General features: G+C 36.4%; 1 protein-coding gene across 4 annotated transcripts; it reads left to right on the top strand.

Moving 5' to 3' along the window:
- Positions 1–20,740: 20,740 nt before the first annotated feature.
- On the top strand, positions 20,741–68,164 carry LOC106622802 (m-AAA protease-interacting protein 1, mitochondrial). 4 transcript variants are annotated; one of them, XM_014242107.3, is made up of 5 exons: positions 20,741–20,889; positions 20,949–21,200; positions 39,918–40,213; positions 44,169–44,227; positions 67,855–68,164. In XM_014242107.3, exons 1-4 carry the CDS (start codon positions 20,836–20,838, stop codon positions 44,185–44,187), a joined length of 621 nt encoding a protein of 206 aa, XP_014097582.1. In that variant the 5' UTR covers positions 20,741–20,835; the 3' UTR covers positions 44,188–44,227; positions 67,855–68,164. The 4 variants fall into 4 exon arrangements, with proteins under 4 accessions (XP_014097582.1, XP_069965011.1, XP_014097581.1 ...); XM_070108910.1 differs by lacking the exon at positions 67,855–68,164 and adding an exon at positions 44,330–44,440; XM_014242106.3 differs by lacking the exon at positions 44,169–44,227.
- Positions 68,165–72,089: the final 3,925 nt, after the last annotated feature.

The raw sequence follows: 72,089 nt of genomic DNA, 5'->3' as shown, positions 1-72,089 counted from the left end.
GGAAATAGGAAATATAAACAAAAATAATTAATGTTAAAGAGGGTATATAATTCTCTTTAAACTTCAATTTCTATAACGGAATTTTCTACAACCGAAGGCAGCCAGTGCGGAAGAAGGTTCGACGCGATTGAATTGTGAACACACCGGTGTTGGACCGACCAGGGTTATTTTTTTGAAGCGCGGCCAAAGGCCGCCAGTGGAAACAGGAAATCTAAACAAAAATAATTAATGTTAAAGAGGGTATATAATTCTCTTTAAACTTCAATTTCTATAACGGAATTTTCTACAACCGAAGGCAGCCAGTGCGGAAGAAGGTTCGACGCGATTGAATTGTGAACACACCGGTGTTGGACCGATCAGGGTTATTTTTTTGAAGCGCTGCCGAAGGCTGCCAGTGGAAACAGCAAGTCTAAACAAAAAAAATTAATGTTAAGGAGGGTATATAACTCTCTTTAAACTTCAATTTCTATAACGGAATTTTCTACAACTAAACAAGGTACCGGTTCCTTTTTTTGTCCGTTTTGTCATTATTTTCATATTCAAATTGAATTGGTGAATATTGTGCATACAAGTCATTCCGCAAGTTTTTATGTTTTTTACACATTTATCTAAATTGTGATAACTTTTGAAAAAATGAGTGGAAATACATCAGGTATGTTATTAGAAATTTAAAATTATAACAAATATTACTTAAGACTTTTAAATAGATTGTAACGAACCGTCAACCGTGGTGTGGTAAAAAAAACCAATGTTCTCACAGTGTCCGAAATCAAGGAAATGTGGAATTTCCCTAAAATAATCCAAAATTTCTACACTAGTGAGAAATGTATATCGTTTGCAGAGGAGGAGGGTTTAATTTTAAAAAGCAAATTATGCCGTATGCATAGGATACCCATGTTGGAATGTTGAAATCAAGGAAATGTGGAATTTCCCTAAAATAATCCAAAATTTCTACACTAGTGAGAAATGTATATCGTTTGCATAGGAGGAGGGCTTAATTTTAAAAAGCAAATTATGCCGTATGCATAGGATACCCATGTTGGTATCCTTATCTGATAGGAGCACGGTTGGCATATTCCGATGCCGGAAAGGTGCCTGCCGTAAACGGACTGCGGTGTCGAGGTCGAGTGGGACATGGTTTGAAAACGCAAAAATACCACTGCCTCAAATTTTTTATATAATGTATGTATTTGCATCGCACTGGGCACATTCGCCGGTTCGAAAGAACAGTTTCATTAAGGAGCCAATTTTATCCAGCGCTACCATATGTGACTGGTACAATTACTTCCGCGAAGCGTTAGTTTTATACCAGGTTGATCACCAGGTAGCGGTAGGTAAAATTGGCGGCCCTGGTAAAATTGTTCAAATAGACGAGAGCAAATTCGGGAAACGAAAATATAACAAAGGTAATAATAAATACATTATTATTTATTTTTCATACTTAATTATTTCATTTTTTCTTTTTTAGAACGGAGAGTGGAAGACCACTGGGTTCTGGGGATGGTAGAGGATGGGAGTGACGACCTTCGGCTGGAAGTGTGTCCCGAAAATTTGAGGTCTGCTGATGTGCTCATACCCTTAATTCAGAGACACGTTGCACAAGGTAGCATCATATGTACTGATTGTTGGAAGGCGTACGACTGCCTGTCCAGTCACGGGTATGAGCACGCGTTAATCATAGCGATCCAGACAATCCGTTTGTTGCCGAACGCACACGCAGAGAATAGAGTAGACTACTAGATGCAATAAAACATACGTTTAAGCCATAAAACCTTTTTCTTTTATTAAAATGGAAAATTTAGTTCATAATATTTTGTGGAGGGTAATTGGGTTTTTTATTTATTTTCAAAAAGGGAAAACTTTAGTTTAGCATCCCACGATTTCAGGGTTAAGAGGGGTATGGTTGGATAGAGGAGATCCTCCAGATCAAGAATATATATAGATATAGCCGCGGGAAACTTATAGTTTTCGAGATATTTGGGTTTAAAGTTCAAAATTTTTCCCATTTCGAATGAGTTATACACTTATATTTTCCACTTTTATATCCACTAACACTTCACTAATTCGTTTGTACACATTTATTTTACATTATATAGTTCAAAAATAGTTTAATTCAATAATTAAAATATTGTTAAATTCTATTAATTCTGACAATAACAAAAGGGTTGCAAAATTTCAAATAACCAGTGTTACCTTATCGACATCTTTTGTAATTGAACTGAAAGAAATTAAAACAGATAATACCCCAAATACAGGTATCCAAAACCTAGAGAAATAAACTATTACAAAGCATTGATGTTAAGTATTATGTTATACCCTCTATGACAATATTACTTTTTTCTTGTAGAACTTCTTTTTGCGTTGGCGGCTTTCGGCCGCGCTTCAAAAAAATAACCCTGGCCAATCCAACACCGGGGTGTATCAAGGTTTTTTTACGCAGAAATTCTTTTTGCGTTGTTTCCTGTATCTAGGATACAATCTCTCTGTTAATTTTATTTTTCTTCGTTTGCAAAATATATTAGTATGGCAACACTGATGTTTTGACATTTACAACCATTTTGTTATTGTCAAAATTAATAAAATTAAAGAATGATTTAAATATTGAAATAAAGCTATTTTTGCAGCATCTAATATAAAAAAAAATTTCTAAAAACGAATTAGTCAAGTGTTAGTGGATATTAAAGTGAAAAATATAAGTGTATAATTCATTTTAACTCGCAAAAATACGTACTTTAAATAGTTGAAATTTTCAACTTTAAACGTAAATATCTCGAAAACTATAAGTTTCCCGCGGCTATATCTATATATATTCTTGATCTGGAGGATCTCCTCTATCCGCCCATACCCGTTTTATCCCCGAAAGCGTGGGACGTTATTCTAAAGCCGACCCGAAAAGTTAATCATAAATCAAGAAATTGTAAAATAAAATTTGTGATATTTTCAACTTATTATTATTATTATGCAAATATCTCGAAAACTATAAGTTTCCGGCGGCAATAATTACATATATTCGTGATCTGGAGAATCTCCGCTATCCAACCATACCCCTCTTAACCCTGAAATCGTGGGATGCTAAACTAAAGTTTTCCCTTTTTGAAATTTAGGGTCGGCTTTAGTATACCGTCCCAGAATTTCGGGGATAAAATGGGTATGGGCGGATAGAGGAGATTCTCCAGATCAAGAATATATATAGATATTGCCCTGGAAACTTATAGTTACCCCTTTGTTATTGTCAAAATTAATAGAATTTAACAATAATTTAAATATTGAATTAAACTATTCTTGCACTATATAATGTAAAATAAATGTGTACAAACGAATTAGTGAAGTGTGAGTGGATATAAAAGTGAAAAATATAAGTGTATAATTCATTTAAAATCGAAAAAATGTGTACTTTAAATAGTTGAAATTTTCAACATTAAACGTAAATATCTTGAAAACTATAAGTTTCCCGCGGCTGAAGGATCTCCTCTATCCGCTCATACCCTTGACAGCTGTGTTGGAAGTCGAGGCTACCGAAACTCTAATATATTGAATGAATTAGCGCGGAAACTAACAAATACACAGGGCAACTTAGAAAGCCGTTGTGTAAGAAAGCGATGATCGATTACTCTTACAGAAGAATTTCGTTTAGAATTGTCAATTGGCCCTTAGGAAACTTTAACAGAAGTCTTTGATAGTGCTGTTGGGTAATTAACCGATTTCGGTTTTTTCAACTTAACTTTTGTTTGCACTGTACGCAGTCCGAAGAGATACGCATTTACATTTCTGCAGAAATTGATGGTCATACTTTATACATCTTATAGTACTTACAAAAAATATGTTATTTGTATTGGGTATCTAATTCTTTCTTTTCTTGCGTTTCTCTTTCAAATTATAAGAAAAACATGTAAAATAGTATTACCCAAAGTATTGTCCATCTGAAGCTATACAATTTTCTTATCTTTCTGGCAACTGGTGGATACCATCCCAAAAGAACTGTGTCGGCTTTTGATACCCTGTTCTGATCTAAACCGTATTCTAATGAAGGCTGTCTATATCGATCGGAACAAATTATAGTAAAAGGGGGTCTGGGCTATAAGGTGAGTGAGTCAAAACTTCCCATTCGCTGTCTTCCAAATAGTGTAAAACGTTCGTTGCCATGGCGAAAAATTATTATTTTCTCTTGCCTAGTCTCAAATTATGGGCGTTTTTCGCCAATCGCTCATTATAATTTGATAAGTTGTTGTTAAAAGCGTTCCTCTTTTATGGTTTCACCCGGCTCATTATACAGGCCGCCCTTCTGATCCCACCAAATACATAGCATTACCTTGGCGTTATAAATATTCGGAATCGAATGGTTGATCAGATTTCACATATAATTTTTTGCGCTTAGGATTGTCGCAATGGATTCATTTTTTATCACCAGTCACAATTTCATTCAAAAATGCTTTCCAACAAAGCTGCGTTCAAGCAGTATTTCTGACATGCAAAAATGTCTTTCAACGTTTCTTGGCTTCAATTCATATGCGCCCAATCATTTTTCTAGTCAGCATCGATAGTTAAAATTGATGAATATACATATGTACATACATACATTTGAAACTATCTACATAGGCTTTAAGCTGCGTAGTAACAATTCAGGAAGCCTTACCGTCATTGAGAGAATAAAGACAGCCAATATGTCATACGCTTCACTAAACACACTTTTCAAATCAAAACTGCTCAAAAGATAATGTAAACTGGCTGTGTACCAAACCGCCATTCGACCAGTTTTATGCTTTGGCAAAACTTCGAAATAAAAGGTTAAAGAAAAATCTTTGGAGTAGTCAAAGACAATGACTAGTGAAACAATGAGCTAGACCAATTTATGCAAGGATTAAGATGGCTATGATATGCAACAAGAATGGGCACTAAGGGGGCGCAGAAGAAAATTGTTGAAGCCAAAACTTTCAACACTAAGGCAAGGGGAAGTCTAAGTTCTACATGAAGGTTACATATCCAGCAGACCAAAGTACACAATGAGCTGTAGCGCCAATAAATGATGGTATACACACACACGTATGTATATGTATATATATTGTGACGAACACGGATGATACAACAAAATCGAATAAACGATAAACTGCCAGAAGCAACTAGTTAGTGAATTCGTAGTTGCCAGAATGTTCTAGAAGCAATGTTTTGTTACAGATAAGGGCTGCCGGACTGTGCAGCAAATACAGTTCTAGTCCTTTGTCATGATAGGAACAATTGAGACATAAGCAAGAAGTTGTCGGCTCGAATAACGAGCAATAAGTGTTAAGTTGTTGGAATTAGAAATAAAGATAAGTGTGTAGCCGTTATATTAGGACTTTTATTTAACAATCCAGAGATCGAACTCAAGAGTGAGTTACAGGTAGACGATTTATCGAGAAATCCGTTACAATTGGTGTCAGAAGTGGGATTGTCAAATAAATTCCCAAGGAGATAATTATTTGAAAATGGCCAAGTTTAACGATCTGAAGATTCCACAACTGAAAAAGGAGCTGGAGCAACGTGGTTTGGCAACTAATGGATTAAAAACTGAATTACAATTACGGTTGAGAGAGGCCATGGAGGCCGGAAAACATTAATGATGAGGAATATGTCTTTCACATGGAATTAGAGGAAGAGACAACAATAATAAAAGAAAAGGAAGAGGCTCAATGCTCGTCAAAGATTGTGGACATAAACATTATTTTTGCTGCAATATCGCAGATGGGGAGAGAGATGTCAACACAAATGTCAACGCAAATGTCGACACAATTTAAAGAGCAGGGTACACGTATGTCTCAAATGGAAACGCGATTGTCAGCACCGAAAGAGCTCGACGTGCATATGTCGGCGCAGGTATCCTCACAGTTGGAAGAGGAGGAAGCATGTGAACCAGGATATTCACAGTATGAAGAGCAAGAAGCTTGTATACCAGCAGAAGTGTCTTCGCAGTCGGAAGAACAGAACGGGCGCATGCCAGCGCAGGTGTCCTCATAGTCGGAAGAGGAGGAAGCGTGTGTACCAGTACAAGGGTCCTCACAGTCGAAAGAGCTGGAACTGCGTATGTCAGGGCAGGTGTTCTCACAGTTGGAAGAGAGGAAGCGTGTGAACCAGTAAAAGGTTCCTCATAGTTAGAAGAGCAAGAAGCTTGGATACCAGCACAATCGTCTTTACAGTTGGAAGAGCAGGAAGCGTGTATACCATCACAGGTGGAAGATCAGCATAAAATTGAACCTGAAACGAATGACTCTGTGCAAGAAGATCCAGTATTGGAAGGTACATTACATAAGGTGGAGTTGAACCAATGTACAACGATTGGAGAAATAACTACAGGAAGGCCAGTCACAAAATCATATTGGGCAGAACGGAGCAGTTTAAAGTTAGTGTATGGCTGCTTGCATCGAGTATGGAAAAGCGAAAATGGGCAAACCTTCCGAGTACTTATGGTTGTTCCAAGGGTTGGAATTCCGGATGTTTTTAACGTGCAGTACAAATGTCCAAGAGGAGGGCACTTGAGAGACATGAAATCCTTGGAGCATTTAAAGCAAAGGTTTTATTGGACTGGTTGTCAATCAGCTATAGAAAGGATTGCGAAATATGCTGAGAACATTGTAGCTAAAGGATCAAGGTCCAGGAGTCATGGGCAGATGAAACAGCACAATTCGCGTGCGCCAGTTGAGAAAATAGGCGTGTATGAAAATGGTCCATTCCCCACCAATAAATTAGGAAATAGTCATGTTTTGGTAGTCAAGGACCATTTCAATGAATGGTCACAAGTATACACAATTCCTAACCAAGAGACTGAACCAGTGGCGGAGGCATTCATCAACAAGTGGGTAACGAGATTCGGTGTTCCAATGGAGTTACGTTCTGATCAAGAATGGAATCTTGAGAGAGATCTCAAAAGAGGTTTTCACGCAAAAACTTGTGTTTTCATCCATACAAAATCTGTCAAACGAAAACACAGTGTTCGCTGAAAACCCCTTGAAAACTTACATTTCACTCATTATAATCCGTACCTGCTCTAGTTTAATCGATATTATTAGAAGACATATTTTGCCAGCCTTAAATGTCAGTTGACAATTTGTTTACATTCGATAATTGGCCACCAGGTTCACCAATACACTCACATTTGATATGTCAGTACTGTTAATTTACATCTGCATTTTTAAATTCAGAACTATCCACTGATTGGAGAAAGACGTACGCAGAGCTATTGAGAGGAGGAGATGGCATCAAGTGAAAATTTATTTTTATATTTTCATATTTTATTATATTTTTTGTTGCATTCCTTTTTATATTTAAGTATATCATTATAACTAATTTTGATTAAAAGTTTGAAATTTATTAAAGAAATAAAAATTATATTATCTACTGCGCAAACGAATTTTTCACTTCAGATATGACGGATTTATGGTCAGCAATGACTCAGAAAAAACAAAACAAACAAACAAAAAGAAAACAAGGATCTTAAGAAAATGATAGAAACTTTGTTCTGCGCGCTGACAAAATTTCTTCAGCTATGACTGTCATATTACCCATCAGATGACCGTCACTGTTCTTGTAGGGTACATAACAAATGTAAACAAATAAATGTGTGAACTGTCAATGAAAACTCATCGAAAACACACAATGTCGGTCAGAACGACTTTGGTTCCACAATCCACAAATTGTGTTTTCAAGAGGATTTCAATTCGGTGCAAACATAGCATTAGTCGTCTTCGATTCGCCAAGCCATAAACCTGTGCTTGCATGTCATCTGACGCATGCGCTATTTTGTTGCGCTTCTTTTTGATGGAGAAATTTTTCTTTCTTTCACAAAAAAGGAAATAAAATCTGTTTGCATTTTTATTTCTGAGAATTATTTGCCATATAAGCTATTCAAAGAGGCAAAACTAGTGTAAAGTGTGTAAAACAAAATTTGGTAATATTGAAGATAGCGGTTATACTACTTTAATAACGTATTCGTATACTTTGTTTCAACAACTCAACTTGATAACTTTGTTGTTGCTTTTACATGTAAATTTTTTGACAAGAGAATAGCATGCAAACATGGCGAGATCAGAGGAGTGGTCAATCGAAGACAGCTGTTATGAAATCCCCGCAAGTCAGCTTTCGGTTAAATCATAAGTTACTTACCAGACAACGCTAGTAGAGATGTTTGTTATACTTTTTATTTGTCTCTTACGGTTTTATAGACAAAACTACTCTCAACTCTCGTGAACATGTAACCGCTCTCTTTGTTTCGGTTCAGTTCGTTCAGACAAGATCTAAATTGTGCTAATGAATTATCACAAGGATTTTTCAGGAAGATTTTTTAGTATAGTCTTTTCATATATTTGCTCTTAATTTCACGCTTGTTTTGTCTATGTCTTGTGGTTATTAAATGAGAATTGGTTGATTGAGTTTGGACAAGTGATTACATTCCTGCTAAAATCTTGACCATAATCCACGCCAAATTTGATGCTGCAGGAGTCTCTAACGACTTTTTACTTTTGGTTAAAGATTAATTATGACGAAATAACGCAATAAATACTCCTTTGGTATTAATGCGCTATATTTCAAAATCTCTGTATTTCCGTAAATGCTGCCTCAACATTTGGGCGTTGTAGATTGTGATGTTGAAATATATACACATACATGCAGTTAATACTCGTAGATAGTATCGACGAGGCTTTAATATTGTGACGAACACGGATGATAGAACAAAATCGAATCGACGATAAATTGCCAGAAGCAACTAGACAGCGAATTCGTAGTTGCCAGAATGTTCTAGAAGTAAAGTAGTTAGCGAATTCGTAGTTGCCAGAATGTTCTAGAAGCAATGTTTTGTTACAGATTTACTATATAAGGGCTGCCGGATTGTGCAGCAAACACAGTTCTAGTTAGAGTGTTGTCGTGATAAGAGCAATCAAGCTATAAGCAAGAAGTTGTAAGCTCGAATAACGAGCAATAAGTGTTAAAGTGTTTTAATTAGAAATAAAGATAAGTGTGTAGCCATTAAATTGGGACTTTTATTTAACAATCCAGTGATCGAACTCAAGAGTGAGTTACAGGTAGACGATTTATCGAGAAATCCGTTACAATTGGTGTCAGAAGTGGGATTGTCAAATAAATTCCCAAGAAGATAATTATTTAAAAATTGCTAAGTTTAACGATCTGAAGATTCCACAACTGAAAAAGGAGCTGGAATAACGTGGTTTGGCGACAAATGGATTAAAAACTGAATTACAATCACGGTTGAGAGAGGCTATGGAGGCGGAAAACATTAATGTTGAGGAATATGTCTTTCACATGGAATTAGAAGAAGAGACAACAAAGATAGAAGAAAAGGAAGAGGCTCAATGCTCGTCAAAGATGGTGGACATGAACATGCTTTTTTCTGCAATATCGCAGATGGGTACGCAAATGTCGACACAATTTAAAGAGCAGGATACACGTATGTCTCAGATGTCAACGCAGTTAGAAACGCGATTGTCAACGCATTTGGAAGAGCAGTTCATAGCGCAAGATGCACGTATATCAGCGCAGGTGTCCTCACAGTTGAAAGAGCAGGATGCGCGGATATCGCAGGTGACCTCACAAATAGCAGAAGTGTCCTCACAGATTTCGGAAGAACGGAATAAAATTAAAACTGAAATGGATGAATTGAGAGATCGTCTCCGTGAGCTACAATTAAATCGGCCAATTATGTCGTCAGCTTCTGCCAAGGTAAAACCTCCATCCTTTGATGGCACTGTTCCGTTCCACGTTTTTAAGCTTCAATTCGAAAAGACGGCATCTTAAAATAATTGGTTTGAGTGAAGACAAAGTAGCTGCATTGTTCGTTGCATTAAAAGGATCTGCAGCGGAGATATTACAGACCATTCCAAACTGCGAGGCGAGTAGTTATGAAACGTTGATGGGTGCATTAGAAAGGCGGTATGGTAATGAGCACAGGAAGCAGATCTTTCAAATCGAGTTGCGAAATCGCCGCCAGAAAGCCAATGAGTCTCTGCAGGAGTTTTCTACAGAGATTGAGAGGTTAGCTCACTTAGCTTATGCACATAAATCCGTGGAATACATCGACAATATGAAAATTCAGACTTTCGTCAATGGAATACGAGACAACACTACACGCTTCGCTGCATTAGCATGTCCAATATTGACGTTTGCAGAAACCGTTTCGTATGCTCTGACACAGGAAACTGCATCTCTGCTTTGCAATCAATCATTTAAAGCTCACAAAGTAGAAATAGAGGAACAATTACTTGAAAAAATGGACAACATGCAGAAAGCACTGGAAAAATCTACGGAAGCGCATAGGAAAAATTATGGTGTGTTTAAATGCTTCAACTGCGGGAAAAGTGGCCATATTGCACGCAACTGTAATCAGTCCAATAATCCAGTTGGACGTAAACGCAAAGTTGAGGAAGATCAAGGAAATATCAAATCAAACCAATCGTTAAACTAAAGCGAGCCAGCCAAAAAGGGCACGGGCTGGCTCCCACAAGCAAATGCCCTGTAATCTCCATTTCACAAATAAGCAGGAATACGAGTAACGTTACCGTTAGTGGATGTGTAGACGGTAAAAAGCGCATACTGACTGTGGATACGGGCGCATCACATTCCATAATTCGATCTGATCTGGTTGAGAAGGAAGTGAGACCATTAGCTGGGGCAAAGTTGCGTACTGCAACTGGAGAAGATACCCTAGTTCTCGGAAAGGTAACGTGCGAGATCGTAATTGGAAAGGCAGCCGTGTTACAAAATTTTATAGTGGCAGAATTCGTTGACGAAGTCATAATTGGAGTAGACTTTCTAGCGAATCAAGGAATCAAAATTGACATGGAAAACAGGATTATGTCCTATAGAAATATGGAAGTGCCACTTATGTTCGGTTACGATAATAAGTACAACGTCAGACGAGTGATAACAACAGAGAGCCAACAGATTCCACCAACATCAGAAGCAGTTATTTGGGCAGAAATAGATGGAGACTATGGGCCAAACAAGTGGTGGATTGTTGAGGCCACAAAAGAATCTACACCTAACTTACTTATAGGCAAAACCCTGGCTATGACAAGACAAGATAAACGTGTTCCAGTAAGAGTACTTAATGAGTGCAAGTTACCAATCAAACTCTCCAAAGGAGCTATATTAAGGCAGTGTCAAGAGATTGAGGCCGTGATAAATTGCGAAATACGTCTTGAGGAAGATTCCATGGACGAAAACGACATATCGAGCGAAATAAACGAATGGACCAAGGAACTAGAGGCAAACCATCAAATTATGGCTAAACAACTTCTTCTCAGATATTCATCCATATTTGATAAAGACGATGCCAAACCAGGAAGAACCAAAGTTGTGAAACATTTCATTAACACAGGTGATGCAAGACCAATCCGACAGGCTCCTCGAAGCGTTCCTTTAGCAAAACGTGAAGTTGTAAGCCAGACCATACGTGAAATGATTGAAAGCGGCGTAATCGAAACATCAGAGAGTCCGTGGAGCTCACCTGTAGTACTTGTAAAGAAGAAAGATGGCAACATGAGATTTTGTGTGAACTATAGAAGGTTGAATGATGTAACAAAGAAAGACAGTTATCCACTACCTAGAATCGATGACACACTGGACTCGTTATCAGGCACAAAATGGTTCTCAACACTTGATTTGAAAAGTGGTTATTGGCAAGTAGAGGTAAACGAGGAAGACAAAGAAAAGACGGCTTTCCGCGTTGGAGATGGTCTATGGCAATTTACCGTAATGCCCTTTGGATTATGTAACGCTCCTGCTACTTTTGAGAGACTTATGGACCAGGTATTAAAAGGATTACACTGGAAGACCTGTTTAGTATACCTCGACGATATCATCGTGTTGGGTAAAAGCTTCGATGAACACCTTAAGAACTTGGAAGAGGTTTTCCAACGGATAGCTAGCGCTGGTCTAAAGCTGAGTCCAAAGAAGTGTTCCCTTTTCAAAAAGGAAGTAAGCTACTTAGGACATAAAGTGACAACGAAGGGCATTTGCACAGCTAATGAAAAGATCGAGGCATTCAGAGATTGGCCCAATCCTAAAAATTTACATGAATTGCGGAGTTTCTTTGGACTGTGTACTTATTATCGACGATTCGTTCCAAATTTTGCCAGCGTAGCTAGTAGCCTCCATGAACTCACGAAAAAGAACAGAGTTTTTGAATGGAATCAAGAACAGGAAGTGGCTTTCCAAACTCTGAAGAAGCGATTAAGTACTGCGCCAATGTTAGCATACCCGGTCCCAGGATCAACGTTTATTTTAGATACGGATGCTAGTGGATTTGCAGTAGGAGGCGTTCTATCACAAGTCATTGATGAACATGAGAAAGTGGTTGCATATTACAGCCAGACAATAAGTAAGCCAGAGAGAAATTATTGTGTTACTCGGAGGGAATTACTGGCGTTGGTGAAGTGCATCAAACATTTTTATAAGTACCTTTATGGCCAGCGATTTCGGGTGAGAACAGATCATGCAGCATTAAAATGGCTTCTGCAATTCAGGAACCCAGAAGGACAGTTGGCACGTTGGATTGAAAGACTTCAAAGTTACGACTTCTCTATAGAACATCGCAAAGGTAGTAATCATGGAAATGCTGATGCCATGTCCCGCCGTCCCTGTAATCTGGAATGCAGGCATTGCTCAAAAGCTTAGGCCAAAGAAGACATTATAGATGTCCGATTAATGACTATAACATCAGACTCGAATCCGGAGGAGCTACGGAAATGTCAGCAAGAGGATCCAGATTTGAAAAGTGTAATACATGGATTGGAGATGAATAAACGTCCAACGAGAGAAGAAATAGCTGCAGAAAGCCCAGTCGCTAAGGCTTATTGGGCACAATGGAATAGTTTAAAATTAGTGTCTGGCTGCTTGCATCGCGTATGGGAAAGCGAAGATGGGCAAAGTTCACGAGCTCAGATGATTATTCCAAAAGTACAAATTCCTGAAGTTCTCAACAAGCTGCACAACGGTCCAAGTGGAGGACACATGGGTATCACTAAAACCTTGGAGAAATTAAAACAAAGATTTTATTGGGTTGGTTGTCGTCAATCAGTTACGGAATGGATCGCCAATTGTGTCGAGTGCATTGCTGCTAAAGGGCCGAGGTCCAGGAGTCATGGTCAGATGAAGCTGTACAATTCCGGTGCGCCGTTTGAGCGAATTGCCATGGATGTAGCTGGTCCATTTCCTATCAGTAAGTTAGGAAACAAATATGTTTTGGTAGTCATGGACTATTTCAGCAAATGGCCAGAGGTATACGCAATTCCTAACCAAGAGGCAGGAACAGTGGCGGACGTATTCATCAAGAATTGGGTATCGAGATATGGTGTTCCAATTGAATTACATTCTGATCAAGGGAGAAATTTTGAATCAGCTCTAATTCAGGAGATATGCCAGAAACTGGGAATCCGGAAAACGCGTACAACTGCACTACATCCGCAGTCCGATGGCATGGTAGAACGATTCAATCGAACTTTGGAAGAACATTTGAGGAAAGTTGTGGACAAGTATCAAAAAGATTGGGATACTCATATATCCTTGTTCCTGATGGCTTATCGGTCTGCTGTACATGAAACAACGGGGCAGACTCCAGCAAGGGTAATTTTTGGTAATGATCTTCGACTACCGATTGATTTAAAATTTGCAATTAACGCCAACGGAGGAAGGAATACTAAGGAATTCAATAGCATCCTAGAAGACGAGATGAGGGATATACATGCTATGGTAAGACAGCGCACCAAAATTATGAGCGATAAGATGAAAGCAAAATACGACAAGGCAATAAACTCTGAAGGTTTTATTGAAGGCGATTGGGTATTGTTATATAACCCACAACGAAAGAAAGGGTTATCTCCCAAATTACAGTGTAATTGGGAAGGACCATACCAGGTTATTAAACGACTCAATGATGTAGTGTATCGCATACAGTCCATTGGAAGACCAAGGAATAAAATGAAGGTGGTTCATCTGGAACGGCTTGCAGCGTTTGGTACCACAAATATGTCTAATCGGGACGATCAGACTTAGGTGGAGGGCAGTGTGACGAACACGGATGATAGAACAAAATCGAATCGACGATAAATTGCCAGAAGCAACTAGACAGCGAATTCGTAGTTGCCAGAATGTTTTAGTAGTAAAGTAGTTAGCGAATTCGTAGTTGCCAGAATGTTCTAGAAGCAATGTTTTGTTACAGATTTACTATATAAGGGCTGCCGGATTGTGCAGCAAACACAGTTCTAGTAAGAGTGTTGTCGTGATAAGAGCAATCAAGCTATAAGCAAGAAGTTGTAAGCTCGAATAACGAGCAATAAGTGTTAAGTTGTTTTAATTAGAAATAAAGATAAGTGTGTAGTCATTAAATAGGGACTTTTATTTAACAATCCAGTGATCGAACTCAAGAGTGAGTTACAGATAGACGATTTATCGAGAAATCCGTTACAATATAGATAATAATCTTAGACCACTTTTAACACATTTGAATTTGCACAATGGCTATGGCTAGAATATTTTTTAAAGTCACAAAGATTGAGATAGCTAACGTAATTTTATTCTTCATACCGATATTTTGTTGATTAAAATTAAATTCAATTTTGCTCTTTGTGATGCAATATATACTAAATACAGTTCGGAAAGTTAAATACTGTAACGAATTTCTCGATTTAATCGTCTACCTTGTGACTCCTGAGTTCGGTCACTGGGTTGTTAAATAAAAGTCCCAATTTAATGTCAATACACTTATATTTATTTCTAATTCTAACAACTTTGCCCTTTATTTCTCATCTCATTTACTATTTACACGGTAGCCCTCTGACTAGAACTGGTTCAGCTGAACAATCCGGCAGCCCTTATATAGTAGATCGTTAACAACACTTCGCTAGTCGAAAATTCTGGCATCTACGGATTTCGCTGCCTGGTTAATTCTGGCAATGTATCGTCGATTCGATTTTGTTCTTGTATCCGTGTTCGTCACAAAGCATTCATTTTTTGACTAACCCGGACGTTATATACGTTCGTTATATTCATGGACTAATATCAATATATAAGTATATCAATCCATTTTATTATAAATTCCGTTTAATATTTTCAAGAATTTTAAGTGGTTCTCTTGAAACTATTATTAATTATCAAGTTGCTTGCAGCAAAAGCACACGGCTGTCAATTTAAATCAATTTGGACAAGTAGCAGAGATAAAAAGAAGCCCAACTCATCTCTCACTGGAAATCAGAGCGCAATGGCTAAACGTCAAAACCTCCTCAACTCAGGCAACTGTCAAAGGTCAAGAGGTCTGACGTTTAGCAATTGGAAAAAGAGGGACAGCCAGATTGAAATCCTACAGAAAAATATGTGAACAGAGAGATTTGTTGCTGCTGAAATATGAATATGAAAGAAAACGCGAAATTGAAATGTTTTGTGATGCCATGCTTAGTAGTATTAATTTTCAATTGAAAGTATCGGTTAAGCGAGCGGTTAATAATTCTTTTTTGAAAAGGTCTATGTGAATTCATATTAATTAAAAAAGAGTTATTTAAATTAAGTTTCGAAACTTTTGTATTTTATGCATATTAATATTTCGTCATCCGAATAATTTCCATGGCTTCCTCAATACATTCAAAAATATCTCTTATTAGTTCAATTTTACCCTCATACTCTATTTTTTCTAAAATATTTAAAAATCTGCATATTTTAATTAAAAAAATCACAAAAAAACTTTAGTTCCTACATACCGTCTGTTCAACTGCACAACTTCCAAACAACTGCAACTATGTACCCAGTTCAAAACAGAGACCCAGTTCTTTTTGAGTATCTTATTTTTTATCCTTATTCACCATTTTTCAAAATATTTCTATTATTCTTTCATGCAAACTTGCATATTACACAAATAAAATAGATAACAGAATTCAAATTTCTGAACAAATGGTATATATTCAATTGAAACCTCCCTTCGTCTTTCCTCGTCGTCCCCTCGCCCACAAAAACCGGCTTAGGTTGCAAAAGAGTCTCCATGTAAACACACACATACTCTTTTTATCAAACTGGCAAAACCCTGTCTACAGTAAATTTTTGTCATGTGGCAGTCAAAATGGTCACATACACACCAAGCACTCACACAAACAAAAACACAACATAAATATGTATGAAAACAATGTTATACAAAATCATCAAATTAAGAAATTTCTGTAGGATTATCATTAATCAATTCCGATTTTTTAATCTAGACTGTCCATAATTTTTTTTTACATGATTCCGTTTGAACTGTCAAAGCTGTGCACATAAGGCTTTCGCAGTTTTTTACATGACGGGTCTTGAATATGAGTACAAAAATAAAATCTTACATTTTAAAGGCTCAGTTATGTATACATAGCACAGCTCTGCATGGACAAGCATTGTATGTGAAATATAACCGCGGTTATGTTGTACTTCACACAGCGCATAGAAATTTAGCTGTATTTTAATATGTGTGAGAGCACACAAATGTGAAATATCATAAATGAAAATGCCAAAGCGAAGTGCAGTGTTACCAACCTGGAGGTCCCCACTAAATTTAGAAGTTAAAAAAATGGACTGGGTTTTTTATTGGTATTTTCAGGATTTTTCTTTTACTTTAAATATTATTTACAATTGCTGAAGCCCAAATTTATAGTAAATCACACAACAACAACATTTTCATTCATGAACGCAGGCGTACTCTTAACAAGCGAGATTGACTAATTCATAAAAGTAAACCCCATACACATCTCCCCGTGTATGCGTTTGCCAACAAGCGTCTTTTCGGGATGATGGCAAACGCTAAAAATTATAAATTGAACAACTTTCTTATGTTCCTCTTGGAAGGAAAAAGTGTTAACCCCGCAAACACAGAAAAAAGTGACAAAATGGCAACAAAGCTTTTGTATATTTAAAATATTTTACAATTATATATAAACATACATATTTACGACGATTTGTTGGCAAAGCTGTTAGAGCCGCAAGGGAAGCGGAAACAATCGGCGGCCGTTATTTTTTTTCGGCACAGCTCGGATTTTCTACCAACAACACAATGTTGTGACGCTTTGTCGTTGCGAAAACAGTAGTAAATTTTTCGACACATTGACTCTTTGACATACAAACATAAACAAACTTACACACATTTACATATATATATAAGAATAATTGCGACCAGTTGGTTTTTTCTTATAGGGTTATGGCAAGCAAGGGGTGTACAAAATCAAACTGACAAAAAGACAAAAGAAATCTGACTGAACTGAAGCAGTCCATTAAATAGATAATTGAAGCAATCCCGACTTCAACCCTTCAGCCCGCAATTAAGAATTTTCTAATTAGGTGTCGCATATGCGTGGCTGAGCATTGAAGAATAATTCATTTTATGAAATAAAATTTTCTATACAACCAAAAAAAAAAATGTAAGGCATTGATTAAAAAAAATTTGGGAAAACTTTAGTTTAGCATCCCACGATTTCAGGGTTAAGAGGGGTATGGTTGAATAGAGGAGATGCTCCAGATCTCGAATATATATAATTATTGCCGCCGGAAACTTATAGTTTTCGAGATATTTGCATTTTAAGTTGAAAATTTCACACTTTTCATTTTACAATTTCTCGATTTATGGTTATCTTTTCTTTTATATTATGCACTTATTACACACTAACACTTCACTACAATGTTTCTACAAAATATTATGAACTTAATTTTCTATTTTAATAAAAGAAAAAGGTTTTATGGCTTAAACGTATGTTTTATTGCAACTGATAATTTCACAAATGGATCATGATGCTGATTTACTATATTTTTACGCCATATGTATTCATATATCAAAATTTCAAAATATTCACTGTTATTATAATTATCCTTAATAAAAATTGAAGTTTATAGAGAGTGATATATTCTCTTTAACATTACTTTTTTTTGGTTAAGATTTTTTATTTGCACTGGCGGCCTTCGACCGCGCTTCAAAAAAATAACCCTAGTCGGTCCAACAGCGGGGTGTTCATAATTCAATCGCGTCAAACTTCTTTCTGCACTGGCGGCCTTTGGCCGCGCTTCAAAAAAATAACCCTGGTCGGTCCAACACCGGGGTGTTCATAATTCAATCGCGTCAAACTTCTTTCTGCACTGGCGGCCTTTGGCCGCGCTTCAAAAAAATAACCCTGGTCGGTCCAACACCGGGGTGTTCATAATTCAATCGCGTCAAACCTCTTTCTGCACTGGCGGCCTTTGGCCGCGCTCCAAAAAAATAACCCTAGTCGGTCCAACAGCGGGGTGTTCATAATTCAATCGCGTCAAACTTCTTTCTGCACTGGCGGCCTTTGGCCGCGCTTCAAAAAAATAACCCTGGGCGGTCCAACATCGGGGTGTTTATAATTTAATCGCGTCAAATTTCTTTCCGCACTGGCGGCCTTCGGCCGCTCTTCCAAAAAATAACCCTAGTCGGCCCAACAGCGGGGTGTTCATAATTCAATCGCGTCAAACTTCTTTCTGCACTGGCGGCTTCGGCCGCGCTTCAAAAAAATAACCCTGGTCGGTCCAGCACCGGGGTGTTCATAATTTAATCGCGTCAAACTTTGAATGTATATATATATATATATATATAATAGATATGGCACTTATTATTTGACAACATGGAACCCATTTGTTATTGTTCATATTACGAAAATTGTGTAAAAATTACTTAAATATTTAATATAAAATAAATATGTAGAAACATTGAAGTGAAAAGTCAGTGTATAATAAGTGTATGATATAAAAGAAAAGATAACCATAAATCGAGAAATTGTAAAATGAAGTCTGTGAAATTTTCAACTTAAAATGCAAATATCTCGAAAACTGTAAGTTTCCGGCGGCAATAATTATATATATTCGTGGAGAATCTCCTCTATCCAACCATACCCCTCTTAACCCTGAAATCGTGGGATGCTAAACTAAAGCTCACCCAAAAATTTTTACGGTTTATTTTTTATAACACGATTCGTGAGCCACCCTATATTTGCAGAATATCCTTAAATTATTTACAAAGTCGTTTGCGCATTGTAAATAAACGAATCCGTAAGCGAACATATCTTAACATTGAAATTAGCATCATTTCTCTCATTTAATACTCAAAACGCTCAATTCTGCTGTTTTCGAGTTCGCAGGGCTAAAACTCTGGTGAAATAAATAATAACTTGTTTGTGATGAAATCCTCTACTGTTGGCGAGTAACCTTCCGTCAAGCGGAACATTTTGACAATCGGCACACCATGAACCTTCTCTATAATATATGTTCTCTGATTAACATGGGTTATCTATATTAACCTAACAAAATATAATATATTAGTTTTAGTTATCATTAAACATTAGTTACATTTATAAACTGTGAAACTCATGATGAAGATGGAATTGATAGAAGAATGATTGAAAATAATTGAAAAACGGATCAAAATGACAACGATTATAAAATATTGTTTTTAGTTTTTAAAGTTAAACTTTTTAATATGTGTATATCATCTAAATAATTGTTAAGTATTATGTATGTCGTACTCTAAGACACAGGAAATGAAAATATTAGCTGGAGACCTAGTCTACTTTTATAATAACAAGTATAATATTAAGACTGATGTAGCGATTTTTAGTTTAATGTCTATAATATGAAAAAAAGTTTCACTCTTACCGTGGATTCATAAAACCACACAATCTTTTTTTATTTATTTTAATAATTATTATATTTTAGGGGAATTTAGGGTGTCTTTGTTGAGAGAAGAGAGAAAAGTGAGCAGCGAAGAAATGTCACAGCACAGAAATCCAAATTCAACAGATTTCTATGTCGTGCCCTGCGTTTGGTAATCAAAATAATGCAAAACGAATTTAACAGATTCTTTATGTGACAATTCTCATGCATAGCAGTGCTATGCTTTGTATGCATAACCGAGCCTTTAGACGCATTTTGTGTACCATTAGTTGAACCAATTCTATTTTTATATGAAATATAAACATATTTTGACGAACACAGATGATAAATAAAATCGAATCGACGATAAATTGCCAGAATCAACTAGACAGCGAATTCGAAGTTGCCAGAGTGTTCTAATGTGGAAGTTTTGTTAAAGATATACTATATAAGGGCTGCCGGATTGTGCAGCAAACACTGTTCTAGTTAGGGTGTTGCCGTGTAAAGAACAATTAAGATATCAGTGAGAAGTTGTAAATTTGTAAAAATAAAGATAATTGTATAACCATTAAGTTGAAACTTTTATTTAACAATCCAGGAATCGAACTCAATAGTGAGTTATAGGTAGACGATTTATCGAAAAATCCGTTACAATATGAATAAGAACAAGAAGAAACAATTTTTAATAAAAATTCCAATTCATAAAGTATATATTGATCAGTAATGATTAAATTATATATACAGTGCAGAAAGTAAGTAAATAGCTCGATTAAATTGTTTATATTATCAATTGTTATATCAGTGCTATTTAATGCTTCTGATGGTATAATGACATTAGAGTTGCTAGAGCTTTAAATAGTTAACATTTCACATATCAGTGTCAATACTACAGCTGCCCATTGTCGTGGGAAAAATTTAAAATGGTTTTAATTTAGCGAAAGCGACAACTAAAAGTCGGCTGTCGTAAAGCGTGTTGCTGTCTAAATAGCAGTGCTCTTAAGAACGTCTGAATTTTAATATTTGACAGATGCTGCCTGTCGCTTATCGTCGTGTATGTGTTTAGTGTTTTAAAGTGAAACTCGTAACGATAAATCTATTCGCAAAAAAATCGATATCATTTAGTTCGATGAAGATATCCCCGAGTTTGGTATATAAAATAAAAGTGCCAGGAGGATTGTGAATATTATGTTACGCATGATAAATTTTCGTCGAGGGTTAGTGACCTCACTTAAAACAAAGGTATTTATTATTAATAAATATATCCATTTGCACTAAAATTTTATAGTTTTTATTTTTAGGAATTATGCAATTACAATTTGTTATTGCCTATTCATCGTAGCTCCTCCAATATACCCAACCCTGACCACAGTAATTTTCATTTGGATGGATCCCGAAGTTTGCCTCGTTTAATGGACTTTCCTGAAACGTTGTGGCCTTCAACAATCAATACTTTGAGAAATTGGATATTAATACAATTTATAATTCGCCCTTATTTTGACAGAGAGTTTACGATTAAAGACTTCGTATATGGTGCTAAACATGCTCTTCAGGTGATCTAGATGGTACTTCTGACATTTATAAGCCAATTTTAAAATTCGCCCGGGAAAACTTTAGTATAACGTCCCGCGCTTTCGGAGATAAAATAGGTATGGGCGGATAGAGGAGATCCTCCAGATCAAGAATATATATAGATATAGCCGCGGGAAACTTATAGTTTTCGAGATATTTGGGTTTAAAGTTCAAAATTTTTCCCATTTCGAATGAGTTATACACTTATATTTTCCACTTTTATATCCACTAACACTTCATCGTTTGTACACATTTATTTTACATTATATAGTGCAAAAATAGTTTAATTCAATAATTAAATTATTGTTAAATTCTATTAATTCTGACAATAACAAAAGGGTTGCAAAATTTGAAATAACCAGTGTTACCTTATCGAAATCTTTTGTAATTGAACTGAAAGAAATTAAAACAGTTAATACCCCAAATACAGGAATCCAAAACCTAGAGAAATAAACTATTACAAAGCATTGATGTTAAGTATTATGTTATACCCTCCATGACAATATTACTTTTTTCTTGTAGAACTTCTTTTTGCGTTGGCGGCCTTCGGCCGCGCTTAAAAAAAAAATAACCCTGTTCGGTCCAACACCGGGGTGTATCAAAATATATTTCGCACAGAACTTCCTTTTTGCGTTGGCGGCCTTCGGCCGCGCTTCAAAAAAATAACCCTGGTCGATCCAAGACCGGGGTGTATCAAGGTTTTTTTGCGCAGAACTCCTTTTTGCGTTGGCGGCCTTCGGCCGCGTTTCAAAAAAATAACCCTGGTCGATCCAACACCGGGGTGTACCAAAGTTTTTACGCGCAGAAATTCTTTTTGCGTTGTTTTCTGTATCTAGGGTACAATCTCTCTGTTTATTTTATTTTTCTTCGTTTACAAAATATATTAGTATGGCAACACTGATGTTTGACATTCACTACCATTTTGTTATTGTCAAAATTAATAAAATTGAAGAATGATTTAAATATTGAAATAAAGCTATTTTTGCAGTATCTAATATAAAAAAAATTTCTGAAAACGAATTAGTCAAGTGTTAGTGGATATAAAAGTGAAAAATATAAGTGTATAATTCATTTTAAATCGCAAAAATAAGTACTTTAAATAGTTGAAATTTTCAACTTTAAACGTAAATATCTCGAAAACTGTAAGTTTTCCGCGGCTATATCTATATATATTCTTGATCTGGAGGATCTCCTCTATCCGCCCATACCCATTTTATCCACGAAAGCGTGGGACGTTATTCTAAAGTCGACCCATTCGCCCTTCTAACCTGACACCTTGCTTTGTTCATAACGTGCTATACATATTTGAATTTAATCACAGGAATTAACTTTACTAATTTTTTCCTTTAGAGGAACTTACTTAAAAGTCAACCAAAAACGATGCGACTGGGATTTAGAAAAGAATCCCCGAATTTAGGATTAAAGTGTGTATGGGCTGGGATATAGAATAGCATCCCCCGAATTTGGGGTTAAAAATGGTATGTACGGATAGAGGTTGTTCTCCAGATAAAGAAAATATGTGCATTTAGTTCCCTTGGCTTATGGTTTTAGAGATATTTTTATTTAAAGTTCAAAAATTCAATTATTTAAAGCCAACATATAGAGGAAGTCGTTGAAAATTTCAACTATTTAAAGTATATTTTTTCGATTTAAGATAAATTATACACATATATTTTGCACTTTTATATCCACTTACACTTCACTAACTCGTTTTTAGACATTAATTTATGTTTATTATCATCATCATAATCAGCTTATTTCAATATTTATGTTCTTCAATTCATTTTGACAAATAACAAAAGGGTTGTAAATGTCAAAAAACCAGTGCTGCCATACTAATATATTTTGCAAACGAAGAAAAATAAAATAAAAGGAGAGATTTTACCCCAAATACAGCAATCATAATCGTTGATGCACACTAATAAATGTTTTAGTTTCCTTCACTTGATAAACCCCGGTGTTGGACCGACCAGGGATAATTTTTTTGTGGCGTGGCCGAAGGCCGCCAACGGAAAAAGAAGTTCTATAAGAAAAAGTAACATTGTAATAGAGGGTATAATCCTTAACATCAATGCTTTCCAATATTTTAGTTTTCTACGTTTGGATTCCTGTATTTGGGGCATTATCTGTTTTCATTTATTTCAGTTCATTTACAAAAGATGTCGATAAGGTAACACTGGTTGTTTGACATTTTGCAACTCTTTTGTTATTGTCAGAATTAATAGAATTGCGCAATGAATTAAATATTGAATTAAACTTATTTTGCACTATATAAGTAAAATAAATGTGTAAAAACGAATTAGTTTTAAATCGAAAAAATACGTACTTTAAATAATTGAAATTTTCAACTTTAAACGTAAATATCTATTGTACATGTATATATATTCTTGGTGTCGGCTTTAGTATACTATTCCACGATTTCAGGGTTAAAAGGGGTATGGTTGGATAGAGGAGATTCTCCAAATAAAGAATATATACTTATTATATATTAACACTTCACTACATTGTTTCTACTTATTTATTTTATATTAATTATTTGGGTCGGCTTTAGTTTGAGCATGGTTGGATAGATGAGATTCTCCAGATCACGAATATATATAATTATTGCCGCCGGACACTTTCGCTACTACTAGACACTAGTTTTCGAGATAATTGCATTTTATGTTGAAAATTTCACAAATTTTATTTTACAATTTCGCGATTTATGGTTAACTTTTTTTATATTATGCACTTATTATACACTAACACTTCACTTCAATGTTTCTACATATTTATTTTATATAAAATATTTAACTATTTGTTTTAAATAAGCATTTAATTTTTACATAATTTTCGTTATATGAACAATAACAAATGGGTTCCATGTTGACAGCTAACAAGGTTTATATATTCGTGATCTGGAGAATCTCCTCTATCCAACTATACCCCTCTTAACCCTGAAATCGTGGGTTGCTAAACTAAAGTTTTCCCAATTATTTTAATATTTACACAATTTTCGTTATATGCCAATCACAAATGGGTTCCATGTTGACAGATAATAAGTGTTGCCATATCCAAACGAATGAAAGCCATCAAAATGGCCGATCCAACGCCGGGGTGGTTATTCTTTTCGCGTCCTACTTCTTTCTGCATTACTATATTAAACTTATAGTGTAATACTAACTTCGTTTCATTGTTGAAAAGCTTTGTTAATGCACAAGAAATTTTGGATGTAACCTTCGACATTTTGCCCTTTTTACGACAGTGATTAACACTGAAGTTCAGCACCGCATATAGATCTTCAAATTGCTAGAGGACTATCCCTATTTAGAGTGGTTTTAGATTATGGGCGTTTATGACGCTAAGTGCTGTGTTGTGTTGTGATGTTGCCCACTTAACGCAAAACAATTCTGGTGGCTCGCTACGCTCAGACGGTTTGGGCTGGTCGAACTCTCTACTGGGGAAAGTTAGAGAGTTATCGGACGTGTATCCCTCTGGTTGGTGGGTTTACCATGATTTAGAAGTTTGATAACTCTTCCGATTTTCCACATATCGGGTATGTGAAGTATGGTCAGCGACAGGTTGAGGACCTTGGAAAGGAACCTTACCCCTGTCCAGCCTAGATGTCCGATTGATTACACATTGAACCTCTTCGTCGGAGAAAACAAGTGGTGCGCAGTTTGTCGTTTTGGCAACCGTCGGTTAACATCACGTATCAACCCGTTTCCACGACAGTCGGGTCTACGTAACCGGTACGGACCCGGATTTTATCCGGCCAAGGACTGTCAACTCGGCAGAATTCTACCGCTACAAAAACAACAACAACACGTAACAACAACAACAGGAATGCCAAAGATCGTAATGCGCGTTAAAGTCCCCCAGTACCAAACGGTTCTCAGTATTCGGGCATATCCTGTTGGGCAACATGTAACTGGGGGATGTGTATATCAACATCCCTATTGCGGAAGGGTAGTATATTATATTAGACCAAGTAAAAAGTTCGTTCGGTTTTTATCTAAGAGATGGCGTTATTGTCCATAGTACTAATGTTACGTGTCGCATCATGTCATACTATACGGCGCTGAAAACGTGTTTATTCGCGCTAACAGTTTGTTTTTGACAGTTTTTCGATTGATTTACTCAGTTCGTTGTGAGCGCTCGTCAAAGATGGACACCAACAAAGAGAAAATTAGCTATATTTTACAATTTTTCTTCGATCAAAGCGAAAAAGCAGCCAAAGCGGCTGAAAAAATTAATTTAGTTAATGAGCCCGATACTGTAAACGTAAAGTGATTTGCTAGTTTCCGCTCCGGTAATTTCGATGTCAAAGATACACCACGAGTCGGGAGGCCTGTCGGCGAAAATTGCGATAAAATCATGGAAATAGTGGAAACAGACCGTCACGTGAGCACTTATTTAATTGCTGAGGAACTAAAGATAAGCCAGAAAACCGTTTGGAACCATTTGCATAACCTTGGATTCAAAAAGGAGCTCGATGTTTGGGTGTCACACGAATTAACGCAAAAAACATGATGGCCCGAATTTCCATCTGCAAATCGCTGCAGAATCGGAATAAAATCAACCCGTTTCTGAAGCGGATTGTGACTGGTGATGAAAAATAGGTCACTTATGACAATATCGAGCGCAAACGGTCGTGATCAAAGCTCGGGGAAGCGGCCAGATGGTGGCCAAGACCTGATTGACGGCCAGGAAGGTTTTGCTGTGAGTTTGGTGGGTGGGAAAAAACTCGGAGAGCCAATTTTCACAGGTCTCTCTTGAGGCCAACTTCTCACGATTAAGCGCGTACCCCATGGACAGGAAAAGATGGTAATCACTTGGTGCCAGGTCCGGACTATAAGGTGGGTGCATTAGAACCTCCCATCCGAGCTCCAGGAGCTTCTGGCGAGCCACCAAAGACGTGTGTGGGCTGGCGTTGTCCTGATGGAACACAATTCGGCCTCTGTTGATCAAAGATGGCCTCTTCTGGATGAGTGCTGCCTTCAAGCGGTCCAGTTGTTGCCAGTAGAGGGCCGAATTGAGCGTTTGGCCATAGGGGAGCCGCTCGCAGTTGATGATTCCTCCAATCCCACCAAAAAACACAGCAAAACCTTCCTGGCCGTCAATCAGGTCTTGGCCACCATCTGGGCCGCTTCCCCGAGCTTTGACCACGACCGTTTGCGCTCGATGTTGTCGTAAGTGACTCATTTTTCATCGCCAGTCACAATCCGCTTCAGAAACGGGTCGATATTGTTGCGATTCTGCAGATGAAAATTCGGTCCATCATGTTGTTCGAGGTCATCTAACGGGAGGCCCAGGGAACGAGCTGTTTCGATGGGGTCGGACCATAGGGAAAAGGGTGTTAGATGATTATTTTCTTATACAATGGCTAACATCCGCAGAGAAGGTGTTTTATATTATCTTCTTCCTCTTGGCAACTTCTACAATAATTTTTGTATGTTGCACTCCTTTTACAGTTATTATGTTATTCCTTTTGAATTGCAATAGTCTGACTCAGCTATATCTATAACATATTTGTCTATTAAATATCTAAAGATAGCCAATGGTATATATTACATTTTTATCGCAGTCTATCACTGTGTCCTGGAACCCATTACATCTTTATTGTGAAATAGAATGTTAGATCCACTTATAGATCTTAGAATCCTAATAGACTTTAGTGATTTCAAAGCCGCTTGGCTATCTCTGAATATAAATATATTTCTTGTTGTTAGCACCAGAACGGGAAGACTTTCTTCAATTGTGATCTCGGCTTGAAAGACATTGCATTGGTCTGGTAGCCGGAAAGCGATTCTGGTATCTAATTTTGTTGACACGGCCTCACCTCCAATTACTTTATCCAGTCGGACCCGTTGTTGTTGTTGTAGCGGCAGAATTTTGTCGAGTTGACAGTCCTTGGCCGGGTCCGTTCCGGTTACGTAGACCCGACTGTTATAGAAACGGTCGGACCCGTCCTTATAGGTATTTATCTCAATGTGTTCAAATATGCTTGGACATGTTTGTTTTCGACAATGCCAAGACAATGAAAAACATATACATTTACATAAATAAACACAAAGGAAGCAAATGCATTCAACACTTAACAGTACAAAACATATTTACCTAGTTAAAGAACTTGCAGAAAAACAAACATACCTAATATTTTCTATGCAATACAATGTATTGTAATACACATGCACATGCGTTACAATGCAATGTACACATCACGATCTTTGGCACACCTGCTTGTTCAACGATCTTAGGGGGATGGAGCTGGCGGAAGAGATAGACGATTCGACATTCTGCGTCAATGATTGTGTACAAAGTCGGAAGAGTGGCCCCACTTCAGTAGTGGGAAACCCGCCAACAAAGGAGAGTTTTATCGTCCGATAAATCTCCTATCCCCAGTAGTTAAGTCACTTGAGACCTTGCTTTTTCCGACATTCACACACCACCTGAGTCTAGCAGACCACCAGCATGGCTTCCGAAAAGTGCACTGAACTTACCGTCATGGACGCACAGATAGTTCATGGCATAAACGAAAAGCCACCCTGTGAGAGGACGATCCTCGTAGCGTTGGACTTGTCAAAATCTTTTGACACAGTCAATGATACAACGCTACTTGAGGACATCGAACAATCCACGCTCCCTCCAGGGTTGAAGAGGTGAACTATGAACTACCGAGCGGTCGGCACTCCGACAGAATATCCTTGCGACAAGTATGAGCTAGTAGTTACAAGTAAATTATCATTAATACTACACAGGAAGGCGCTTAGTCATCGTGAACCGTTATGTGACTTGTCAACAGAAAATATAAAACATATGTATATACATAAACAAACACAAAAGAAACACATGCATGCAATAAACTTGCATTCAACACTTAACAATACAAAATATATTCACCTAGTTTAAGAATTTGCAGATAAACAAACATACCTAATATTATCTATGAAATACAATAATAAATACAATACATGCACATTCATGACAATACAATATACATACTTATACAAACGCACGTTTGGGAAGATAAGATAGATTCTAAAAATAGTATATAAGCGCTGAAAATACTGATATAAAACCAGAATGAAATAGTTCTCACTAGATGAAGTGTCTGTCAATTATAGTCCTCGACCAGAAGTAAGATATTGTGCAGCTCGTTATAACTGTGTCTTTGTCTCACCTCATCCCTATCCCACACCTCTCGGGAGAAGAAGGCAATATTGGGGACCGAATTTAAACTGTTTTCTAAAGGATTACGAAAATCCGTGGTAAAAACGGGAATTCGCTTTGATATTAGAATTCCCCTTATAACAGGCGACTAATGGGGATGATTCCCTTTGTACGAGAGCCAGTAAATATAAAATAACATTCAGTTCCCGGTTTTTTTTTTTTGTGTGTTTTCTATATGCCTTACCACGTATTTATTTTCCATTATTGGCCACTAGATCAATATAACACCGGCCTTACAACTGCCGTGTAGAGACAATGAGTTAAGCCCATCATCCTTTTTCAGGTATTAAGTTCTATTACTGCTTTCTTTACCCTAGTGTCTAAGTTCAAGGCTACGCGGGCGTGTTATTTTACCTTCAATCAAACCAATTTTTTAGTCTCCTACCACCGAGCTTAGTACTGTTTCTGAGGTTTTCCTTTAGAATACGTGGGTTCCGAAACTGCCACTTTTTTAAGGTAAAATTATTTCTTATGGGTATTTCTATTAATTTTTCCAGCGTTTTTAGAAGGATCGGGGAAATACTAATTGGTATAAAAACCTTTGGATTAGTATGAGAGCTTTTACTAGCCTTTGATATATATATTACCTTAACTTTCCTCCATAACGAATATAGTTTAAAAGTGTTTTCATAAAGCGATTTTTTTTTGAAGATCTGATTGATCAGACTAGGACTCATTGCGCCCAGTTGAGCACTTTCGGACTATGGGCGTCCTTTTTTGAGTAATCAACTGTAGTGATCACGTATTTCACAGTCTTAGAATTATTGGCGCCAATTAACTTAAAAAAATATAAATACATATACATAAATAATAATAAGAGAAGAAAGAAAAATAATCTTAGTTAATAGTAAAAGTGAAACCCGTAATAAGCTTGAAAATTGTTTTTTGTAAGAACAGCGGAGTGTACATAGGTATAACGCAACCAATATTTATATGCGGTCGTAATTTGTGTTATATAATTTTTTTTAATAGAGTACCTTTCTGTTTGGGGATTTAGATACGCTTGAAAAATTACACCGATGACGAGATGTGATAAAAAAATTTAAGATCATGAATAAAAAAAACTGTTATATGTTGCTCACCTGCCAGGTGTTTAAGGAGTTGCTAACAAATGTAATTTCGATCATTGAGCATTTTTTTCGAATGTATTCCTGTTGCCTGTATTTAGTAGCACGGTGTCCAGCACAGAGAATGCCTTTAGAAGAGCATCTCCGCGTCTGCTCGTATGTTGCCTGTATTAAATAGCACGCTGTCCACCACAGAGAACACATTTATAAGAGTATCTCTGCGTCTGCTCGTTTATGTGTCACAATGTTCGCTGTGGTATTTGTTACTTCTCGGACCAGGCTGTCTACCGTTTTAATACCCTGAACAAGTTATTTAAGTATATTAAGTTAAATATATTACTTTTGCTATATCGCTAGCTTGCTGATATAGAGGGTACTTCTTTGGGACCGAGTTGGAACTACACTGGCGTCTTGAGTTCTACCTCTGGACCAATGGACCTCGCGTGTACTTAGCATGGGCTGGTCGACGACCAACTCTTGTGCGACCGCGAGATCCTTCTGGAACGCAAAAGATCTAGTGAACTATTCGCCTTGAGCAAAGTTTATCTTGCCGCTATCGTGTGAGTTCGCACTGGACACTGTCCAATGGACATTCATGTGGTACCTCTTAAAATCGTATCCGATGCTAGTTGTCAAAATTGTATGGCGGAGAGTGAGGTACCTTGCATGCACTTTCTACTTTACTGTCCGGCTTTTACACGAATGAGACGACTTCGGCGGACCAGAAGACTTAGCCGCAACGGATATTAGCCGGCTCAACAAAATTTGTTATAGGCTCAAAGCACTTTGTCGATCTGTAAGGGTCTTTTGATCAAGCTTTATAGGAGTTTTTAGGTACCATAACGGACTGGCGTTCTATGCTGTCCAAGTGAGATCCTTCTTAACATCGACCTAACAACCTAATCTAACCTTTTAACTCAAGTAAGATTTCGTCTTTAACCGTCTGCCCAATCCGGATTACGTTTTCTCCCAACTTCTGCAGGGCCTACACTTAGTATGTGAATGAAGATATATTCCTGGTTCACGCAATACTATTCCCTTGTTACCTTTGCCTCTCCGACGGTTTTCTTCTTATTGGTTAGATTTTCGTTTCCTTTTCATATGTTGTTTGATTTTTCTTTGTTGGGGTAAGTGGTTTTACCTGTTTTTACTCGCGAGGTCTCTTTGGTTTAACTTAGGTAGTCGCGAGCGTACTCAATATGTTTTTTCTGGTCTCATGCGAGGGTAAGCATGACCACTGCTAGCAATGGTAATATCGGGCCAGCTATTATAGGTGCCCATAATTCTGGTGGCGGCTTCGTCATTCATTGTGTCTAGGGGTGATCCTGGGGGTGAGGGAGTGGCGTATAAGTGGTGATTGTTGCATTGTAGTGTTGTTTGGCCACTGTAAAGGGTTGCGAGAGCAGACTCCTGCAACACGGGCCAATTTTTCTTTGATCAAGGCGAAAAAGCAGCCAAAGCGGCTGAAAAAATTAATTTAGTTTATGGGCCCGATACTGTAAACGAACTGCTAAAGTGGTTTGCTAGGTTCCGTTCCGGTAATTTCGATGTCAAAGATGCACCACGCGTTGGGAGGCCTGCCGTCGAAAATTGCGATAAAATCATGGAAATAGTGGAAACAGACCGTCACGTGAGCACTTATTTAATTGCTGAGGACCTAAAGATAAGCCAGAAAACCGTTTGGAACAATTTGCATAACCTTGGATTCAAAAAGAAGCTCGATGTTTGGGTGCCACACGAACTAACGCAAAAAAACATGATGGACCGAATTTCCATCTGCGAATCGCTGCTGAATCGCAACAAAATCGCCCCGTTTCTGAAGCGGATTGTGACTGGCGATTCAAAATGGGTCACTTACGACAACATCGAGCGCAAACTCGTGGTCAAAGCTCGGGGAAGCGGCCCAGACGGTGGCCAAGACCGGATTGACGGCCAGGAAGGTTTTACTGTGTGTTTGGTGGGATTGGCAAGGAATCATCTACTACGAGCTGCTCCCCTATGGCCAAACGCTCAATTCCCTCTACTGCCAACAACTGGACCGCTTGAAGGCAGCACTCATGAAGATGAGGCCATCTTTGATCAACAGAGGCCGAATTGTGTTCCATCAGGACAACGCCAGGCCACACACGTCTTTGGTGACGCGCCAGAAGCTCCGGGAGCGCGGATGAGAGGTCCTAATGCACCCACCTTATAGTCCGGACCTGGCACCAAGTGATTACCATCTTTTCCTGTCCATGGGGTACGCGCTTAATGGTGAGAAGTTGGCCTCAAGAGATGAAATTGGCTCTATGAGTTTTTTTGCCAATTTGCCAATAGGGACACATCCTTGTACGAGAGAGGTATAATGAAGTTGGCATCTCGTTGGCAACAAGTTTACGAACAAAACGGCGCATATTTGACTTAAATCGGACAAATGTACAAAAAGTTATCATCTTTTGAAAAATCAATAAAAAACCGAACGAACTTAACGACGAGTTAAATTTCGAGTGACAATCTGTCTGTTCGTCCATCCTTGCTATAACTTAAGTAATAATGGAGATATGTTAATGAAATTTGGTAAACATATTCTTTGGCAAAAAAGTGAGAACGAGTTCGTAAACGGGTGTAATCGGACCACTGCCACGCCCACAAAACGCCAAAAATCAAATGCCTTTAAATTGCCATAACCAAGCCGCAAATTAAGATACAAAACCGTAATATTGTACGACGAACAGCACTAATGAGAGGCATCTGTGGTTTGAAAATTGTTTAAAAGTGGTAAAAGTCTAAAATTGTCAGAATCGGACCATAAGTCCCAAGACATATAAGTCCCCAGATAGGGGAAATGTGGCGCCTATGGCTGGCTGTTCGGGAAGAAGGTTTTTTTAATTTTTTTTGTTCGTCAAAAATAGCTCGGTCAATGCCCACATATATCGGCCTATGTGCTAGTTATTTTAATGAAATTGAAAAAGCGTGTTTTTCTAATAACAGAAATGGAGAAAAACGGCGGAACCTTGCCTTAGCCCCAATATAACTAATATTCAAAAATTAATGCAATCAACCTTCCAGAAATGGTTTTAGTATAATTTTCGCTGACGAGAAGGCAAATATAGTAATAACACTAAGTGTGTGTATGACCTTCAAAATAAGTTCATATGATAATGAAATTTCTTAATATAAAGTATGCAAACACCTAAAGGTATTTACCCAGCTTTGATCCTTGTAAGTTGCACTAGTATGAAATGTTTGGTTACACCCAAGCTTATCCATTCCTTACTTGTTTTATATTTTTCTTGTCCTATAGTTCTCCTATTTCTGTCCAGCTACTTTCTTAACCCGCTTATTTTTTCCCCTCATTGGTTAGATTCTTCATTTCTTGTTTTATTTTTTATCTAGTTTCCTTGATATTTTTCTTGCGCTTGTTAATATAACTTAGATTTATTTCCCGCGAGGCTACGTTGTTGTTAATGGTTCTCTGTGGTGGGCGCATCAATTCCGTCAGCTTTTTTTTATTTAGCCCTCCCCCCCAACTCCGTCAAACAGTTTTTGTGCGGTTGTATCGTTTTCGGTCTGCGGTCTGCCATCTTGCAACGCTGGTGGAGACAATCGGAGCTGAGTATCTTTGTAGGCTTTCAGTGCGACTACCAATTTATGACGAGTAAATGTTGTTGCAATTGTAACTATTGCCTGTGTTGGTGTTGTTACTCTTTGAAAACTCCATTCCTTTTTTTTCAGTGCATCGTGCGGATGAAATAGACAGAAACGGGTTTCCTCTCAGAGGCTATGCTCCTAACCTAGTTCCCTGAAGCCTGTCCTTCGCTTTTCCTGTCCCGGAAAACACGACGCTACTAATCTGAAGGGGCGGGTAACTGATAAACAGCACGACTGACATCTCGGCAGAGCAAGCTCATATCAGCCTATCTATTTCGACAAACGGGGAAGTCGTTGTTAAGATTTCAAGGACGCTGACCAGGAAGCCACTCATTGCGGGCTCGTGGATCCTGGATTTTTGTATTACTCATCAAGCCTGTGTATGATGAGGAGGCGGTGTCGATTTGGCACATTCACAGGAGATTCAGCGGATTTGCTAGCTTTTATACTGCATCCTTCGCCCAATGTTGAGGATTGCTTTTTTATTTCACAGGAGAGCTGTCTCTTTATCTCTGGTGTCCAGCGTTGCCGTTTTGGTTCGATCAGACCAAAATTGGTAGTTTCATTTGCTGTTGGTAGTTTGGTTGGTAGGCAATTTTTTTTAATCAGATGTACATTTTTAGAATGAAAGTTAGTTTTTAGATTTGTTCGCTCAAAGTTATGAATGAGAACTATTAGCTTAATGTATATAAAATAGGTGAATAAACTCAATGAAGATTCTTTAGACTCTTACCGCTGGTGGGAGAAATATAAAGATCTTCATTGAGCTAAGAAATATTTCATTCTAACTTTATTTTATTAAATTCATCTCTTATATACTATTTACAAATCTTACTATCTAATTATATGTATATATATGTGTATATTTGTAACTATCGTTACACGACATGAGGTTGTTTTTAATTGTACAACTCAATCTATGTGCGTGTGTGTGTTCGTAGGTTATCTATTTTATGTGATGTGACATATTTAGTGTTCAAGTGCACAGAATTATAGTGCATAAATGTATTTTCAGAACTCTATTTTTATCAATGCATACATTTATTTATGTATGCATATGTATTACAGCATATAGTTTTATGTTTGTTAATGTCTATATGTAAGTTTTGTACTACCTCAGCATTATTAAAGATAAGCTTGTTCAAAGATATTTGAACAATAGGAGATCTAACTATAATTCCATTAGTTCTATATGTTGAAACGGTAAAATACAGATAAAAAGTGTCAAGAATTTGATACATTCGCGCATTCCGTCAACTCCATGCATCAAATTAAAAGAAAGGGAGGTCATGGGCGAATAAATACGTTAGTTTTACTTTAAATAATTGTTAACATTATACTTTTCAACTTGATTTTATGTGTAACAATAAAGTAGCTAAAACCTAAGCTAACAAAGTCATATCGACGTCAGGTAAATAAAAACTTAAACTTTTGCGACATGTGACAACTTGACTAACAGGCATCTCACTTTGACCGCTTAGAACGTCGGTCTGTTGTGGTATATAAAGCTCCAATATAATAGATCATAAGCCCCTCACAAACCGATAAAGTGCTTTGAGTCTATCACAAGATTGTTGAGACGGCTAATGTCAGTTTTGGCAATGTCTTGTGGTTCGCCGAAGGTAAGACTGCCGAGATGTTTCAACCTGTCTTGCAAAAGCTGGACAATAAAGGAGAAAGTGCCTGGATGTTTACACCTCACCCACCTCTGTACAAGTTAGACAAGTACCGGCCGATCAGGATTTTAGGCTTACCGCATGTATGCCTATCGGACAGCGTCCTGTAAGAACCCCTACGATTGTGGCAGGAGGGCAAGTAGTTCAGTAGATTTCCTGTGGTGCGAGGTTATTGGTTAAGTGCTAGAACGCAAGACGCCATTGGAGATTCTACTCGCTCCTATTCCGATGTGTATGTGGCAAGGGTGCCCTCTGACTAGCTCATCGGCTTAGCGGTTGCCAGTGATTCCGCTATGACGAGTCTCATGAGGAAGTAGCTTGATGCTATTTCTAGTAAGGACAAACACTCCTTGACAAGCCGTGAGCGCACAGTTAGTGAGCTTAGTTCTAGTATTGTCGCTCTGTTGTCGAAGTAAATTCTCACCTGAAAAACACTACAGTGGTCAGGTAGCCTACATCTAAGATTGACGGAGAGCTCCTTACAGCCCGCCAACCTTCCCTCCTAGCTTCAACCCATCCGTGAAAACGCCCACTTCGCCTCTCTTCCAGCGACTTCTTCCCATCCGCATATCCCTAGCTGGTATGTGAGCAGCGAAAAGCTTCCACGAGTAGCCTCTGCGACGCAGTGATCCAAGGTTTCAGGAAAGTAGTTGAAGGAGGAGAGAATTTCGGCGTGTCCTTGTTCTTCATATACCCTTCTCTGAGGATATGGGCGCACTTGTCACGGGAAAAGAAGGGTGTGCATGTTGCTAAATTTAATAGACCTCTAAGGTTTATTTGTATGTATTTGTTTATTGTATGTATATCTTCCAAATGTGATCTGAAAACGTAATGTTTTGCTGATAAGAAAATTTGCAACAGATTTAATAGGTACCCAAAGATTTTCTCAAGTGGCAACACTGCTTGTGTCAACGATCATCCTATCCTGATTTTTTGCACATCTAGCAGTGTTCTTGCTTCTAGTTTCTTCACCTGGTTTCGTATAGCTTCGGAAATATCCTCTTTGGTGGTGATTTCGTCTAGATCACGAATTTCTACCACGACTTTGCGTGTAAGCGCCTTGATTTGTGCCTGGTCTCCTAGAAGACTTATCTCACTCTTAAATTCGCTCATACTCCCCATTTGCGTTTCTTCTAGTTCGAACAGTATTTCACCTTTGGCTGTCTTCCTAATGCGTGATACGCTTTCTCCTAGTTTCTTAGTTGTCTCCGTAATTGTAGTTTTCAGGAGGGCATTCCGTCTTGTTTCTTTCATTCCTGTGTGCTCCTCCAGGGCTTTTGCATAGAGCCTTGCTATAGAGTTGAGGATGTCCCTCATATTGTTGTTGATGGAGCGCTGCGGAGGACGCATTGCTTCAGTCAGTTCCTTTATAGCATTTCCTAGCTCCGACATGTAGTCAACACGCTGTTGCACTACTTTGGCTTTGGGAGTGTTATCTTCGGGGTTTAGGGGGGTGGGCCGAAATATACCAGAACGGGTATACGGACGATGCCCCAACCCCAGTTGCCTGAGGCCAGTCCTTCGCTTTGCCGGTCCCGGAAAATACAGACGGACCGACGCTCACCCTTGGCAACGTTGGCTATTACTCCTATGTACAATGCACACTTCCTGTTCAAGGACCGAGGGTGCTGTTTCCTGATACACGCCGCAGCTGATACCTCGGCAGAGGCAAGCTCACATCACCCTTTTCATTTCGGAGAAGTCGTTGGCGAAGGTTTCAAGGGACTCCCAGTATGCCGTGTCGTGTACCGGTTAGTTAGTTTTAATCAGCCGCACCTAACATGGGGAAGAGACGCTGACCAGGAAGCTGCTCATTGTGGGTCCGTCGCGCCTGGATTTTCGTATAACTCATGCTGCCTGCAAGCCGTTCGGCAATACGCGACCTGACGGATTACTCTTCAAAACTCATCCCTAGAAAAAGGGCAATGATTTAATATAAAGTAAACACGTAATCAAGGGCTAAGATCGGGTGTAACTGAATATTTTATACTCTTGCAACTTCCAAGAATCAAAGCCAGGAAAAATCCTTCAGGTGCTGGCAAGATTTTATATTAAAAAATGTTGCGAAAGAATTTAACATTCATTATTTAAAAAAATGGTGAAAAAATGTCAATCATGACTGATATTGTTGTCGTTGTTGTTGTAGCGGTAGAATTTTGCCGAGTTGACAGTCCTTGACCGGAAAAAACGGCCATGACTTATATTTAAGGCCATTAACTTAGACCATATTTTATTGTTATATTTTAGTTCGCGTCAGCTAATTATTAAAAACATTTTAACTAAGATGTATGTATGTATGTGATATCAACTCGACCGAGGAGGCTAAATACATATATTGTGTTGAGGTGGAAAACGTCAACCAGATGATCGGAATTCATTATATCTAATTCAGCGCTAAACCAAATAATTTTTTAGAAAACTTGTCCATTTAATTTTATTAAAATCTCTCATTTTGGCCGACCTGAACGATTTAAAGTGATGGAAGGTGGAAAGACGGAAATCATTATATTGGCTATATTGGCGGCAAAGAAATGGACGTCTGATTGCATTATTTTGGAAATTGCTCAGGTATACTTGAGAACGTATTTTCAAGCAATTTTTTAAATATATGACACACACTGAACGACATATTCGGTATAAAACTTATTAGAAAAACGATAATTATTACATGTATGGTAGTACATGGGAGTTGGGGGGTGCTTCCTGGGTTTCATAAACGTACCTCGCATACCATTGCCAATCTATATGGAGTAAAGCCAGCTGACTTTTCGAAAATTCATATATTAGTTATATGGGGTCTAGGTCAGGTATTCACCCGATTTTATCCATTTTAGACACAATGATATCCTAAAATTAGTCAAATACGATCTCTTTTCATTAAGATAACTCACTTATTGGCGGATATATGTGGTATAAAGTCAACAGGAGGTTTGAAAATCTTTATATTAGGTATATGGGGGCTAAGGGAAGTATTTACCAGATTCAACCAATTTTTGACATTCAGACATACCATTATCAGAAACGGATTCTTTCCGAATTTCAATCATATGTATATCTCACACATTGGCCGATATTTTAGGTAAAGAGTCAACCATAGGGATAGAGGTCCACATATTCGGTACCTAAGTGCTGAAACAGTTATGGTTCGATTTGGACAATTTTTGGTTATAAGGTGGCACACTCAAAGATACCATTCATGCAAAATTTTGTCCCGTTATATTAGTTGGTGCTTTATATGTATACTGGAATGTGAAACAATCAGATGGAATTTAAATTGTGTTTTATGGGAAGTAAGCGTGGTTGTAGTCCGATTGCCTCTATTATCGCACTGTAATATAAGAATATTAGAATAGTGTTATGTACCGAATTTGGTTGAAATTGGTTGAGCAGCGCCCGAGATATGTGATTTCACTTAAAAGTGGGCGGTGTCACGCCTATTGTATATTTTTGATACCGATTCCTATAAAGTCCTGCCGTCCTGGATATAAAATTTAATGTCTCTGGCGTATTTAGTTACTGATTCGCCCAACCGTTACTGGAGGGCGTCGTTATCACTATATTTTACCTATTTTCACCCTATCGTAAGAAGTGTTGAAGAGATTTGTCCTGTGCAAATTTGGGTGATATAGCTTCATTTGTTTAGAAGATATATACATTAAATTTATTTGGGGGCGGGGCTACGTCCACTTTTTAAAGATTTTCAAACCGCATGAACATCTACTTGATGTGATTCATTGTGCTAAATTTGAGTTCTGTATCTTAATTTACAGTTTAGTTATGGCGAATAATGGCGTTTTGTGGGCGTGGCACTGGTTATATTACGCCCATCTATGAACTCATCCTTCCTTTTTTTCCAAGGAATATTTGTACCAAGTTTAATCAAAATATCTTAATTTTTATCCAAGGTACAGCTTGCACGAACAGATGAACAGATAGTCACCCGGATTTCAACTCGTCTCGTCATCCTGATCATTTATATATGCATAACCTTATATCTATCTCGATTAGTTTTATGATTACTAATCCTTGGAGATTCATATAAAATCAATTGAACAAAAAAAAATAAGTTTTATTAATATATAATATAATCTAGTGTCTGGCCGAATTTATTATAACAGAAAGGTGGTCTCAGTAAAATTTTTTCTAATATTTCGAGAAAACCCCAACAATTAATATTTTATAAAAGATCAAAATTAAAAACAAAACCTTTTAAGCACTAGTTTTTCATGTTTTCAAAAATTTACCGATCGGTTGTTACCAGTTCAAAAAGCATATTTTTGAGAAAAGCGCATTGTGAGGTAGTACGTACGTTTCAGAACTTCCGAGAACCTTTTGCTAATTATCGAATAACTCGAAAAATATTTGTGAAAATTTCTTAAAATTTTCATAGAATATTTCTAAAATATTATACTTTGAGAATGCAAAAACAAAAATCGATTTTTTGAAAACTCTGAATGAAGTAGATTTTATAATTCTTTAATTTTTTCGCTACTTTCTTCCACAATAATGAAAAGTTGCCATTACTGCTTATTTGAAGCAATTTAATGTTTAAATTGTATTAGATTACGAAATTTTTAGTTTGTTACTATTGGCTATTAAATAAAAAGACGAAAATCCAATCAGATTCTGTGACACCATTGAAAATTAGAGTTGGATCGCAATTCCGACAATTAAGTAAATTTTATGGATTCCACAACAATTCTGAGTAAAAGATTTTATCTATTGTTAATTGAGCAACAAGTTTCTTATATTTCAAGTCGTGGAAGATGAAAGACTTCGAATTTAGGCATTGATTGACGTTTTCGAAGTCAACCAAATATAAATAATAATAGTTACTTGTGCCCTTTGGAAGTCCCATAGCTTGGTAATTGGTTTATATATAGATGGAGCATGATTAAAGCAGACGAAAAGTATAATATGTTCTTATGCCGATCTATTAGTTTTTGAAATTTTTGAAATGCCATTTATATTAATTTATAACCTACTACAAAAGTCTACTTTCGTATTTATTTGTTACAATTTTCTATTAATAGGGAATGTAAAAGTTTTTTTATAATATAACAATAAGCCAATTAAGCAGCTTACATAAATTTAAGATATTTAATTTTTATAGATTATTTCTAGAAAACTGTTAAATGGAGAATTTGATGCATTAAACGGCTTCGTGTCAAAAGAGGCCATCAATGAGTTAAAACCCACTATACAGAAACTATCTGTGGCTCAAAGGAAACAATTAGAAATAAATGAAACCGATATTTACTTCGCTTTCCCATACCAAGTGGGTATAATATTTGACGAAGAGCAAGAGAAAATACAGAAGCGCTGGGTTGAAATAACAATGGTCTTCCACGTACTTCGAGGACTTACGGAAATGCGTAACCGCGGTGAAGAAATTCCTTGGAATATGGGGCAAGTATTGAAGAACGATTATAGTACTATACAATTCTTTACATATTTGATCGATTTTTGCAAATATCGATTAGATATGTATGTTATGTCTGTCAATAAAAAACGAATCATTATAACTAATCTTAGAATAGGTTCAAATATCGTTGTTGAAATTATAAAGCCACGATTTACAATATAAAAGCTGTCTTTGATTAGCCAGGCGTGGAGAGTAGCGAATCGAAAAAACTATACCAGATGCTCAAATAAACGAGCATCACTTGTGGTACAACCCTGCGCTAAAATGTCTTATGACACGTGCGCAATAGTGTTATGATTCTTTCTTAGTGGAGAAATATTTTTATTTTTAGTTTTGTTTTTTATACATTACTAGATTTGATTTTATTATTGAATAAGTCTTAAGTTTCAAAAACAAAAGAAAAAGAAAGAAATTTGTATTTTCATTTGTCATTTGAACCGTTCACTATAGTAAAACAGATCTAAAATATGCAAAACAAAACTTGGTAGCATTGAAATTAGCAGTTATACCACTTTAATGAGGTGTGAGGAATACTCAATTGCACGAATTCGATAAGAATTTTTTTACAAGAGAGCAGGAGCTAACAGAAAAATGGCGAATCGAAGACAGTTAGTAATATCGTAGTTACATATGATCTCATGGCCAAAGATATGGTATATGGACTAAATATGTTTATACATGTGCGCATGTTTCAAAAACATAAAAAACTGATGGATTAACTTATGCCGAAACTGTGTTTAAAAACTGGAATATTCATATTTGAATTGCAATAAATGAAGTAAACTGTTTATGGTTCCAACCAAAGCTCCTTGTGGTGATCATCACTAATCCTTAAAGACAAAAAAAATTAGTTTAACTAACATATGATCTAGTGCCTGATTTAAGCTTTTTTAATTAACAATATGGCGGCCTCTGTAAAATTTTTTCAGTAAAAACCCAAGAGTTAATTGTTTATAAAAACCGGAATTAACAAAAAACCTTCGATCAGGCACTAGTTCATCATGTTTTCAAATAGCTGTAGACATTTCATTGAAAGCTACTGAGCAGGTTTCCCTAGTTCAAAAAAATTGTTTTGAGAAATCGTATTAAAGTTTCACACTCTTCGATAGCAGCTGCTGCTATCTATCTGCTTTCTATCGTTCCAGAGCACCCGAGAACCCTTTGTTAATTATCGAATAACTCGAAAAGCATTTGTCGGGTTTACTTTAAATTTTCAGAGAATATTGCTGAGATATTCAGGCAGGTTCTGAAATTCGCGTTAAAGTGGAAATTAAAATGAATACAAAAACGAGTTAATTTGGTTTTGGTGTTCTGAAAAACGAGAAATTTGTTTCTTTTCATTCACGTTGTTATTCTATCATACAACTGAATAAAAGCTTTCAAATTATTTTGTATTAAAATACATCAAAATAATAATAAAAATTACCGCGTTAAGTATATTTGCAACGATTGTTACAGAAGATGAGCTGAATGCAAAAGAAACTACTGGCCCATTTGTCTAGCTTCAGAAATGTTATGAACAATTTTTTTCCTAATGAAAGCCTTTCAATCCGTCCAAACCTGATGAAAATAAGCTTAATAAAACTTCTTTAGAATAGCAAAATTACTGGTTTTTAACTTTTTCCAGCTAGAAATATATTTTTTTCTTTGGTTTTCAATGAGACAATACTTTTTTCGGAAATTATTTTTTTGCTTGATTTGTACTCAGTTTGGCTTGTCATTTTATAATGAACAGACCTGCTCAGGAACAAAGTTTTAAAATCGTTCAAATTCAACCAAAATAATAGTTCGATTCGCGCGACGTCGAATATTCAGTCGATATAATCGTCCAGAAGAGTCGGTAATTCAGTCAGATCGGTTTCACACTACGTTTACTCTAGTGGCGAATATACATCCTCAGATACGCCGTACAGTGCGTACCGAAAATGCTGTTGCTACTGTGGAGCAGAGTATCTAAGGAGACCCGAATTAGTCCATCCGCAAGGACCTTGGTTTGCGGGCTTCCAAAACTTCCTTACTTGAGCCGGCGGTCACTTGCCCGAAACTATTTTAAACACCCTTTACATTAAACTCTGTTACCGGTTCCTTACAAAGCGCATCGACTTTTTTTTTGTCACTCTTCGCAAAGCCTTGGGCCATGTCTCTATGAGCTTCCATCAATCGAATAATAATAATTGCATCCTAATCTGCGTTTTTATGATTTCCCCTTGAATAATAAAAAAGTTACTTTTATTATGAAAATATACTATTTTAAATATTTGTTCTGCATAATTTTAGCACTTAAATTTACTTACATGTATCACACAATTTATGTGAAGTGAATCTTAACCGAATCTTTTCTTGTGAATTCGTTTTTCAGAACACTAATTTTCACTCGGATTTTATTTTGAAAAAAAAAAAAAAAAATGGGGCTAATAAATAGTGAAAGTGAAATATAGTACACAGAATGTCGTATTAAAAGTGGATTTGCTTGAAAAGAAGAAATTGTAAATTGATGTATGTATGTAGATATGTATGCAATCATGAGGAAGTAATGGAAATAAAAAAATAGTAAATAAGCTTATATGTAACTTGTAGGTTAAAAATTATAATCTTATTACAATAATTAGAAAAAAACTTGGCGCAAGGACTGGTGAAAAAGCGGTAGCAGAAGAAAGGAAAAGGATGGAATAATGAGATTAATATCCTCGGATCGAATTCTCGGATGACGACACACAATATCCTTAAGGGGTTAGGGGTAGTCAGAGGCACGAAAAAATGAGAATTTTCAGTAATTTTTTTTTTTTTTGCTATTAAAACATGTTATTTTACAAAAGTAGTAATATGGCATTATTATACAATGTTTTGACTTGAAGTCACGAACATTTCAAAAAAATGTATTAATTTCCAAAGATATAGCTGTCTGTGTTGACCCAGTTCCAAAAAAAGATCATTGCGGTGATAATCATAAGTCCTTGGAGATTCATCTAAAATTAATCGGATAAAAAAAATTAGTTTTATAAATAGATAATCCTGAACCAGATCGAATTTTTTTCAAGATTTTTGGGAAAAATTAATTGGTCTTAAAAAATCAAAATTTTTGAAAAAAAAATCCATCGATAAGGCCCGAGTTTATTATATATTCTAAAATCTGTATCAATTTCATTAAAATTTACTAAGCGGTTTTCGAGTTACAGTTGTCACCAGTTCAAAAAGCATAGTTTTGAGAAAAACGCATTTAAAGTTTCACCTACCTGCTCCCAAGCGCTTTGAAGTGTCCGAGCGCGCTTTGTTATTTGTCGAATAACTCAAAAAGTAATTATCGGATCAACTAGAAATTTTCAGAGAATATTTTCAAGATATTACACTTAACGAAAATGCAAAAATAATTGATTTGACAAAATGTAATCACTTTACAAAAAATAGATTAATATAATATTATATTTTAATCATATTTTGTCAAAATTCCTCATTCCATTTGGCACAGAAAAATTTGAAATTTATTTACATTATATTAAAAGAGCCACCGTTTCTGAGATATAATAAATCGAAAAGTTGTTATTACCATAATATGCAAAGTTTCCATAACACCTATGAGATAATGCATTTGGCGCGTTTTTAAACGTGGCCTATTCCACAGACCTGTTGCGATTTTGTTTAGTTTGAAAGTGTAGCATAAAATGAGATATTATCAAGGGTGTGAAGTAATGAATATATTCGTGTGTTTCATAACCTAAAATCATCACCTTAAAAGGTAAAATAACTTAACATCATTTTCCAGGATAAGGAAAAACTTGGTTTCATCTTGTAGCAGAAGCTTTAAACCTTCTATACACCTATCTATATATCATATCCTATAGAAAGTCGTAATCAATAAAAAACTTATTTTCGGATTTTTTGATGATACGTGGTTTTGCAGTTTAAGTGACGAAATACGTCTTCCTGTTCTTATTTTTTCAGGATCAGAACAGACATGTGAAATAGGCCTATTGTGGAAACTACGTTAAGAAAACACTGAGGTAATTTTCTGTTTCGCTTTTATTTCGGTCGGAAACTTCATTTTCTCATAGTACGTTTTCCTATTATATCATAATTCCTTCTCCATTGTATACAATTCGTAGGGTGAGCTAACTTCTTCGTCAACTAACAAAAAAAATTTTAAGTGGAATTCTAGACAAAAATGTTTTCAAGGTTTTTGATTTATAAATCTTAATAGACAGTTCTGAACAAAACACCCTGTATTTTTTTAATTTAAAAATAATTAATCTTATAGCTATCAAAACTAATAGATTTAGGCAGATTATTTTTGGTTTTAATAAATTCGCACATAACATATAAAGTTAGCTTAGAATATACTGGCCGGCTGTTACGCCATACATATACATACTGGTCCTTGTAATGTCACATGGATATTCAGTTTAATTCGAGTTGAAGTATTCATCATACAGGATGTCAAGGCTTTTTGCCAGCTTTATGAGAGACTTTATATTTAATTTCTTGATTCTTCATCTAGTCCCTTGAACTGCAAAGGTCCTAGATGTCTAAGACGAGTTCTAAATAAGGCTGGATAGAAGCAGAGGAGGTCTTCCAGTGTCTTTCTCATTGTCTACTTTACTGTACTTTCTACATGTGTCGTTGTTACTAATGTCCATCCAGCTGGCATGTGATGCATAGGCTATCAGCTTGTGTGCTTTCCTTTAAAATTTTTTCAAAAGCTCATAAGCTAGAAGTGTTCCTGCATGCGCCTATCTGAGCAATTTGACTTCGTTCTATTCCCCATTAATTCTGCAACTCAGTGCAGTCCCAGTGAATCTACCCTTCCTATAGCCGTGCTGCTTTTGATATGCTAGCCAATACAAGGTTTTCTCTAATGTTGGCACCTGGCTTCCTTTCGAATGTCTTCAGAAGGAATGACACCAATAGGTGTATATTCTTTTGAATAACGGGGAAATTCTTTGCCCATCCTAGGTATGAATACCGTCCTGGCCACTCATCAAAGGATAGGTATATAATTAAGTTTTCATATATTGATATATTAGTTAAGTACTCTTTATTATACTAGTTAAGTAGGTCTTTATATTCCCTCCAGCAGGATACTATCTATACGATTTGACGATACGACAGTTCTTAACACTACGCCTAAGTGATCCGAACTCACTCTTTATTCCACTAAGGCGGCTTCGAGCCACGCTTGGCATGTACCGGATTGCTCGCGATATAATACGCTTTTTTGAGAATGTTTGTAAGTGTGCATATCCGTTCCCCTAGTTCAGAGGTTGAGTCACATTCCTCGAGTCTAGTTAGATTACCTATTACTATATTCCTGTAGAAATCTCACTTAGTGTACTTTTCATTTCTGAAGGTTTCACTTTTGCTGAGGGCCGAGAATTCTGCTTGAAATACACATATCTTCAACAGTGATTCATCATCATGGGGCATGTAACAGGATGCAGGGAATGGTGTCTCATCCTTGCCATCCTTTACGGCTCGGTCAGGTCATCTGCGGAGAAATTTAGATCAATATATGAAAGTATACTTTTCTTTACCAGTATAGCTGTTCTCGCCTGGTTTGTTCCACTCGAGAATTATGTATAACAGAAATCTGCAATGAGTACTAATAAAATTAGTGCACTTAAGTCATGAGCTATAAAAATTGATGCAAATGCGTACTCATTCTCATATAAAAAATTACTAAAGGCCCTAACCCAATGCTGGCTGGCTTTACTTGCTTACTTTCGCTTGACATACATTGAATGCTTGTATGACCAAAAAAGCGCTTTGAACGCTGTCAAAACAATCGGCTGATTCGAAAAGAAACTAAAGAAAAACGGATGCCACTCACTTAATATTTGGTGGATCAAACTAAACCAAACAAAACATATGTAATAATTTGTTATTAAATGTTATATAATTATTCACAAATTGTTAATTTTCTGCATACACATATACAGTCCTGCGCAAAAAAAACCGGACAGTTAAATTACCCCTATTTAAAGATCTTGAGTCTGAATCATCTTAGCGGCAAGTAGTTTTTCCTGTGTATAAAAAGAACAGTTTTGAATATATTTGTATCATTAATAAGCCAATAAGTGAAATAGTTTATTCGTGACAAGTGTTTATATAAAAAATATGCCAAGATCGAAGCAAATGAGTGATGCCGTTAAGGGAAAAATTGTCGCATCATCGCAGCAAAAATTGTCTGTACGTCAAATTGCTGATAAAGTAAGATTCAGCAAATCATCTGTTGGAAATTTTTTTAAAGAAAGTTGCAGAAATGGGATTAACGGAGCAGAAAAAAGGATCTGGACGACGAAAAAAGACGACGCCTGCTAAAGGCCGGACGATTAAGCGGGGAAGCTCTTGGATGCATCTGGCGTCGAAATAAATTCATCTTCTATGCGTAGGAGATTGATAAATGCCGGACTTTAAAGAAGACATCAGTGCTGAGCACTGGAAGAATGTGATCTTTTCGGATTAAGCGAAGTTTAACCTCTTTGGATCGGATGGTATCCACCATGTGGGAAGCAGATCTGGTGAAAAGGCATTTACTACCAGTCGTCGAAGAGCAGTATTCTCTAAGAACGGACGTTATATTTCAGGATGATTCTGCGCCATGTCACCGATCTCACAAAGTAAATTATGTTTTTTTTTAAATCTCACAAGTGTTTATTTTTTAATTTCAAATCAAAAACCAATCATTTATTCTTTATTTGTTGCAGGTAAAAGAATTTCTGGAAAAAAACGGTATTGTCCAATTGGAATGGCCGGGTAATAGCCCCGACCTAAACCCAATTGATAACCTCTGGGCCTCTGGGCCGTTGTAAAGAAGCAGGTAGCTGAAAAAAAAACCTAAGAAAAAAACTGACCTGGATAACATTATAATGGACACTTGGCACAACGGTATTTCGGAAGAATTGTTACAAAACCTGGTTACATCAATGCCGAGACGTATTAAAGCGGTAATTAAGGCAAACGGTGGCCAAACATGGTATGAAAATATTGAAAAAATGAATTCAAACATATTTAATAAATTCGATATTATGACAAAAAAATGGAGTTTCCAGGCTGTCCGGTTTTTTTTGCACAGGACTGTATATCAAATATTTTAAATATTGTATATTTTAACTAGTTACTCTTACTAGAATAAACATATGCGATAAAATGTTGTGTGTAAATGTAGCAACATACATAAATTAGTAAATTTCGCCCAATTGGCAACTATGGTTACAATATCTACTGGCAAATAGAACATAGATCTATTTAAAAAACTCGAAAGTATTTCTACATATATAAGTGCCGGCAATTTATGACTCTTTCGAGTGTGAAGTAACAATTTGATTTTACTCACTTGCTCATGGGAGAGAATTAAAATAAATTTAAATGAGTTCAGTATTACTTTGATCATGCCGTGTGCTTTTGGCGTATGTACAAATGTGTGTAAAATGTCCTCGACTGACATGTTTATTTAGAGGCTGCCATCCTCCTTGCCGAAGTTGGTAATTTTAAGCACCCTCTAATCTTTCGTCCGCATATCAAGATTTTGCCTATTGAGGTGGCGCAGTGCATCTGCAGTGCTGAAGCCCTGGACTTTAAATGTTCCTGCTTTTCGGCTAAAATCCCCTACTCGATCCCATTTGTGTTTCGGATCCGTGGACGTGAATTGCGTCTGCGACATGTAGTATGCAAGGCCTTCCTCCTTTTTTCCCCCGTAGCCCAATCCAATTTTTTTCCCTCTTTCTTCGTCCGGTTGGACTTGCAGCTAAGACTTTCGTGGACTTTGACCGTTTCTTTTTAAGTGGCTTTCTTCTTCAACCTCTTATTGTGTTCAGCTCTATACTAGTCTTTATAGCTAGAAGCTTCCTCTTGGTTGTGTTGACGCTTTCGAGGTCGGAGAGTTCATGGACTGTGGTACCTCTACGTTGTAAGGCGGGTTTGGCAGTAGCACTACAACCGCTGTGAACTTCTTCATTCACAGCATAGGTATGTCCGCTGGAAACACAGCAAGTAAACTCGTTGTGCCCACCGGTGAAAGCAGCCACCTAACGAGGTTTGGTCTGATATCCCAGCCCGCTTTTCTTCCTTACTAGCCTCCATGATGGGTTTTATCCTGTACGCATAGCATTTTATACCTACCGCCAGGTACCTCATTAGCAATGGCTGAAGTAGAGAATTTTCGCCGACCTAAGGTTATATTAGGTGATAGAATATTTGTATTTCAAGGTAAAGATTTTTTACGCTACAACACTTAAACGTTTTCCTTTTCTTAATTAGGCTGTAATTGTCAAGTGATGGTGGCCGTGGACATAAAAGTGCTTTGGGTGTTTTTATATTTGGCAAGTAGACGCAAATTCAGAATAGTAAGCAAAGTCAATAAACTTCTCCTTGATCTTTCGAAGACAGAGACTTTTTCCCACCAACACTGGTGGAGTATAAAATACTCGAAAGATACGGTAGTATGGTATATTTATTAATACGGTAAAATACTTGTATGTCGATATCGTGCTATACATAGAGCATGCAGATCATAGCATACAGGTCTAAAAATGTTTTGGAACATTTTTTCTCAAACACATAAAAAAATTCGACTTATTTCATAAAAAGTATGTGCAAAATAATAAACAAGTTATAGTTTACATATAGGTTTATATGAATTAAAAAAATAAGCGCTTCCACAGAATCTTTACTGAAGTCTTTGGTTACTGTTGGAGTAAGAAACGCTAGCTTTCTAACTTTTTTTTTAAATTGTAATAATTGAGGATGTGTAAATGCAGCCAACGAAGACTTGCATGCAAAAAAACCAAAGTAAAGCTGTACTATATATTTCCATCGACCGACCGAATAACTAAACTCCGATAAGCACTTGTTAGCAATTTATTAGCGAGTGATTTATTTTAAGTGTTGATCATATGTATACACATATTGTTCACTTTACAAAGTTTGGGCAAATGAGACTAATAAAGAGATTTATGAGTACTACAATGCATGTATATGTATTTGGGCGTTTGAATGTAAGCAATGTAAATGAAATGTATATTGACTAATATACTGTCGGGAGCACAGGCAAATGTCATTAGGGTGACCCAACATCCCGGCACCGTTGAAAGAACTACCTTTCAAGAAATCGGAAGCATGGCTAATTTATGTATTGGCCTATAAAGGGTTCCATTGGTAGTTCGAAGATTCGACTCGACCTAGTCTCCAGCGGTGCGGTGGCGGGTTGTCGTGATGTATGATCACTAAGGCACCCTCAATGAGATTAAGTGAAGGTGTTGTTCACTTGACATGTTTGCTTGATGGCAGTGATTGTGTTGTAGCGATAAAGATGTGAGACGGTCTACAGCTTTAGTGAGTGCTCAGGCAAGCCACGTAATGAATCACCGACTAGGAAATGCCCAGCTGTCAGTGCATCAAAGTGGTTAGGATCTGGTGGCAGTGTCGCAAAAGATATCACATGATATTTTACGGCGACCATTCATTCGCTTCAGTGCATTTAGGAATGCGTTTGTTGTTTAAGTCGGAGAACACCTCGATGTTAGTTACGAGGCACACGAATACAGCTAAGTATGACTTGCAAGCTGGTTTTCGTTGAATTCGAAGATCTGTATGTTTGGTCCACAAAAGTCGATTCCATAACGTTCAAATGGGTGGATTGGCTTGTAACGACCACAATGCACGCAGGAACGAACGATGCGACGAACAAAACTAGCGTTGGCAATCAAAAATTCTAATCTGACGAAGGCGACCAATGCCTTTGGCCCTGCGTGAAAATTTCGTAAATGTCGTCATCGAACGATACGACGAACAACATCTCGTTGACAATCCAAAATTCCAATCTGATAAAGGCTACCAATGCCTTTGGGCCTGCGTGAAAATTTCGTAAATTAGGTATCAAACGTATTTTATTGCAAATTGAGAATTGCTGGGTAATAGAATCGAGAACTTCCGGGAGTTTGGTAAGTCTGATAATCCAAACGCCCACCAATCTTCACGAGTTCAAAACTGGTTACGTTATCCAAAAATGGAATGAGAAACTTCAAGTTACTTTTCAGAGCTTAGTTTTTGCGAAGCAATTGAATGTCGGTTGAAAACTTCTGTTGCTGAATATAGATAATGCAATAGGATGCGCGCTTTAATTCGTAAGGAGATGGCGTTTGCTGTAGGCTTTTGTCTGCATTTATCACTGAACTGAAAAAGCCAGGCGATGCGACGAAAACCATATACCATATCGAATATTCGAGATCAACAGCAGCGCAGCCTCCTTGGAAGGCAGCGTAAAATAGTTTTGTTTTAACCAATGTAGAACTAATTGCCAGTCAATACAAAAGAAAGTAGTTAGGGGAACAGAAGTGAATATCTTCTTTACCTTAGGATACAGGCGAGCGAGAAGGTGGGCACCGTAAAGTTCGAGTGTTGGGAGAAACTGTTTTTGTACTGGCGATTTCGACGTTCCATATGCACCGAATTGATGCGTCGCAAAACCCATTTGTATGTCCCGAGCATTTGGTTGTCATGAGTGTGAGAGCACTCCAAGTGGATCGAAAACCGTCGATAGTCAAAATAAACTATCGATATTGAGACGAAAATAAAACTATTATTTTGGTCTGAATGTGAACAACAGCGTGTCGCTGCGTTGATTCCAAGTGCACTTGTTATAGAATCATCGGTAATACCTAGCTCTTTCAATGTTTGGCTTTCCATGAAATCTGGGTGATTGGAATGCCATTTGGATAGAGGAAACTGACCGCGTCGAAGTATCTCAATAACTTCTGCATTTAATGTTTGTGAGGCATCAGTGTCATCGGCACCACACAGAAGATTAACAACACAAAACGAGGTCTTTACAGCCGCAGCGCCCATTAGAAATTCACTCATATGCTTATCTGTTAGGTAGTGAAGGCTTCGTACTGCTATAGATGGAGCTGAGGCAGTGCCATATGTCACAGTGATGAGCTTGTGTGTGAGAAGATCTGCGTCTGGAGAAGCTCGGCAGAGTTATAATAAAATTCACGATAATTTTTTTTCAAAGGTACTTGCCTGTACATTTTAGTGACATCTGCGGTGATAGCGTAACGATACAAACGCAAGCGCAGTAGCAACATCTACAGCTCTGTTTGGATTGTTGGTCCAGTTTACTTTTCAATTTTAGCGTCAGGTTGGTATACAACTGGAGAGAAAGTTGAAAGGCTGATGTGCGTGACTTAATTGTTGTGGTGGTTCGAGCTTTAAGGTTGGTAAATGAATACCCTATGTTTGGGCTGTTGCTAAAATGACCTGCACGTGGTCCGATGTCTCTACATGCGAATGCGTGGCTGCTAGCTGGTTGTATGTATGAGGTTTGTTTGAATACAATGTCGACGAAGCTTGAAACGATTGCGAAATTAGAGCAGGTATTGGAGCTGCAAGTGTAGTCAAAGTTGCGTTGTCATGATGGAAGAGCGTATAATGCGTTCTGTTACAGGTGCGACAGCGATGCTTTGACCCACACTGACCTACTCTATGACCATTGCTGAGACAATTGATACAGAGGTCGTATTTCTTGACGGCATCGAAGCATTGATTCGTATTCATGTCCTTAAATTGAGAACAACAAATAAGTTTGTGTTTATCGCTAGAACAAAGAACACAAGAAGGCTTAGTGATTGCGAACGATGAGTTTTGTCCACGGGTAGTAATACGAATCTGTTTGCTGAAATCAAACTTATGGTATGATGAGGAGTCAGATGAATACAGAAACTGACAGTGGCGTTCTAAAGTGCATTGTAGCCATGTTGGAAGCGATTTGGTGTCTAGCGATTCTTTCCATTTGTTATGAGTTTGCTGATCACACTTGCCAGTGACTATGTAAATCAGCATTGCTTGCGTGATATTGGCGCTCGTGCACAACGATTGTAATGGACTGAATATAGCTGATGCTTAGTCAATCAAACTACGCAATTGTTAATAATTTGATACATTCTAAAAAAATCAGAGTGGGATTATCGAAGCGTTCTCTAAATCTATCTAAAGCCTTCAGGTAGTTTTCGATGGTTAAATGGAAGGCTCTTACGGTTTCCAGAGCTGAACTCTTAAGACAAGACAACAAATAATTCAATATAACTTTGGCAAGTGTGATGGCGTGATGTCAGCAGTTAGAGCTATTGTCTCGCGTTAGCTAACTAAGGTTTCCTTCTTCCCCAACTTGTGCTTAAATGCAAAATTTGGCTGTATCTGATGGATCCAAATCTTCAATGTCAGCTCGGCCTGAGTGTGCTTGCTTGAAGTATGTCTCTAGTATTTCCCGCCGACACTGTAACTTCGCATGTGAAGATTTTTTTGATACCTCAACTATAGATTTAGTACGTGATATATACGTGGTATATTTTCGCGTTTCAAGAAGCATTATCCTTTTTATGTTTATTTTTGGATATCCCTAATGTAAAATGAAGAGAATAACTACCACCGGTAGTAGTTGTATACATCCCACTAACAATGCGTTGTATCTCTGAGAGTTTAGTACAGGCAGCTTATGCAAAATATTTAAACATTCCATATAACTAATGAGATGCGCGTAGCAGAGCTACGAACATTCAGCTAAGCAGTGCAATGTAAGCAGAGCAGTACCACACTGCGCAACGGTGACTTATGCTAAGTATGCGACGATCTGCAAACAAAACCGGCGAAGGCAACTCCGATAACCAAAATTTTCCAATCATTAATGTAGCGAATATGTATGCATGTAGACGGGTATACGTACATATGTATGATAATAAAGTAATATTGTTTTTATACGTACGCTTTCCAGTGAGCGGTAAATTCAGCAACAATACAATACCTTAAAATCTCACCAGACAAATAATCCGATTGCAAAACAGTTATCTGCAAATTTAATGGGAATCACTGGTCCAGGTGAATATAACTGCAACGCTCTTATGATAAAGTAATCAATTTATGTTTTAATTATTGCGCTAGTCTATTTGTTGAAAATATATACAGTGGCGAGCAGAATTGAGTGCATGTTTACAAAGCTGACTTTCATCACCCATAAAAACATAACCAACAAGCAAATCCAAAATTTTTTTTAGTATTACTTTTATTATGTAATTCGTAACAAATTCTAGTAAAGAAACAATGATAAATGAGATAAATTCTAGTACTTTGAAAGAAAAAACGAAATAAACTCGCATAAACTCAATTTTGCACGTTAAAAAAAATTCAATAACTAAATAGATTTCAATATTTTGTCCATAGACCCTTATTAGAAATGACTTTTTTTAGGCGGTCTGGCATGCTCTCTACCAAATTTTCAATAATATCTTTCGGAATTCGACTCCATTATGCTGTTGCACTCAATTCTGCTGCCCACTGTATGTATATTTTTTACTGCAATTGATGCCACTATTAGTCGATAACCACAAGCAAAGTTTTTCTTTTGCACAACAATTTAGTTTGTTTTAAGTTGTTTTACATACATGCCTAATGTTGAGCGTGAAAAATGTTGGAGCAAGAAGCGTTTTTTTTTTTGCTTTTTTTTTTTAAGTATAATAATTGGGGGTGTGTAAATGCAGTAAACGGCGACTTACATGGGAAAAAAAAAATCAAAGTAAAAGCTGTGCTATATTTACATGTAAATGTCATTAGGGTGACCCAATAGTACGTTTCGCAATTTATATTTAAACTGCCTTTAATTTTTTACAGCTTATTTGATGCTTTGATAGTTTTGTTTTATTAATGGTTAAGTCTCATTTGGCCTGAGCTCTGGGCAGTTAGGAGGATTCGCTTTTTAATTTTTAAATTTGCCGGCAACATTGGTCCTTTTGTTTGCTGTGTAAAACAGGCGCCCTCGAGTTTTTTCAAAGTTCGCTTTCACCTGGGGCTCGTCGTCCATTACAAGTACAATGCGTTTAAAGTTGGGTATGAACTTCGCATAAATTTTAATGTATATTTTCAGTTACAAATTTTAAAGCTACGCTAATTTCCTTGCGACCAGTTTTTTGTGGACAGCTAACAACACTGGCGCTATCTCCGCAGTATGGATCAAATTTCTTGAGGAGGATAATATCTATTCCAGTTTATAAAAATACGATCGAAAGTTTAAGGACCTACCGGAAACACTTGTGTACGTGTGATCGTTCACCCCTTTTTTACGCAATGGGCTTATGGGTTGCACGGTGTGTATGTGTTAGTTTCCGTGCTAATTCCTTCAATGCATTGGACTTTTCGTTGTGACTTCTTGGATAATAACCAAAATTAAACCTCACATTTGGTATTGCTAGACTATATCATTTTGTAACTTTCTTAAGTTAAATTTTGGAATTTTATGAAAATTGTTGGTAAGTCTAGTTAAGTCATAAACCATCACTAGTCAAAATTGACTATCGAATGAGAGACGAAAATAAAACTATCTATACTATCGATAGTCCCATCGACTGTTTTGCTGTTATAAGCTCCACTATATGAGTACTAATAGGACAGTGTCCAGATAGAATAATTCAGTAGGACCTCTTACTTTCTACTATGGGCCATAAGGATTGCGCAACCGCATATATGCTGGTATGTTTAAAGAAGCATTTCTAAATTACTGCATTTTCGAAGTTACGAAGGTCAATAATTACTATCGAATCAACCTTCAAACCATTCATTGCGTTACTTTATCTCTACATAACATGACACTCAAGACATACATACATAGGTAGATATAATGTTTAGTATGAGGGAAGTTTTATTGCAGAGCATATGCCATGAAAGAGGAAATAAAATACGTGTTGTTTATACCGTCCAGCATTGACTACAAAATCATTTCGAAATTCATATTTACCTATTACGGTTTATAACTCTAATGCATTAAGGTTAAATTGCTGTCAAATTTTAGCTTTTTTATGGTAACATATAACGGTTTTCAAATCTGTGCCAGTGGAGTTGACTATAATATCAAACAAGTAAGGAAAGTCCAAGTCCGAGTGTAACCGAAAATTTTATACTATTGCAACTTACAAGGATCAAAGCCGGCTAAATACTTTCAAGTGTTGGCAATATTAAACAATTTTGCGAAACATTTATACTTCATTGTTTGACGAAAATGTAAATGCAATACAATTAAATTTGGTATCATATTGGCTTATTTTTGAGTCATAAACTCCTTAAGTCGGAAATCATTATATTAGGTTTAAACCAAGACCAATTTCATTTATATTGATCGCCAATGCATCAATATAATTTTATAACGTTTAAGAAAACGTGTCCACTTAATTCCATTAAAATATTACACATTTTGACCAACCTCAACGGTTTAAAGTCAGGTGGGAAGACGGAAATCATTATATAGGATATATTGGGAACAGTGAAATGGAAACGCTACTTACATTAATTTTTGACATTTTATAAGTATATAAAAATAAAATTAAAGAAAAAAATTTAAATACACCAATAAAATTTCACTTTTTATTGAAAAAAACTAGTTTAACGCAAATGTAAGTAGGAAGTTTATTTATAGTAAATTATTTACTTACATTGAAATTAAAAAAAAACTTTAATGTAGCTTAGATAACGGTAAATTCATCAAAAAAATAAAATTACACGGGACAAAAGTTTAAAAACATTACATAGAGTTTCATATCGAGACTAATTAAATTAAAATATAGCACATAAAATACTTTAGTATTTTGTTGGTCCACCTCGTGCTTCAATATCTGCTTTTAGATGGCGTGTCATGGATAGAACCAAATTTTCTGTTTCCGATGGCGCAATTTCCGATCATGCCTTTTTCAGAGCTTCTTTCAAGGATGTTTTGCTAGTTGAAGACGCATTATCCATTTTTCGTGCCAATAGCTCCCAAACATGCTCAATCGGGTTCAAGGTCGGTGATTGTGGCGGACTATAGAGCTGCGAGGAGCATAATACAACAGCCATTCCTACAGCCAGCTAAGATGTCCTACGCAAGCTGCTTCAATCGCTCCCCAAACCATGACGCTACCCCCACCATGTTTAACGGTTGGTATTAAATTTTGGGTTTGATATGCTGTTCCTGTTTTACGCCAAATTTTTGTACGACCATCGCTTCCGAACAGGTTGAACTTGGATTCGTTAGTAAACAGGACTCTTCTCCAAAAAGATTCATCCATATCCTTGTATTTGTTGTCACATTCAAGACGAAGTGAGAGGTTTTTTTCGTGGAACTCTGCTTTGATAGCTATTTTCCCGTAAGACTCTTGCTACAGTTTTTCGGTGTACAGTTTTACCAGAAGCTGCGGCGATGCTATCGGCTAACTTTGCAGCACTTATTTTGGGATTTTTTGTCACTTTGATGATTAACCTAACATCTGGCCGAGAAAGCTTCCTTAGACGCCTAGACCTTAGCCTATTTTCCACGGATTTGTGCGTTTTATACTTTCGAATAATATTTTGCACACTTGCACAAGATCTTGGCACCATCTTGGAAATGTTTAACCCTTTGAGTGCCGGAGGCCGACTGGCGAGAAGTGCCAGAGCCGATATATCGGCCCGCGTCTTGTAGCGCTTTACTATTTAGATTGCGGGAGAACTCTATCTCAAAATAAATTTAGAATACGTTATAAATTATCTAATTTCATTACAAGAGAATTAAAATAAATAGTTTTTCGTTTTATTTCTGTGACAACAACATTTGCCTATCGCTTGGAGGTACCGAAATCTAAAAAAAAAAACACGGATGGTCGAGTTATGTTTTATTTTTATACTCTCGCAACCTGTTGCTACAGAGTATAATAGTTTTGTTCACCTAACGGTTGTTTGTATCACCTAAAACTAATCGAGTTAGATATAGGGTTATATATATATAAATGATCAGGATGAAGAGACGAGTTGAAATCCGGGTGACTGTCTGTCCGTCCGTCCGTGCAAGCTCTAACTTGAGTAAAAATTGAGATATCTTTATGAAACTTGGTAGACATGTTTCATGGTACCGTGAGACGGTTGGTATTGCAGATGGGCGTAATCGGACCACTGCCACGCCCACAAAACGGCAATAATCAAAAACAAATAACTTGCCATAACTAAGCTCCGCAATAAGATACAAGACTGTTATTTGGTACACAGGATCACATTAGGGAGGGGCATCTGCAGTTAAAATTTTTTTTTTAAAAGTGGGCGTGGTCCTGCCTCTAATAGGTTTAATGTGCATATCTCCTAAACCGCTAATGTTATAATAACAAAATTCACTGGAAGCAAATGTTTTTAGCACTTCTATTGACGGTGTGAAAATAGTTGAAATCGGGTGGCAACTCCGCCCACTCCCCATATAACGGTACTGTTAAAAACTACTAAAAGCGCGATAAATCAAGCACTAAACACACCAGAGACATTAAATTTTATCTCTGAGATGGTATAAGATGACTTTATAGGAACCGCGTTCAAAATTAGACAGTGGGCGTGGCACAGCCCACTTTTAGGTGAAAACCCATATCTTGAGATCTGCTTAACCGATTTCAACCAAATTCGGTGCGTAACGTTCTTTTCATGTTTCTATGTCATAGTGCGAAAATGGGCGAAATCGGATTACAACCACGCCTATTTTCCATATGACACCATTTTAAATACCACTTGATTCTTTCACTTTCCACTATGCAAATCAAGCAACAATGATTATATCGGGGTAAAACTTTGCGTGAATAATACGTTTAAAGTATGCCACCTTGTGACCAAAAATTGTCTAAATCGAACCAAAACTGTTCAAGCCCCTAAGTACTAAATATGTGGACCCCAGTGCCTATAGTTGACCTTCTACTGAAAATATCAGTCAATCCACAAAGAAATCTCAAACGAGTATACCATTTGACTTTGCGAGAGTATAAAATGTTCGGTTACATCCGAACTTAGCCCTTCCTTACTTGTTGTTATGTAGTTTTGTTTATCTTGTTACAAAATACAGTGGAAATGCACAGTATATACTTCATAATAATTGGCTCATATAAAATTATGATGGAAAGATGACTGTTTGTATATGCAAATATGTTTTGTATAAAATAACTCAACTTTTACTTTATTTATAAACATTTATGCTTTTGTTTTTTTCTAAATTAGTGTCATTATTTTGTTCTGTATTTCATCCACGATATATAGTTTTTTTGAATCATGTAAATATTGTTCCTCGTATGGTTTTTATAAACATTTTCCCGAATTCTTGTAAAACTGTAAAATCCGGCTGGTTTTATTATTTATAGGCACCTCTATTTAGCCCGGGGTAAATTATTAAATTTTTAACGCCACTCTCTGTTTGTTTTCGTTTACCCATTTTTTTTATTCTATGTCCACTCTTGGAGAAGAAATCGCATCTATATCATTGAATATAACGGCACTTTCTAAAGAATTGTAAAACATATGCGATGCGTTTTTTCAGTGGTTGTATTTAAACTTTTGTCCCGTATAATTTTGTTTCTGATGAATTAACCGTTATCTAAGCTACATTGAATGTTGTTTTTTTGGTTTCAATGTTAGTAAATAAATTACTAAAAATAAACTTCATGCTTACATATGCGTTAAAATACTTTTTTTTTGCATAAAAAATGAAATTTGTCAATCAAACTACGCAATTGTTAATAATTTGATACATTCTAAAAAAATCAGAGTGGGATTATCGAAGCGTTCTCTAAATCTATCTAAAGCCTTCAGGTAGTTTTCGATGGTTAAATGGAAGGCTCTTACGGTTTCCAGAGCTGAACTCTTAAGACAAGACAACAAATAATTCAATATAACTTTGGCAAGTGTGATGGCGTGATGTCAGCAGTTAGAGCTATTGTCTCGCGTTAGCTAACTAAGGTTTCCTTCTTCCCCAACTTGTGCTTAAATGCAAAATTTGGCTGTATCTGATGGATCCAAATCTTCAATGTCAGCTCGGCCTGAGTGTGCTTGCTTGAAGTATGTCTCTAGTATTTCCCGCCGACACTGTAACTTCGCATGTGAAGATTTTTTTGATACCTCAACTATAGATTTAGTACGTGATATATACGTGGTATATTTTCGCGTTTCAAGAAGCATTATCCTTTTTATGTTTATTTTTGGATATCCCTAATGTAAAATGAAGAGAATAACTACCACCGGTAGTAGTTGTATACATCCCACTAACAATGCGTTGTATCTCTGAGAGTTTAGTACAGGCAGCTTATGCAAAATATTTAAACATTCCATATAACTAATGAGATGCGCGTAGCAGAGCTACGAACATTCAGCTAAGCAGTGCAATGTAAGCAGAGCAGTACCACACTGCGCAACGGTGACTTATGCTAAGTATGCGACGATCTGCAAACAAAACCGGCGAAGGCAACTCCGATAACCAAAATTTTCCAATCATTAATGTAGCGAATATGTTTCCAGTGAGCGGTAAATTCAGCAACAATACAATACCTTAAAATCTCACCAGACAAATAATCCGATTGCAAAACAGTTATCTGCAAATTTAATGGGAATCACTGGTCCAGGTGAATATAACTGCAACGCTCTTATGATAAAGTAATCAATTTATGTTTTAATTATTGCGCTAGTCTATTTGTTGAAAATATATACAGTGGCGAGCAGAATTGAGTGCATGTTTACAAAGCTGACTTTCATCACCCATAAAAACATAACCAACAAGCAAATCCAAAATTTTTTTTAGTATTACTTTTATTATGTAATTCGTAACAAATTCTAGTAAAGAAACAATGATAAATGAGATAAATTCTAGTACTTTGAAAGAAAAAACGAAATAAACTCGCATAAACTCAATTTTGCACGTTAAAAAAAATTCAATAACTAAATAGATTTCAATATTTTGTCCATAGACCCTTATTAGAAATGACTTTTTTTAGGCGGTCTGGCATGCTCTCTACCAAATTTTCAATAATATCTTTCGGAATTCGACTCCATTATGCTGTTGCACTCAATTCTGCTGCCCACTGTATGTATATTTTTTACTGCAATTGATGCCACTATTAGTCGATAACCACAAGCAAAGTTTTTCTTTTGCACAACAATTTAGTTTGTTTTAAGTTGTTTTACATACATGCCTAATGTTGAGCGTGAAAAATGTTGGAGCAAGAAGCGTTTTTTTTTTTGCTTTTTTTTTTTAAGTATAATAATTGGGGGTGTGTAAATGCAGTAACCGGCGACTTACATGGGAAAAAAAAAATCAAAGTAAAAGCTGTGCTATATTTACATGTAAATGTCATTAGGGTGACCCAATAGTACGTTTCGCAATTTATATTTAAACTGCCTTTAATTTTTTACAGCTTATTTGATGCTTTGATAGTTTTGTTTTATTAATGGTTAAGTCTCATTTGGCCTGAGCTCTGGGCAGTTAGGAGGATTCGCTTTTTAATTTTTAAATTTGCCGGCAACATTGGTCCTTTTGTTTGCTGTGTAAAACAGGCGCCCTCGAGTTTTTTCAAAGTTCGCTTTCACCTGGGGCTCGTCGTCCATTACAAGTACAATGCGTTTAAAGTTGGGTATGAACTTCGCATAAATTTTAATGTATATTTTCAGTTACAAATTTTAAAGCTACGCTAATTTCCTTGCGACCAGTTTTTTGTGGACAGCTAACAACACTGGCGCTATCTCCGCAGTATGGATCAAATTTCTTGAGGAGGATAATATCTATTCCAGTTTATAAAAATACGATCGAAAGTTTAAGGACCTACCGGAAACACTTGTGTACGTGTGATCGTTCACCCCTTTTTTACGCAATGGGCTTATGGGTTGCACGGTGTGTATGTGTTAGTTTCCGTGCTAATTCCTTCAATGCATTGGACTTTTCGTTGTGACTTCTTGGATAATAACCAAAATTAAACCTCACATTTGGTATTGCTAGACTATATCATTTTGTAACTTTCTTAAGTTAAATTTTGGAATTTTATGAAAATTGTTGGTAAGTCTAGTTAAGTCATAAACCATCACTAGTCAAAATTGACTATCGAATGAGAGACGAAAATAAAACTATCTATACTATCGATAGTCCCATCGACTGTTTTGCTGTTATAAGCTCCACTATATGAGTACTAATAGGACAGTGTCCAGATAGAATAATTCAGTAGGACCTCTTACTTTCTACTATGGGCCATAAGGATTGCGCAACCGCATATATGCTGGTATGTTTAAAGAAGCATTTCTAAATTACTGCATTTTCGAAGTTACGAAGGTCAATAATTACTATCGAATCAACCTTCAAACCATTCATTGCGTTACTTTATCTCTACATAACATGACACTCAAGACATACATACATAGGTAGATATAATGTTTAGTATGAGGGAAGTTTTATTGCAGAGCATATGCCATGAAAGAGGAAATAAAATACGTGTTGTTTATACCGTCCAGCATTGACTACAAAATCATTTCGAAATTCATATTTACCTATTACGGTTTATAACTCTAATGCATTAAGGTTAAATTGCTGTCAAATTTTAGCTTTTTTATGGTAACATATAACGGTTTTCAAATCTGTGCCAGTGGAGTTGACTATAATATCAAACAAGTAAGGAAAGTCCAAGTCCGAGTGTAACCGAAAATTTTATACTATTGCAACTTACAAGGATCAAAGCCGGCTAAATACTTTCAAGTGTTGGCAATATTAAACAATTTTGCGAAACATTTATACTTCATTGTTTGACGAAAATGTAAATGCAATACAATTAAATTTGGTATCATATTGGCTTATTTTTGAAAGTCATAAACTCCTTAAGTCGGAAATCATTATATTAGGTTTAAACCAAGACCAATTTCATTTATATTGATCGCCAATGCATCAATATAATTTTATAACGTTTAAGAAAACGTGTCCACTTAATTCCATTAAAATATTACACATTTTGACCAACCTCAACGGTTTAAAGTCAGGTGGGAAGACGGAAATCATTATATAGGATATATTGGGAACAGTGAAATGGAAACGCTACTTACATTAATTTTTGACATTTTATAAGTATATAAAAATAAAATTAAAGAAAAAAATTTAAATACACCAATAAAATTTCACTTTTTATTGAAAAAAACTAGTTTAACGCAAATGTAAGTAGGAAGTTTATTTATAGTAAATTATTTACTTACATTGAAATTAAAAAAAAACTTTAATGTAGCTTAGATAACGGTAAATTCATCAAAAAAATAAAATTACACGGGACAAAAGTTTAAAAACATTACATAGAGTTTCATATCGAGACTAATTAAATTAAAATATAGCACATAAAATACTTTAGTATTTTGTTGGTCCACCTCGTGCTTCAATATCTGCTTTTAGATGGCGTGTCATGGATAGAACCAAATTTTCTGTTTCCGATGGCGCAATTTCCGATCATGCCTTTTTCAGAGCTTCTTTCAAGGATGTTTTGCTAGTTGAAGACGCATTATCCATTTTTCGTGCCAATAGCTCCCAAACATGCTCAATCGGGTTCAAGGTCGGTGATTGTGGCGGACTATAGAGCTGCGAGGAGCATAATACAACAGCCATTCCTACAGCCAGCTAAGATGTCCTACGCAAGCTGCTTCAATCGCTCCCCAAACCATGACGCTACCCCCACCATGTTTAACGGTTGGTATTAAATTTTGGGTTTGATATGCTGTTCCTGTTTTACGCCAAATTTTTGTACGACCATCGCTTCCGAACAGGTTGAACTTGGATTCGTTAGTAAACAGGACTCTTCTCCAAAAAGATTCATCCATATCCTTGTATTTGTTGTCACATTCAAGACGAAGTGAGAGGTTTTTTTCGTGGAACTCTGCTTTGATAGCTATTTTCCCGTAAGACTCTTGCTACAGTTTTTCGGTGTACAGTTTTACCAGAAGCTGCGGCGATGCTATCGGCTAACTTTGCAGCACTTATTTTGGGATTTTTTGTCACTTTGATGATTAACCTAACATCTGGCCGAGAAAGCTTCCTTAGACGCCTAGACCTTAGCCTATTTTCCACGGATTTGTGCGTTTTATACTTTCGAATAATATTTTGCACACTTGCACAAGATCTTGGCACCATCTTGGAAATGTTTAACCCTTTGAGTGCCGGAGGCCGACTGGCGAGAAGTGCCAGAGCCGATATATCGGCCCGCGTCTTGTAGCGCTTTACTATTTAGATTGCGGGAGAACTCTATCTCAAAATAAATTTAGAATACGTTATAAATTATCTAATTTCATTACAAGAGAATTAAAATAAATAGTTTTTCGTTTTATTTCTGTGACAACAACATTTGCCTATCGCTTGGAGGTACCGAAATCTAAAAAAAAAAACACGGATGGTCGAGTTATGTTTTATTTTTATACTCTCGCAACCTGTTGCTACAGAGTATAATAGTTTTGTTCACCTAACGGTTGTTTGTATCACCTAAAACTAATCGAGTTAGATATAGGGTTATATATATATAAATGATCAGGATGAAGAGACGAGTTGAAATCCGGGTGACTGTCTGTCCGTCCGTCCGTGCAAGCTCTAACTTGAGTAAAAATTGAGATATCTTTATGAAACTTGGTAGACATGTTTCATGGTACCGTGAGACGGTTGGTATTGCAGATGGGCGTAATCGGACCACTGCCACGCCCACAAAACGGCAATAATCAAAAACAAATAACTTGCCATAACTAAGCTCCGCAATAAGATACAAGACTGTTATTTGGTACACAGGATCACATTAGGGAGGGGCATCTGCAGTTAAAATTTTTTTTTTAAAAGTGGGCGTGGTCTTGCCTCTAATAGGTTTAATGTGCATATCTCCTAAACCGCTAATGTTATAATAACAAAATTCACTGGAAGCAAATGTTTTTAGCACTTCTATTGACGGTGTGAAAATAGTTGAAATCGGGTGGCAACTCCGCCCACTCCCCATATAACGGTACTGTTAAAAACTACTAAAAGCGCGATAAATCAAGCACTAAACACACCAGAGACATTAAATTTTATCTCTGAGATGGTATAAGATGACTTTATAGGAACCGCGTTCAAAATTAGACAGTGGGCGTGGCACAGCCCACTTTTAGGTGAAAACCCATATCTTGAGATCTGCTTAACCGATTTCAACCAAATTCGGTGCGTAACGTTCTTTTCATGTTTCTATGTCATAGTGCGAAAATGGGCGAAATCGGATTACAACCACGCCTATTTTCCATATGACACCATTTTAAATACCACTTGATTCTTTCACTTTCCACTATGCAAATCAAGCAACAATGATTATATCGGGGTAAAACTTTGCGTGAATAATACGTTTAAAGTATGCCACCTTGTGACCAAAAATTGTCTAAATCGAACCAAAACTGTTCAAGCCCCTAAGTACTAAATATGTGGACCCCAGTGCCTATAGTTGACCTTCTACTGAAAATATCAGTCAATCCACAAAGAAATCTCAAACGAGTATACCATTTGACTTTGCGAGAGTATAAAATGTTCGGTTACATCCGAACTTAGCCCTTCCTTACTTGTTGTTATGTAGTTTTGTTTATCTTGTTACAAAATACAGTGGAAATGCACAGTATATACTTCATAATAATTGGCTCATATAAAATTATGATGGAAAGATGACTGTTTATATATGCAAATATGTTTTGTATAAAATAACTCAACTTTTACTTTATTTATAAACATTTATGCTTTTGTTTTTTTCTAAATTAGTGTCATTATTTTGTTCTGTATTTCATCCACGATATATAGTTTTTTTGAATCATGTAAATATTGTTCCTCGTATGGTTTTTATAAACATTTTCCCGAATTCTTGTAAAACTGTAAAATCCGGCTGGTTTTATTATTTATAGGCACCTCTATTTAGCCCGGGGTAAATTATTAAATTTTTAACGCCACTCTCTGTTTGTTTTCGTTTACCCATTTTTTTTATTCTATGTCTACTCTTGGAGAAGAAGTCGCATCTATATCATTGAATATAACGGCACTTTCTAAAGAATTGTAAAACATATGCGATGCGTTTTTTCAGTGGTTGTATTTAAACTTTTGTCCCGTATAATTTTGTTTCTGATGAATTAACCGTTATCTAAGCTACATTGAATGTTTTTTTTTTGGTTTCAATGTTAGTAAATAAATTACTAAAAATAAACTTCATGCTTACATATGCGTTAAAATACTTTTTTTTGCATAAAAAATGAAATTTTGTTGATGTATGTAAGCTTTTGTCTTTGTTTGTTATATTAAGAAAAGTCAGCCGGACGATTCAACTTCCTGAATATCAGTTATATGGGGACTAAAACAAGTTTTCGCCTGATTTTACCCTTTTTAAGCAAAAAGATATACTGTTATTATAAAAATACGCTCTGTCAATTTCAATAAAATAACTAGCATATTGCCTTCGTTATTGCGATGCGTTGTACCAAATTACAGTTTTGTTTTTTAAAAGGCGGCTTAGTTATGGCGTTTTGTAGGCGTGGCAGTGGTCCGATTACACCCATCTACCGAACTTTTTATGATGCCAAGGAACATTTGTACTATGTTTGGTCAAGATATCTTAATTTTATTCAAGTTATAGTTAGCTTGCACTGACGGACGTGCGGATTTGAACACGTCTCGTCATCCTTATCATTTATATATGCGTAACTTTATATCTATTTAGATTGGGTCTAAATATTACAAACAACCGTTAGGTGAACAAAACTATTATACTCTGTGATAATACTTGTATGTTGCAACTTTGTAATAAATAGAATACAAACCACCTTGCGGGACAAACAGCTACTCAGCGGTAAGTTGTCATGCACAATATTCAGCGGTTGCTATACTCGGGCTAATCGTCTTACGAATTTGGGATACATTATTAAATTTTTACATGCTAGTATTTTTTAAATCGATATGAACTTAGTCTTTGTTGATTGAAATGGATTATTGAGAAATGAAAGTAGAAAACGTATAAAATTACCACAAATTTGGACTGATTCAGCATTTCTATTCCTTATTAATAATCTGAATGTATGTTATCTTATTAATTAATGTAACTAATAATTTTGCAGTTAAGATGGTATGGCAGGGCCGCCTGTCTGTTGGTGTAAAATATTTTTTCCGATCTCTTTACTCCTGTTCTTATGATAATGCGTAAAAAAGAAGACTTAAGGTTTTACATCCGTATTGTAACTGAAAATAAGGTCGCTTTTCTGTATTTTTATTTTGAAGATATAACATTATTATAACTTTTTTTTGTTACACGTAAGTGTATATAATGTCAACATCATGCACAAAAATTTGCCTTAAAAAATATTGTAAATTCAGACGTTGACAGCGCCTTAACTAACGTCAGCGTCAGAAAAGTGACCTCACGGTAATCAGTGTAACTTGGATAATTTTTATCTGAAATCAAAAAACCAAAGTTTTTCCTTAGTAGGTGAGTAAAGCTATGCTTCAACGAAGGATTTTCGCAAATTATATGCACTTTTGCACTAAATTTCTCTACGTATTATCCTCTCAACAGAATTGTTAATGATGAAGAAAAAGATCCTTCGCAAAAAATGTATGCAAAACTTCAAGTCGATCGGTTCATAAGTTTTCGATAAACTTTGACTACCGAGTTCAAAAAAGCAGTTTTGAGAAACACGCATTTAAAGTTTCTGCAAGTCGAGCCGAGTCCGTAACTACGAGCTTTAAACGCCTATACATATATCTGGAAAATTGGCTCGGATCGGCTTAAAAATTTCAGTCAAGGTACTGTACAATTGAATAAAAAAAAATAGATTTTTCAAGTTAGAAGACCCATGTAATCCCTTAACTGCATTAAATACTTGGGAACATTTTTTTTATTGGAAACGGTATTGAAAAAAATGTTAACATTTTCGAAATTTCAAAAGGAAAAAAAATCGCCTAGTAAACTTACAAATTGTTTTTCATAAGCGCACAACCAAAATATATGTTATTTAATTAAAATTAAACAAGATGTATTATATTATGCTTGCTTATCTGCAAATTTCGCTTAGGTACACTAAATGCTGTGTAACGGAAACAACTGCAGCTAAGCAGAATATGGTTTGTTGCCGAAATACCTACATAATAGCGGTTGTGTCATCGACTTCCACGACTAGCCACAGAAGAATTCATGGAAAAACTGTCTTTATACCATGTATTTTATCTTATCGGATGCGGTTTGCTTATTTATGAAAAATATTTGCAAACACGCATGGAGTAAGCATTTAGCATCTATTGTAATATCAAGTTGTTTTGCCGAACGAGAGTGTCTTTCAAAAATTAATAATTATTCTTATTTCTTTCAAAATGAATGAAATATTTTCATGAAACATTTTCCAACTCTTTTCATTAAAATTTTTCACCATAAACTAATAAACTAATTTTATTTCACAATTTAACAAAGCTGTTTACGTTTTGGATTACAATTTATTGACTATTTGAGATTGTTTCTATGCTTCCTCTTCTTATTCTTTAGAGTATGAGTCACCGTAATTTTGTTTTTGTAATCCTTAGCCTCATCTGGCACAAGCTAAATCGATAAAAGTTAACGTAAAAACTTGGCGTAATCTCGATAATTCTTGAGTACGATGGACAATTTTACACTGTCTCGTTTTGAGTTTGAGTCATAGAGAATTATGAATATTAAGGAACTTCTCACAGAAACTGACTCCTAAATGCTTCAACTAATTTCTTCTTGCATGCTTTTATATATTTATTATTTCATAAATGACACAGATTTACGTACTCAAATCTCTATATAATTAACCTTTTTTTTTCTCTTTTCAGGACCCTGCCAGAATATCAAGATAAAGTGTTTGTGTGCAATTATCGCTTCAAAAAGGAATTTACTAACGATAATGTGTCAGATTGGACTGTTAATGCCTTAAACCATTTTAAGCCAATTGACTTAGTCAGAGAAAAATAAGCGAAAAAACATCTTTATAAGCATATTTGAACTTGTATTTTAATTGCAACTTTGATTTTCAAAATTATATAGTTGTGTATGAAAAAAGTTGGAAGAACATGTAAGAGATTCAATTAATTTATTCAATGGTTTTGCATATTTATTAAAAATATAAATTTTTTGAAATTAAAAGCCCATTTATTGTTTTGTTGTATTACATAAATAAATATTTTTATATAAAATGGAGCGCGGCAAACATTGTATGGAAAGGGAAAAACAAAAAAAAAAACATTATTAACTTAAGAAAATCGGAAAAACTATTCGTGAAATAGCTCACATAAAGGAATGCCTCAAAAATATGGCTTGTAATGCCTTCAAAACACGCGCAAAAAAGAAGAGCACAGAAATGCAAAATAACGGCACAGTTTGACCATTACCAGCATAATGTAATCAAAAAAGGATCCATTTTTATCGTCTGAAAATATTAAAAACTTACTAAATGTATCAGTAACCAGTCGCACAGTTAGAAACCGACTTCGGGAAGCTGGTCTAACTGGAAGAAGTGAATTGCACGCAAAGTTCCGTTTTTAAGCAAACAAAATGTAAAAAAAGGAATTGAATTTGCTCAGAAGCACATGTTCCGTGGAATTGGAGTAAGGTCCTGTGGTCGGATGAAACGAAAGTTAATTTATTTGGATCCGACGACAAAACTTTTGTACAACGACCACGAAACGTGGAATTTGACCTCAGATATACACGAAAAACCATTAAACACTGAGGCGGATCAATAATGTTATGGGGATGCTTTTCGGAGGTTGGAGTTGGGTCGATTTATTGAATACAAGACAAAATGTGTTCAACAGATTATCTCAACATTCTTAATGCTGTAATGTTGCCTTATGCGGAGTGCATATGCCATTAAAATGGGAGTACATGCAGGACAACGACCCGACATGCTTTGACACTGGTAAAATCGTGGTTTCAAGCCAATAAAGTCGACGTTATGGAATGGCCTTCCCAGTCGTCGAATCTCAATCTTATAGAACACCTATGATGAGTGCTGAAGAAATCTGTCGTTGAACAAAATTGGAAAAAGAAGCACAAAGTATGGAGAAAACTTCAAGAAGCATGGTATTCAATACCGGTCACGACTTGCACTAACCTTGTCAGCTCCATGCCGCGAAGATGCAAGGAGGTGGTTAAAATATGAGGAGCATTAAGAAAATAGGGGATTTGAATGGAATAAAACGCCTTTAATCGAAAATTTAGCGAAAGTGTTTCTTTATAACAAAACTGTAAATAATAAAGTAACTCAGCAGAAAAGATTATTTGTGGTCTGAAAATTTCATTAATTGGACGTTGGCCTGTCCCCTAATATTTTTGATGTACATAATATATATTACAAACCATTAAATTAACTAAATTCGCTCAGGGAAAATCATTTTGGTAATTTCTCCAAAACAGTGAGAATGGGTAAAATCGGGCAAAAACTCTGCCCACTAGCGGTTATGTTGAAAACTACTAAAAGTACGATAACTCACTAAATAAATACGTCAGAAACATTAAATTTTATATCCTATATGGTACGGAAAGACTTTATAGGAGCCGGTGTCAATATTGGAGAAAGAGCACCGGTCACCTTAAGGGCAACACAATTTTAAATTCCATCTGATTGTTTCCTTTTATATACAAATCAAGGCACAATGAATATATCGGTATAAAAAATATACACAAATATATGCTACCTCATGACTAAACATTGTCAAAATCGGACTACAACTACATATGCAAGCCCCCACATACCGACACCCCAGTGCCTATGATTGCCTTTTTACCGAAAGTTTCAATTAATCTGTGAGATATATTATTAAAATACGGAGAGAGAATTGATAAATTCGGGTCAATACTTCTCTAGCCCCCATATACCTAATACACAATTTTCAAACTTCCAGTTGGCTTTATATCGGTCAATATACAAGGTGCGTTCCAAAGTAAACAGTAAAAAAGTAAACTCTAGTGGCGCCATCTATATGTCGACTAGTTAGAATCTGCTGTCCTTTATCGACTTCCAGTAAAAATTTCATGACATTTCATATATTGGAAGTGAAGTTATTACATTTTACTTGTCAGTATGTTTTTGTCGTCGGTACTAAAATGAGCTTCGAACAAAGAGCCAACATTAAATTTTGTTCTAAAAGTGGTAAAACTTTTACCGAAAAGTTTCAATTCATGAAACAAGTTTATGGCGATGATTGCCTATCCCGTAGCAGAGCGAACGAGTGGTTTCAACGTTTTCAAAGTGGTCGTGAGGACATAAATGAGAAATGAGCCGAAACCTCAAAGTCAAAAGTGAAGACAATGCTGATTTGTTTTTATGATTCCAAGGGTATTGTCCACAAAGTATTTGTTCCACCCGGTCAAAACGTTAATGCAGTATTCTACCTTGGAGTTTTGAAGCGTTTGGTGCGCCGTATTCGACGTGTTCGGCCCGAATATCGCGAAGATGGAAGTTGGCATTTGTTGCACGATAATGCGCCGTCTCATCGATCGACGCTTGTTGCCGTTTATTTGACCAAAAATCACAATTAAACAATCAACCAGTCCCCGTATTCACCTGATATGGCACCGTGCGACTTCTACCTTTTCGGAAAAATGCATTTGCCGATGAAAGGAAAGCGTTGTGGAGGACATTCAAAAGGCTTGCACCGGCATACTGGAGGCCATACCGGGCAACGAGCTAAAACACTCGTTCGACATGCTTTTGGACCGTGCAAAATGCTGTATTAAAGCAGAAGAAGACTATTTTGAATAAAATTAATTGATTTTGCCGATAAAATCATTTGTTCTGTCTTTTTTTTTTAAAAGTCCTGTTTACTTTGGAACGCACCTTGTATAGGGTGCGTTCGAGATGGCAATCACGACAGCAGTGTTGCAAATTTGTCAAAGTATCACGTTCTGCGTGAATTTTTGGCAACACTTGCAACAGCATCACGTTCTACTGTCACTTTTTGCACGCAATTTATGCAAATAATCGGCAACACTAAATTTTTGTCTGCACATCAGCAGAGTATCAACAAATATGCAACACAGTAGCTGTACTGCTGCAATTATTACGTAGCTCGAACGCACCCGTAATGTCAATATGTATGTCTTAGCAAAGTTAACTGTATACATATATTATATTGGATATACTTTAGTTTAATGCCAAAAATATGTCAAGTTGGTCTATGAATTATCCCCACTACTATATAACTCATATAATGATATTATTACATTTGATTCTAACAAACATTTAGTAGATAGTTCATGTGAAGTTTGCGCAAAATCGGTCGAGCGGTTCTTCATTTATCACAAATGAATTCAATAATTGACGGATCATTTTGTTAATGCGGATTTTGCTGTAAAATTGAAACTTTTTTTAGTGTTGACAGTACCAGCATACATATGTCATTCATGCGGTCATTTCATTTTGGACGTGCTTCGATTAAAGCAAATTGTCAAAGATAATTATTGCTTTGTTTTTGTATTTTTAAATATTATATATTGTTGAGTGCATTCATACAAACGGAGAGTCTTGAATTGTTCAAATGTACAATGTATATGTGTGCGTGTACTTTTCTCCCTTTTTTTAGCGAGCCGTCGATGTTTCATTACAGTGTCGATTTAAAAATTAATTATTTAATGACATTTTTATATAGGCAGGGTATATAGGTATAGGTATATGCAGTCATATATATAATATTTCCATTCACACATATACGCCCAAATATAAATACTGATACACCACTATTAATGTAGCAATTTGTTTTTAATTTGATTTATTCTTTTTTATATGAAGAAAAAATACCTCAAGACAGATGAGCAAATATAGGTCGGCGAACGCATAATGCAAATGATGGGGCATTACTAAGGCGATCACAGACTGCAGATGAACGCACACAAGCTAATGCAACGTGAACGTAATGCACGAAATACCTGTACTTGCAGGGCGATCACGAATATGTCGTGTTGTTTTGGCTGAAATGATGCATGCGGCTTTAATACATACATATGGATACATTGGAATGATGGACGCAATATGTTCACTTGCGGGTAACTTTAGTCTGGTGATAATAGA

Source organism: Bactrocera oleae, chromosome 4, assembly GCF_042242935.1.
Source record: "Bactrocera oleae isolate idBacOlea1 chromosome 4, idBacOlea1, whole genome shotgun sequence".
NCBI lineage: Eukaryota > Metazoa > Arthropoda > Insecta > Diptera > Tephritidae > Bactrocera > Bactrocera oleae.
The sequence above is the reverse complement of the archived record's forward strand: the minus strand, read 5'-3'. Positions and strand labels throughout refer to the sequence as shown.

What these genes read in the sequence shown, in the direction of transcription:
- LOC106622802 (XM_014242106.3), top strand. Translation starts at nt 20,836, where the DNA reads ATGTTACGCATGATAAATTTTCGTCGAGGGTTAGTGACCTCACTTAAA. An exon ending in TGACCTCACTTAAAACAAAG is followed by an intron (nt 20,890 to 20,948) that starts GTATTTATTATT and finishes TTTTATTTTTAG; the next exon opens with GAATTATGCAATTACAATTT. An exon ending in GTGCTAAACATGCTCTTCAG is followed by an intron (nt 21,201 to 39,917) that starts GTGATCTAGATG and finishes TAATTTTTATAG; the next exon opens with ATTATTTCTAGAAAACTGTT.